Source organism: Silene latifolia, chromosome 7 (genome assembly GCF_048544455.1).
Source record: "Silene latifolia isolate original U9 population chromosome 7, ASM4854445v1, whole genome shotgun sequence".
Lineage (NCBI taxonomy): Eukaryota > Viridiplantae > Streptophyta > Magnoliopsida > Caryophyllales > Caryophyllaceae > Silene > Silene latifolia.
Genome location: NC_133532.1, coordinates 105,147,638 through 105,219,726, shown reverse-complemented (window position 1 = coordinate 105,219,726; position 72,089 = coordinate 105,147,638). Strand labels below are relative to the sequence as shown.

General features: G+C 39.2%; 1 protein-coding gene and 1 non-coding gene across 2 annotated transcripts; one reads left to right on the top strand and one right to left on the bottom strand.

Annotated features, from left to right (window-relative positions):
• The first annotated feature begins 42,685 nt into the window (after nucleotides 1–42,685).
• LOC141591206 (ethylene-responsive transcription factor ERF017-like) lies at nucleotides 42,686–43,842 on the top strand. Its single transcript, XM_074411579.1, has one exon. The coding sequence runs from the start codon at nucleotides 42,756–42,758 to the stop codon at nucleotides 43,410–43,412; it is 657 nt and encodes a 218-aa protein (XP_074267680.1). The 5' UTR covers nucleotides 42,686–42,755; the 3' UTR covers nucleotides 43,413–43,842.
• A 6,042-nt stretch (nucleotides 43,843–49,884) lies between these two features.
• On the bottom strand, nucleotides 49,885–49,993 carry LOC141593290 (small nucleolar RNA R71). The gene has a single exon (XR_012521385.1). It is a non-coding gene; the product is annotated as a small nucleolar RNA R71 (small nucleolar RNA).
• Nucleotides 49,994–72,089: the final 22,096 nt, after the last annotated feature.

Here is a 72,089-nt window from a genome sequence, read left to right as displayed (position 1 = left end):
TACATTCTGTGACCAGAGTTCTACAGTTGACTAGGGTTATACATTAAATGACTAGAGTTATACAAACTGTGACTAGAGTTATACATCGTATGACTAGAGTTATACATTGTGACTAGAGTTATACATTATTTGACTAGAGTTTTACATTCTGTGACCAGAGTTATACAGTTGACTAGGGTTATACATTAAATGACTAGAGTTATACAAACTGTGACTAGAGTTATACATCGTATGACTAGAGTTATTCATTGTGACTAGAGTTATACATTATTTGACTAGAGTTTTACATTCTGTGACCAGAGTTATACAGTGTGACTAGGGTTATACATTAAATGACTAGAGTTATACAAACTGAGACTAGAGTTATACATTGTATGACTAGAGTTATACAAACTGTGACTAGAGTTATACATTGTATGACTAGAGTTATACGTTATCTGACTACAGTTATACATTCTGTGCCCAGAGTTATAAATTGTATGACTAAAGTTATACATTATACACCCAAAGTTATACAGTCTGTGCCTAGAGTTATACCGTATGTGCATAGAGTTATACAGTATATGCGTTGAGGTATGTATTTCTTAATCATTTCATGGATGATTGATTCTGCTCAGATGGTCGCAAGGCAAATGCGAAACCGAGTATTGTAAGCATTTGGCAAATGAGTTTACACCGTGTGTAGGGCAACAATTTTTTGAAATCGACGAGGCAGTGACATTCTATAAAGTTTATGCATTGGCAACCGGGTTTGATGTTCGGAAGTACTCGACGAAAAAATGGCGTGACGGTGAAATCAGGTCAAAGTTGCTGGTTTGCAACAGAGAGGGATTCACATATGTCCCAAAAGGAGAAGCAGTAATTAAAAAAAATGAGACCGGGATTAGGGAAGAAGGAATGCAATGGGGAAAAACAACTGCGAACCAGAGGAAATATACAGTCAAGAGGGTAGGGTGTAAAGCACATGTCAGGCTATTTATGAAGAATGGATTACTAGTAATTGACCGATTCCACATGGGGCATAATCACGAGCTTGTATCGAGTGAGGATCGTCGATTTTAAGATGTCGCGGAACATAGAAGATTTTCACAAGTACTTGATAATGTACAACTCCAGGGTTAGTTTACTATTAAACAAACATCCACTAATTAAATGGCAAACTTCTAAAGTTATTCACCGAGATGATAAAGTTATGTAAACCTAAAAGTTATAAATAATAAGAAGTTATAAGAATAGCTGAAAGGGTTATAGTTGAGGAATTCTTGGTTATTATTCAGCACTGATAGGGATTTGTTGTCCACTGCAGTTGAGGATAGGAGCAACAAGGACGTACAACATGTGTAAGGAGTTCGTAAATGGGTTCGAGAACAATGGTGCATCCTTAACAGATTTTAAGAACTTCCACCGAGATGTGAAGTGCTTCATCCATAAACGGGACGGTCAATTGTTCATTGACCGGTTCAAGAATATGGCACAAAATAGGCAGGGGTTTTATTTTGATTATGAAGTTGACAAGGATAACAGCCTTCGAAGCGCAATATGGGCTGACAGAACCGCTAGAAGGAACTACTCCGTTTTTGGAGATGCAGTGTCGTACGACCCAACGTACTCAACAAACAAGTACGATATGATTTTCACGCCATTCACTGGCATAGATCACCATAAGCGATCAGTGACATTCTGTGGGGCATTGATTGCCCATGAAGACCATGAATCCTTCCAAAGGGGTTTTCAACGGTGTTTCAATGCTATGGGAGGAAAGGAACCCAAGTACATTATCACGGATCGTTGTCCGGCATTATTAAGGCCGTACCCCTTGCTTTCAAGAGTGCACGCCACCGATTTTGCATGTGGCATATAATGAACAAGGTGCCATCAAAGGTCGAGGTGACAAGGGAGGATTATAAGGAGTTCATTCAGAAATTGAACAACATTATATGGGACGACAACATCGAAGCGCACGACTTTGACGCTAGGTGGGCGTAAATAATGGAAGCGCATGGTCTTGTAAACGAAGACCGGTTTACGTAAGCGTACGATAAAAGAAGCCAATGGGTAATGGCACATTGCAGGGACTTGAACATGGGTGGTGTAATGAGGACAACCCGGAGATCGAGAGCACTAATAGTTTTTTTAAGAAGTTCGAGCGAAGTCGTGCACGTTAGTGGAGTTTTGGATGCGTTTTGAAAGCGCTATGGACCATCAACGGCATACGCAGAAGAGACTTGACCATGAAAACCGACACTCAACACCGGCAATGGGGACGCATTTACCCATAGAGGAATATGCGTCGGATGTTTATACCCGTGAGGTTTTCAAGGAATTCCAACTAGAGGTCATTTGCTCAATCGATACATGTAAGAGTGTCGGCTATGCTGAAGTCGATGGAGTTGAAGTGACTGTCGTAAAGGATTCAATCGTACAGAAAAGTTTCAACGTAGAGTACAACCTGTAACAACATTTTGACATCAACTTTATGTAGTAGTTGGTGAAGTTGCTAGATATAGTGCCAAAGTTACATTGTCCAACATAGAAGTTATACAATTGTTCAAAGAACTGCAGCTATCTCTTTGTATAAAATCGACAACAAATTTGAATAACTTAAGTTTTCTGAATGTATAACTTTTCTGATTATATGCATAACTCTACTTGCAGAATGTATAACTCTTGTTGCCATATGTATAACTCTACCTTCAGAATAACATTACAAATTCAATTTTTCAATGAACTGTTGTCATTTGTAGTATAACTCTGATTACATTTTGAATAACTTTAGCTTTGAGAATGTATAACTCTTGTTGCCATATGTATAACTCTACTTTCAGAATAACATTAGAACTTATTCAATTTTTCACCGTGATCTTTATGACTATTTGTAGTATAACTCGATTAGAGTTTGAATAATCGTAGCTTTTTAATGTATAACTCTTGTTGCCATATGTATAACTCTGCGTGATAATGTTTAACTCTTATTATTATATGTATAAGACTACTAACCGCATAATTTTATTGGATTACAGGGACACAAAGCTACACAAAGTGCAAATTGTATGATGTTTGAAAGGATGGGATTTCTCGTGTTTGACATATAGTCCGGGATTTTGTCATTAACGGCATGAAGACAATTCCAATTGATTACGTTTCTACAAGATGGAAAAAGGATGCATTGCAATTCAGATTATCGAAATGTGATGGTGTACAAATGGAAACAAATAGTAGCGCTGATGCAAAAGAAGTTGCGATGGTGAAGTTGTGGTCAGAAGTTCATTCAACCATTGGTTTACTTCGTGGCGCGAGTGAGACTGAAGTTGTGAACTTAAGCTCGTTAATTAGAGAGTTCAAGGAGAAACTTTTACCGTACAAGAAGGATTTAACAAAGCAACATGAATTTGAGCAAATCCTTGGTTGCCCCGCCAAAGGACGAGGTAACAATACTTCCACCAAAACAATCGAAAAACAAAGGCAAAAAAAGAATGGTGTCAGCTAAGGCTAAAGCCATTGCCTTGGGTTCTAAGCCAAAGCACATGTGTAATAACTGTAAACAAATGGCACACCACGATAAACGAAACTGCCCTAACCCATTCTCTGAGCATCCACCGTCTTCACCAGCATCTGAAGGAGTAGAAGAAGAGGAAGAGGAAGAGGAAGAAGAAGAAGAAGAAGAAGAAGAAGAAGACGAAGACGACGAAGAAGAAGAATAGAGAAACTTAACATGTTGTAGTAGTAGGCGGAGAAAAAATACCCCCGTCTCAACAAATTATTTACAATCTTTTTTTCTTTAAAAGGTAAAAAATCTGGTGAGACGGAGCGGGTATTTAATAGCTAGCTTTTGTCTATTTTGAAGGGGGATTGCACCTTCCAGATTGTATAACTTCAGTAATATGGTGTGTGAAATTTGAAGCTAATGTTGTACAACTCTTTTACATTATTTTGATGACTTCTGTTCATGGCAACATATTCAATATTTAAAAGTGGCTTTAAGAAGGAATTATAATTTCAAAGGGCTTTAAGTACAACTCTTACCCATATATGGATAAATGTACTTCACAGAGTGTATAACTCTTGTTCAAAATTTGTATAACTCTTGTTATTTTTTGCAAAACTCATAACTGTCTAATAAAATTTGCTTTTAAATAACTGCAGTCATATGTTGTATAACTCTTGTACACAGTTTGTATAACTCTTGATGTTTTTTGTATAACTCTTAGCTGTCTAATAAATGTTGTATAACTCCTGCACATAATTTGTATAACTTTACTTCACAGAGTGTATAACTCTAACACTTATCTCAGAAAACTTGGATTTTAATTATGACTGACCAAGATGATATAGTAACAATCTATTCCAACAAGTTGTCTAAGTTGTTAAGGAGTTTCTTGACCACATTCTAGAGTTGCAAAAAAAGAGAATACAAAATCAAAGGGATCCATTCTATTTTTTCGCAGGATTTTTATCTCCTCTCCGCGCTGCTTTCCGTCTGTTTTCTACTACCTTCATGATCTGTAATTTCTCGCCAATGAAACCATTGACCTTGGTCGAACTCCTTCCCCGATGATGTTCATGTCGCCTAGAGAAGCGTCGCGCCAACCGGATCACCAAATATCGACGGTTCACCTTCCTCTCGAGATCAACGTGACCAAAACTATCACCCTCGTACATTAACATGTGCATCATGCGTAATGCAAGCCAGACTCGGTGTCGTTTATCGTTTGCGGATGCCAGGTAAACGGGATCTCGACGGAACCGAACGACGGTATGTCTTTCGCTCGCTCTTCGCGTCGTCCCCTAGCCTCCACGTAGTCGCCATGAGGCTCGCCCGCGCAGACAAGAACGTCAAAAAGTGAGATTTGTGAAAGCGGTGAGAACACTTTTTAGTTGAACATAATTACAATTTAATTCCACTTACAATAACGTGACATGCTTCGTATATCTCCGATTGCCGCGACTTGAATAGTACTTACCGTCCGTGAGATCAATCGTCCTAGAATTAAAGTTGATACACACACATGCATAATGCGCTTCAATCTTAATGGGTACAAAGATTAAATCAGCCTTGAAGCTGAAATCTTTGCCACAGTCGGTTCGGAAGACGTCCCACGTATTGTACAACCTCTCGGTGTCCGGTGTTTGTTGGACAGGGTTTCGTACAAGGCTCAAGATTATTTCATGTTCAAGTAGCAAAGATATGTGTGAGGATACCAGTGGAGTTATAGGGGTTGTGCATTGGAGTTTCACAAGAACTCTTACTGTAATAAACAAGAATGCCTAAGTATATACTGGTTGTTAATAACTTCTCAAGACAAAATGTTTAACTCCAGGGAGGGTATGTATAACTTTATACTTACTTTCCACTGTGAAAGTTTTAAAGAGGGTATGTGCAACTCTTATAACATATTAAAGGATTGATTAGGACCATACCATATGACGGATACCAAAGAAAGACGAACGAAACATCGCGCAATCCTCTGCCTCCAATCGATTAAGCAACAAGGACCAACACTCGATAACTTGTTCATCCATTGGCGTCTCAGGGAGCATAGACAACATTTGCAACCTATTAATTGTTCCGTGCCGCCGTAACTCACAAGTGGTTCACCGTAGTTCGTATAAAGAAAGTGTTAATCAAAGCTATGACGTATACTAAATGGGAAGGTAACTCGCTATTAAATGACCGCATAACTTCACCGATGAAACGTATAATCTAGCTTTAGGAATGTGTAACTCCATTAACGATATATATAACTTCAGTGATGAAACATCTAACTCCATGTATTACTCTAGGTATAACTCCAGTCCTCTAATGTATAACTCCAAACTATAAATTGTACAACTCTGAGCATATTATGTATAACTCTACGCAACAAAGGGTAGAATTCCGGATGGAATTGTCTCTATATTGATAAAACTTAATATGATAAAACATTAGGATTTTAGCACACTTACTCATTTGGAAATTTGTAGTCATCAAGGAAAACGTAATCACCACTTGTTTGCGATACACCGGATATCCCTAGTTAATGCCTTGTTCATCTTCAAAGATCTTGGCGACCACGGTAAGGTTGGCGTCTGGTTCTCCGCAATATTTGGTGCAACCAAGGCCATCACCCTTACCCCGGAGCGGCTATTAACACCGAGAGGGCCCGACCGGACGGCGTCCGCCCAGGGCTACTTTGGAAGGTGGAGTCCGGAAGGTTGAACCGACCTTAGAGCAAGGTCGTTTAGCGTAATCGTTCTCTCCGGCGTTTCCAACACCTCTCTTCCTTCCACTTGTGTTGCCGGCCGTCCTCGTTTATCACGCACCTCCTCCAATTCACGGTCTTTAAGCTCCTTAAAAGCCGATACCCTGGATAACACTTCTTCCCTGTCCAAGTTAATGTCACTGAGGACAAGGGTTGCAGCAATTTCCGCTCGCATGAGGTCATTGCTTTCCTCAGTCCCTAGGGTACAATCGAATGGCTCTCCACGGTACAACAACATATGAACCATGACGTACGCACACCACGCTCATTGGCGGTATGTCCCGCTCCCCCCGCTTGAATTTAATGTTGACAAAAGGGAACCCTTCAACTTTCTTGCCTTTGTCGAGCCCTTTGTAGGCCATATACTTTCCCATTGCATCACCGCGGAAGTTAGGCAAGGCGTTTAAAAGGGGAAGATGTATTAACAAAACAAATGGAGCTGATAATTAATCTAGTCACCAGTTTTATAAGTCTTACAGTAATACGCGCAATCCCTCCGTATGGTAATGTCAGAAGATCGTCCTCGTAAGAACGATTATCAAGGTACTCGATCTGCTCGGAGAGGAAATTTATGCAAATGCAAGAGTAATGATCTTTATCACCACTCAAGCACGGGACGAATACCTACAAACATGCACCAAAAATCTAAGAGTTTTGAAACATAAATAAGTTAGAGGGCATACATATTGTGCGTAGTTGGAGTTATACAGTCTGTGCCCAGAGTTATACATTATATGTGTAGAGTTGTACATTCAATTTCCAGAGTTATACAGTATATTGCTGAAGTTATACATTATGGTTAAAGTTCTACATTATATGCCTAGAGTTATGGAGTGAAATTAGCCACTCATCAAAACTCTAAGCATATACTGTATAACTCTAGACAAATAATGTATAACTTCAACCCTAGAACGTATAACTCTAGTAATTCTGAAAGCTAAAGTTATATACTGTATAACTCTTGCCATAGGATGTATAACTCTAGCCATAAAATCTATAACTGTAAGCATATACAGTGTAGTGTATAACTCCAGGTATTACTCTAGGTAAAACTCCATGCCTAACTCTAAAGCATATATTGTACAACTCTAAGCATATACTGTTAAACTCTACGAAAATAATGAATAATTCCAAAGATGTAAATGTCTCTGTATTGATATCCGAGCTCACCATATCGGAGTCCAGTTGGAATGGACTAGAACACGACTCTTGCCACATGTCCCACGAGTAACGAAAGCCTTCGAAATGATCAACAACCAAGTTTTTCTTCCTGCCTTGCCAAATTTCAATTGATAGGTCCTATAAAAATGATAGACGGGGTTGGCAAATTGTATCATAAGTTACGTACAGCTTTGTCACAAAATAACTTATGAGTTCGAGCACACTTACAAACAAGCGAGCTAGGCTAAAGAAACAACAGCGAACTTGAAACAGTGCGGTGTTCGCGTGCGTAAGTTTATTGAGTAGTACAGACAAATCGATGACATTACCTAACTGCTTCCGGGCATCAACGACTGGAGATCAATACGCGTTATGCAGTTTGGACAGGGATATGTGACCAATTGTTCCCTACAAAGGATTAGCAAAATTGAGACACGCAGCAAAGGGAATGCATTCATGGCCTGTTTGACTGTCGTATTGAAATATAGGTAAAACTTATCTTTTACTTACGATTTTTTATGGTCGTGGAATTCATCAAAGACATAATCCATTACATCCTTCCTCACCCCGAACACCGTCCCCAAACGTTCCTTGTTAAATCGCAACCACCGTGAGCATACGTGCTTTGGTCGATTCGGGTGCCCGCAATCCCGAGAACAACCTAGGTTCTCAGGTACAATGTCCATACATGGAAGGGGGCAGTTGAATGCGAAGAACGGATGGTGGATCATGTCACATCGCGGCACATAAATAGGGGTGGGGTGGCGCAACAGGCTCAACCCTAGCATCTCTAATTTCAACTACCAAACCTTCTTTGCGTAACCAATCGTTCGCTCCTCAACCCCGCAAATGCCTCATTCACATCTGCCGTGCTCATGAAAGTCGAGGATTTCATTTCCGACATTCCGTTGAAGGATCCCCCGGGGTGATCTCCGCACCGACGACACCATCTACGTTTACACCCCCATTGTTAGAATGTTGTTCAACATTCTCAATTATATCCTTTTTAACAAAGGGCTCTGAATGAAAAATAACAAAATTAAACACCAAACGTATAACTCTGGCCATAAAATGTATAACTGTAAGCATAGAATGTATAACTATACTGTATAACTCTAGATATACTAGACATATATTGTATAACTCTAGTCATATACTGTATAACTGTAGTCATATACTGGTTAACAGTGGCATGAATGAAAAATAACAAAATTAAACACCAAACGTATAACTCGCCATAAAATGTATAACTCGTAAGCATAGAATGTATAACTCGACCATAAAATGTATAATCGTATACACTATAATGTATAACTATAATGTATAACTATACTTTGTATAACTCAGCTATCTAATGTATAACTCCAAAGCATATATTGTATAACTCTAGTCATATACTTTGTATAATCAGAGTCATATACTTTTGTTAACAAAGCATATGAATGAAAAATAACAAAATTAAACACCAAACGTATAACTATGGCCATAAAATGTATAACCGTAAGCATAGAATGTATAACTCACCATAAAATGTATAATCGTATACACTATAATGTATAACTATAATGTATAACTCTAGATATACCTCCAGCTATCTAATGTATAACTCCAAAGCATATATTGTATAACTCTAGTCATATACTTTGTATAACCGTAGTCATATATCTTGGTTAAGAGTTGTACCAACCGCCGTTGCAAGTGGCACTACAGTTAGAAGGCTTCAACATAAGTTTCAACAAGGTTATACTTGATCAACTTAGAGTTATACACGACCAATAAACAAAAAAAAAAAAAACGATTGTATAAAAAGTATTTATCGCAAATTAACAAACTTACCTCGCCACCAGACCACTCCCGTCACCGAAGTCCACGTGCGCCTTCCTTCATTTCAAGAGAGAAAACAGACACTCCATCAATTCTTGTGTGTCCAAACCCACCTCTGGGACCGTAGATTTTTCCATCACCATATCCGACGGTTGATTGTCCGACAATCTTTCAACATTTTCTCGCAATCCTCCCCACGAACTTGCTCATGCACCTCATCACCTACCACGGGCCGAGATTCAAAGATTCTCTCGACCGTCCGTCGCCTTGGCCTACAATGTCTCGCGCTCTTTCATGGTCGTGTCTCAATCTTCCAACATTTTCAGCATTTTCATTCAATCCGTCCCCATGAACGTGCTCATGCCCCTCATCACCCGCCTGAGGCGAGCCTCATCGTCCTTTGACGGTCCGATACTTTGGTCAATTTCCTCCTCGTGTAATTCGCCTCCAACAACAGTTCTACGACGATGGGACGGGGGTGCACACAACCTGATCCTCTAACCCTGGGCTAGCAGGTGACAACGGCTTAGATACGACTGTATCACCTCCCACTTCCTCCATAATCTTTGACCATGAAACTGCAATCGATTTCTTCGTCTTGTCGCCTTTGACGGACTCTCGACGCGGCTCAACACGGGGGTTACCACCCCATCCACCCCCATCATTGCTGAGACTCTCAAGAACTTCACTGATTTGACGCGTAGATGCATCGATTCCGACAGATTTTTTTGGATGCTCAGTAACTACCTCTCCAAGTGCAGGGCGTTACCCACGTAAACCTTCACCTTTCGCAACTGCTCAACCTTCAAATGACGACTTTTGAATCTTTTCACCCTCAAAGAATTCTTGAGAGGCCTGACTAGCATTTAGGCCCGTCGGATCACTAGTTACAGCTTTGATCCGTGCGGTTGCATCTGCGTACCATGAATAGAACACAATAGCGTTCCTTTGCATTTGCAGATAAAGCTCGTGAGTACCCTGCATCCAAGAAGTACAGTAAGTTAGGTATATTATAATATATGGGTACGTTCAAAATGAAAGCCAATCCATCTCAGAAATATATAATAGTTTGCACTTACATCGACAGCCCTAGCTTTCAATTCCTGGTCATCCTCGACCCCTGCTGGTAATTCTATCTGAATGAACTTCTTCTCAGAAGTTGGGCAGGGTTGAGGGGGTTGGGGGGCTGTTAGCAACAGTAGTTTGGGTTCACGCGGGTCGCTGAGGCTGCTACTGTCCACATTCCTTCCATAAGAGGGGTCTTGAAGGCACCTCGGATACCTGGTCTTAGACAAGGTTAAAGTACCCAATCCCCCTTGACCCACCTCAAATTTTACCCTCTCTACAAGCGAAGCTTCATCCCAATGTTTAATCAAAGGAAGATCATGATTACAAGGCTTACCCCTGTAATCATATCGCCGAAAAGTAGCTTATCATGAGGAAAGGGATACACCCATTCAACATTGTTACCCCCTTTTTACAATCGACCCCGCTTTCACCGTCATGTCCAAAATATAAGAGCACCAGTCAAAATGCGGGATGGCTTTAGGATCTTCTACACCCTTAACAGACTTCCAATCTATCCCGTTGTTTGGGGTGGGTGCGAGGAATGAAGACATACGAACAAAACAAATAGCCAAGAAAATTGATCGTCCGCCTCCTCGTACTCCAGAAGTTGCTTGTGAACTTTCCCTAAGGGTATTGCACTATTCCCTTTGGCCACCCCGTACGCTTCCCCGCCATTTGTCCTTCACTCCTTATTCTCGGGGTCGGTGGACCCCTTCTCATGAGCTCACAGCACCAAAGGGAGAGGGTTGGGTCGAAAAGGTAACAAGAAACAGTCATGCACGTCATGCTTACTGATCATAAACTCCTTCTTCCGCGAAGCCCTGAACACATATGAGTTGTCAGAGAAGGATTCCAAGAACAGGCGAACGTGTGCAAGTGGGAAGCTGCTAATCTTGAGCTCCAAAAGGCCACCAAACCCAATTTTCTTAACAGCAATGGACACCGATCCTCATTAAGCTTTTCAATGAGAGAAACAAGTCTTTGAGGTTGACACGAAACCGTGATATCATGCACCCTCTTTACCCTTGGCTTGGCCTCAACCATCTGGGGAAAAGCAAAGACAACACACAAAATTATACAGACTGTAGTTGCAATTATAGATATTTGGAACAAAGAAATAGACATACTGTGAATTAAAGTAATACAATAGATAGTCAGAGTTATACAAAATATAAGTAAAGTTATACATTCTGATAATAGAGTTATACAAAATATAAGTAAAGTTATACATTCGATAATAGAGTTAATCGAAAAATATCAAGAGTTATACATTCTGACAAAGAAAAGTTATTCAAAATGTAATCGTAGTTATACACAACAAATGACAACAGCTTATAAAAAGCTCAAACTTTGAACCTGGGAATCGACTCCTTCTCAAGACTTGGTGCATCATCCATCTGTAGCTGACAAATAAAAAGGGATTCAGATTATATAATGTGTAAAATTATATGTGTAACTCGAGCCATTAATGTATAACTCTATTATTAAAATGTATAACTCTAGCAATAGAAAGTATAACTGTGGCCATGTAATGTATAACTCTAGACATAGAATGTCTAACTCTGCCATACATTGTATAACTCCGATTATACATTATGACAGAAGAAGTTATTCAACATGTAATCAGAGTTATACAACAAATAACTGCGATAAAATGTATAACTCTAGCAATAGAAAGTATAACTCTGGCCATGTAATGTATAACTCTAGTCATAGAATGTCTAACTCAACCATACATTGTATAACTCCGAGTTATACATTATGACAATGGTTATTCAACATGTAATTAGAGTTATACAACAAATGACTGCGATAAAATGTATAACTCTAGCAATAGAAAGTATAACTCTGGCCATGTAATGTATAACTCTAGTCATAGAATGTATAACTCTGCCATACAATGTATAACTGTAAAGCATATACGGTATAATGAATAACTCCAGGAATAAATTGTATAACTGTAGGCTTATATTGTATAACTCTATGTATGGAAACTAATTAGAAGTATAGTCATACATATAACAATTAGAGTTTGACATTATGAAGAAGGAGTTGGTCACAGAATCGAAGAGCTATACATCTAGAACCCGTAGTTATACATCTAGGAACCGAGTTATACATATTGCGTACTAAAGTTATACATCTATTAACCAGAGTTTTAATTTAATTAACCAGAGTTATACATATTGAGTACTAAAGTTATACATCTAGTAAGCAGAGTTAGACATCTAGTAACGTATAAATCAAAATCAAAACTTTTAACCTGGATATCAACTCCCGTGTCAATACTTTCTACAACATCCATCTCAGATGACCAACAATTGGGATTAGAGTTATACAGATATTTAATTGAAGTTACAAATCATTCAATAAGAGTTATACCAACAAGACGAGATTTTTTACCTTCGATTGATTTCTTGAAGATTTCTTGGCATTTTTCTTCGCAAAAACCATTGTTAATTATCAAATGACCTCGAATTTGTTCTGCACAACCATAATTAACAATTGAACAAATAAACATCAGCAAACCCATAATTGCAGATTGAAAAATCAAATGAACTCTTTTTATGATAGTTTAACAAAGGCAATAATTAACAAAAAACAAACTACAAATCACTAAATAAGGAATGGAGAAAATACCTTATAAAAAAATGGAGACAAAGTAGTTTGCACGCGAGTTGGTATTAATTTGTTGTGATGAAAATGGCGTTTGTTAGGATGGACTTAATTGGTAATGATGAAAATGGAGTTATCGAATGCGAAGAAAGAAAAGGAAGACGAAATGACAAGAAATAGAGGGAAAACACAAATACCCGCAAGTTGTTTTGAATTGTCTAGAAAATGAGGAGGGAAATGATCATAGACTGATGGACAAAAAGTGTAGCATGCATGGGTTAGTGGGTAAGAGGAGAGAGGTAAATCAAAAATATTAGTTTAATGGGGTTTAGTGGGGTTTGACTGCGAAATCTTGGCCATTGGTTTGATTGATCCAACCGTCCACATTAGGACTTATGGACTTATTATATATAAGGACCTTAGTTGATCCTTTCTATATATATATATATATATATATATATATATATATATATATATATATATATATATTATTCTCAATAACTAAAGATATGGAAAAAAACGCGCATTGGTATATGAGCATGAAGCAAACGTATTACTTACTTCATTTCGGAACCATTTCAGATAACTTTTGTCATGTTTGCTCCAAACATCATCATAGGACGTGACATCAGGAAATGTGAGTTTGATATGTGTCTCAAATTCCCTATATGTACAAAAAAAAAATGTTTTAATTATGTATTACCTATAATTTTGATCTAATTTGATAATTAAAAATGTATTGAGTAACGACGAAGTAATAACTTACTTTTCCTAAGACTCTAAAAAATTTCCACAATTCCTTAGCTCATGAAGTCCAGGTGGAGTGGTCCTTATACGGTGACAATTTTTACTAAATTTGGATCCATTGAGCTAGAAAGCCTCGAGGGAAATCGGTTCAAGGTGAATGGGCAGTATGTGAAGCATTTTCACGAGGCAAATGAAGCAGATAATCGTGTTGAAGTCCTGTACTTCGACGAGCTTGACGCGCCAGTTAATTGATGCCAGAAAGTTCGTGCGGGACCTCTTAAACCTGCACTCTCCGGGAGGCAACCCGGACTGTTTTGTTGTTTTTTGTTGAACTTTTTCCTTCGCATTTTGCTTTTTGTTGAACTTTAAACGCTGTTTTATACACCCTTTGTATTTTCCTTGCTCTTTACTCGTGTTTTGCAGGTGTATTCACTTGATCGAGTAGTTTTTCTACTCGATCGTGCACTTTTGAGTTGAGAATCACTCGATCGAGTAACATATATACTCGATCGACAAACTGCAATTCCACGTTCACTCGATCGAGTAAGAATTTCACTCGATCGAGCATTCCTGACACCAATTAACTCGATCGAGCTATTCCAAGTCACTCGATCGAGCAGTTTCGTCTTCCAGCTGTTCCTCTTCGTCTGTTGAGCTACTGTTTGACTTCCTTTGACCTCCCATGTTCATGGTCGATTTGGGGAGGTCCTTCTTCACGACGTTTTGTAAGTTTTCCGATTCCACTTATCCTTTTCTCCTCAGTTTACATTGCTTTCCCTATTTTTGGTACAATGAAGGCATTGTACGGTTTGGTTTGGGGAGGTATGCATCCATATCTGGTCTGCATGTTTTCTTGCATTTTCGTTTGCAAGTTTATTTACTTCCGCATGCATTATCATTCTTAAATTCAAAAAAATTCACAAAATTTTCAAAATTTTCACGTTTAATTTGAGTCGGAACGTTTGAACTTTGACGCTACATTGAATCCCTACCTTAGCCCTGCATTTTCTTGACATTTAGTTGGCATGATAATGTGCATGATCTACGAGTTTTGTTTCTCTCTTATCTAAACGAATAGACTTGACTCATATATTGGCAAGCTACATTACATTCTGAGATTAGAGCTTTATAAACTGGTGACATTCATGACCAGTTTCATTTAGGATGTGAGTAGTACTCTCTGTAAGGCATGTAACATCAATTTGCACAAGCATGAGTCTAGTCTTCTTAATACATGTATGCATTCGGTCTGTGGATGGTGACACATGTTAGGAAAGGTAGTTCCCTTTTATTTCATTCTACCCATGAGCCCCACATAGCCAAATTGCCTTTTTGTCCTATTAGCTACATTCTAAAAAATTTCCTACCCTAGCCGAGCTAGTGATGAGTAGCTATTTGGAATGCTTTGCTGCAGTTTGGTTATATTTATCTGATTTCAGAAGTTGGTGGAAGAATTGAAGGGAATGAAAGAAAAAAATGATGATGAATGAAAATGAAAAAAAAAAAAAAAGAATGAAAGAAAAAATTGGAAATACGAAAAAGAGTTGAAAGAAAGAAAAATCATGTGCGAAAAACGGAAAAACTGTATGGATGATTTTCACTCCCATGTTTTATTTATATTTTATGGGGAGTTGACAAGTTTGTGGTGTATTGTGAGTTGAGTGCATTGAATTTGCACCATTTTGTTTTGTTATATTGAATACAAAGTTGGGATGCAGTTCAATATTTGGATTCGTTGTTGTTAGCCTGGCTATTAACTCCACATATCTAAATTCATTTTAGCCCCTTCTTACCCATTACCTCACTTACCCAAATGTAAGTCCTCGGCATGTGTCGTGGTTATTAGTATGGTTGGAATGCGTATGTACGGTTGTAGAAACTTTATTCATGTTAACTGCATACATGTTCTTATAGGTCGAGTTAGGTGAGTGTCTTTACTTATTTCTATCTTTCACATATATACTCACTTCGTGCCTAAATTTGAGTGATGAGCGACCCGTGAGAGTCCGATATCTTTGAGTCTTGCAAGGTCGACGGTTCAGTAAGTTTGTAACATTGATTTAATTCGTTTGCACTTATCATTTGCCACTTTGTTAGTTGTTGCATTAAACTGGTTTTGGCGGATGATTTGTAGCTGATGCGTTGGTCCCGTTCCACTATTTATTCTTAGTTGCATTCATAGTTTGCTTGGGGACAAGCAAAGGTTTGGTTTGGGGAGATTTGATGCGTGTATTTTATATAAGGTTTTTACCTCATTTTTACACGCATTTCTGTACTATTTACATGACATCTAGCTACAAATACTCCCGATTAGTCTACTTTGGTTCGTTTTGTGTAAATTGCAGGTATGGACAGAAAAGAAGATAAATCAAGCCTAAATTCGTCCCAATTGCATACATTTATGGAAAACAAGGAATCGGAGCTTGGAATCTGTCACTTTGAAGACGCGTGAGCTGGTTTTGGAAGGTGTCTCAGTGCCTAATCGTGCCGAAATAGCTCGATCGACTACTTTTCCAGTCGATCGAATGCTCTACATAAAGAAGATTACACGATCGAGTAGTTATAGTACTCGATCGAGAAGGCAATAGAAGGAGTTACTCGATCGAGTGGTTTATTTCCACTCGATCGAAGGGTTTGTCGCTTAGTTGCTCGATCGAGTGGTTTATTTCCACTCGATCGAGTGGTTTGGCCTGTAATAGAGTTTTTTCGCCTAATTTCGTATGGGCTTTTGTAATTAGGCTTTGGATTAGGTTTAAGGGGGAGATTTTCGTATGCTACTAGGGAGTAGACTTCCTAACTCTTCCTCATTCACTTCTACTTTATCTTTTTCTACTGCTTCTTCACTTTACTTTTCTTCTACTCTTTTCTACTCGGATTCGAATTTGTAATCGGTATTATTTCTCCTTTTATTTCTTAATCGCAATTATCATTTTGTTTCTACCTTTCTTCCATTGCTTCCATTATTGTTTTATTTGATCCGTCTGTCCTTATTATTATCATGTTTAATTCTCGTTATCTATATATTATTGTTGTTGATTCGATAGTAATTTGTAGCTAATTCCCTTTTGTTAAGACTAGGGAATCCATGATTATGAAGGGAGAGTGATTGAATTATTAGGTTAATGCTTGTATAGTCCTTGTTGTTAATCGATGCACTTATTTGTATCTGTCTGATTGAGTCGACGCAATTAGGCATTTAAATCATAGTAAACCTTGACCTAGACCGGAAGGTTGGAAAGGATGAGACTCGTAGCGAACATTAGGGCACTGTAGTGAGGGCGGAAGCTAAGCTATTAGTGCTTTAGGGCGAATTGAGACCGGAAGGAGATATTCACTGCCCCTTTGACCATACCTGCATTAACCTGAGACCTAGATCGCTTGACTGAATGATCATGGTGAACCGACTGTCTTAACTTCTTTTTCCTTGTCTGCTTAATCTTTATTCTTCTGCCTTTTTCTCTTTCTCATTCTCTTTAGTTTAGAACAACCCAATTAAAACCCCCCAATTTGGTTACCGTGACGAACTTAGACAAAGTTGACATTTTCCCATCTCCCTGTGGAGATCAACCCAACTTCCCTAGCTATATTAGTTAGAGCCAATTGGTTATTTTTGATAGGTATACGACTGCCTTGTCACGGTCCCCCACTGGCGGTGTGGAATACTTGTTGCGATGAGTATTCTGGCAGGACTACACACTTTAATGTGTAGTCAGTTGTGTGGTGGTGTGATGGAGTTTGGTTGATTGGATTGGATTGTAGTATTGTCTTATTGCAGCTGTGTTGTTTTGTGTAGTCAATACTAACCCCGTTTAAATTGTTTTAAAAATGTGGTGATCTATTCGGGGATGGTGAGCAGTTATTGAGCAGGTATGAGTTGATGTGCATGGGATAGCTGGGTTGAGTCATCACGAGCTGTTTAGAAGTCTTTCGCTGTGCCGAACATTATTTTATATTGTTTTAGTTGGTTTGACAATTTGAGGAACATTTGTATTTTACTTTATGAGTTTGGGTTTTGAACTTGTATCGCGTTAAACTTAATTATTAAAGTATTCTTCTTTATGGTCTATATGATATTCATTGCCTCGGGTAACCGAGATGGTAGCATTCTCATGCCTTAAGTGGTCCTGGTAAGGCACTTGGAGTATGGGGGTGTTACACTGTCGTCGGGAACATTTTAGAGTCTGTCGACTATCGGGGAGGGATGTTTAAAGTCCATTAGACTGTGTAAGGAAGCTCGCCAGCCATAAGAAGAAACCATACCTGAGACGTCAACGACGCGCCCTCGGCACCGTGGGGAAGAAAATAAAGGTCGACAACGATGCATCCTTAATATCGCTGAGGAAAAAGAAAATAAAGGTTTGACACGCCATTTGCCTTGCTTAGGAGAAAATAAAGGTTCGACACGCCCTTTGCATCATTGAGGAGAAAATAATGGTTCGACACGCCCTTTGCATCGTTGAGGAGAAAATAAAGGTTTGACACGCCCTTTGCATCGTTGAGGAGAAAATAAAGGTTCGACATGCCCTTTGCATCGTTGAGGAGAAAATAAAGGTTCGACACGCCCTTTGCCTTACTGAGGAGAAAATAAAGGTTCGACACGCCCTTTGCATCGTTGAGGAGAAAATAAAGGTTCGACACTCCCTTTGCCTTGCTGAGGAGAAAATAAAGGTTCGACACGCCCTTTGCATCGTTGAGGAGAAATTAAAGGTTTGACACGCCCTTGGGGTCCGTGTGGTACTTGGGTGAGTGTTTGGCTCGGAAGTGATCCCGCGATGCTTTTGCGGTTCCCATCGATCCTCCACGGACGATTTTTAGGGAGCCTTCATATGCTGAGAGGACAGGTGACTTGGCTGGTATGAGTGGTGACGCTCTCCAGCTCCTTGGTGAGGAGTACGCTGAGTTTGTTCGCCGGAGGTTAGCGTAATGGCCGATCGTGGTAAGCATACTTGCTTGTTGTTTTTGATAAAACTGATAAATGATGAATGATCACCAAAATAATGAATCACATGAGCTTTGCAGGAGATCGAGGTGGCGAGCGTCGAGCCCCTAGCTTTTCCAGGGACACTGGAGTACAGCGACTCGACGGGCATGGCGACGAACTCAGATATCCGAGACTTCAGCGAGGCGGTGACCGACGCTAGCTTGGATGATTGGCAGCACGTCGTGAGGAGGGTAAGCCCTCAGCTTTGGCTGTCTTTAGTATTTTATGCTTTATTACATAGGAATGCATTTGCTTGAACCTTCTCTGTCTTTGAATGAAGGTGGCATAGTCCAGGTTTAATACTACGGATTTATGGGTGTCTGGGTACTCTATCGAGTAGGCCTTACTCTGTCGAGTAAGGGTGAGTTCCAGTTTAAAATAGTTTCTGACCTGTTGGGTAGTCGATCGAGTAATGTAGATACTCGATCGAGTAAGGGGGCACTCGATCGAGTACCTCAGCTACTCGATCGAGTAGCCGGTTTACGGGGGATGATTTCTCGGGTTTTGTTAATAATGCGATTAAGTATATAATAACTTCCGTCACTTTTCTTTAAACACTTTTAAAACCTAATTACTTTCAAAGAGAGAAATCAAACTACGTCCTTCGCATCAATCGCATTGTTGGCAAATCCCGGAGCTTGGAAGGTCGGATTTTACCTTTCTTTGTACCGTTGTGATCCTTGCATCGAGGGTAAGATATATGTACTGTTTTTATAGTATTTCATTAAATTTGGTTAAACCCTAATGTTGGGAATTGGGGGTTTTGTTGTATTTTGTGTTTGGTAGTGATTATATGTTTGTATGTTAGGAGGAGGATTCGTAGAGGAAGTGTTTTGATATCAGCTCTGAGATCGTCTGATTGTGTTGTGCTTTCCAGGTAGGGTTTCCCTACTCAGTATTAGTCCCATAATGTGTTGTGGTTGTTGAATATTATCATACTCGTATTGTGACGATTCTGGATTTGGTTGCTGATATTAGTTGTGATTGATTGTATCTGTCTGTGTTCTTCGGGGTGCGTCCCTGACTGAGTGGAGTCACTTGCGGGAGTGGCTTCACGCCCATGATTTTCCTTCTGTGGAACCTGCCACAGAAGGGATGTGCACATTAATAGATTTGGGTTTATCGCTCGATAGAGATAAGCGGGGCTTAGGCCGAACGGCAGGCGCGTCCCCCATCAAGCGAGGAGTGACTGTTGCGATGGGCACTCTGGCAGGGCTACACACTTTAGTGTGTAGTCAGGATTGTGGAGTTGGGTTTGGAGTTCGGAGGATATCTGTGATGCTTGAGCTGTTTGTTTTACTGTATCGTTGGTTTATATAAATTGTGTGATTAGTACTGACCCCGTTTAATGTTTTAAAAACTGTGGTGATCCATTTGGGGATGGTGAGCAGTTATTGAGCAGGTATGAGTCGAGTTACTGGGATAGCTGGGATGTGCCACCGTCTGACGATAGAAGTCTTCCGCTGTAGCTTAGTAGTTTAATAAACATTTTAGTTGTTTCAGTAGACAGTTGGTTTTAAGAACATGTACTCGTATTTTGGATTTGGTTTTGAGATTGTAACCTTTCTCTAAGGTATTTCTATTTAAATGTTGTTTCATTATTGTCTATTTGATTATCATTGCCTCGGGTAACCGAGATGGTAGCATCCTTATACCTGAGTGGTCCTGGTAAGGCACTTGGAGTATGGGGGTGTTACAAAATGGTATCAGAGCGACCCTGCGACCGTGTGGTGAGCCCGTGGTTGGGAGTACCCGGGTTACACACCTAGCGGGGGAGGATTCTGGGCTTGGCTGCGGTCAAGTTGGAGGCACAACGAGGACGTTGTGTTCTTTAAGTGGGGGAGATTGTAACACCCCAGTTATTAAGAGTAAGGTTGTCTCACGTCGGGGAATTGAGGAGGTTGTGATATGTTTATAAGGGATTCCACCTACCACTTAGTAACAAGGCCTTGTGCTTTTGGGCTTAAGTGAGGACAAATAACTGACCCAAAAGTGCACACCCATCTTATTGGGTTGTGTTACGTCAGTGGTGGGTCGGGTTGTTATAAAAATGATAGGCTAGGATTCTAAAAATCCCGTCGTTTATTACAACTCAAATAATAATAAATAATACTATTTAAAAATGACTAAGGCTATTCTTCCATTTTCCCTTTGCCTTTGTCACCATTGTCCCATTTCTTGTCTCGACCACGAGTAGGACGCTCTTGCGTTATTTTTGACCTAATCACCAACGGTCGTTCTCGTGGTCTAGCTTTCCCATTTTGATCCACCACCATTTTCTCGACAGGAGCATTCTTTGGTTTCTTCGACGGACGGACGACCCGATATACGGCCTCTTCTTCCTCCCCAGTTAAGTACCTTTGATTCTCCTTCGCGAATCTTATAGTCTACGTGCTCATACTTCCTCAGCTTTTCACGCTCCTCGGGAGTGCCAGCTTTCCTCCACTGCAGATATGAGTCAGATACCCATAGCAAGCCAACCGGAATGGGTATGAACCACATGTTCCTTTGGGCCCAACGATTTGCCCATTCTTTGCAAGACTCTGGAGTATGCGCCAAGGCAGTTTGAGGGACAATGTCTAGCTTCGGGATTTTCTGTCTCAGGCCCACTTGCCTCATCAATCTCTCCGGAAAAGTATGGATCATTAATTCCAGGCCAGAAACGCGAACCGACCGTGTTGTGTCCAAAGATGATACTCCAGTCACCGATCTGAGATGCCACCATGGCATTATCCACATGATCAAGGGTCCATCTTCACTCTTCAATTTATTTTCCCAATAGTTTCATACTCGAGTGAAGTCCACCATGTAGAGCCTCGTTCTCATGCCAATGGATCGGGAACGAAATCCTATCACATCAATTGGGGGCTCTATCAACCGCAGTCTTTCAGCCAGATCTGCAAAGAAAGGAGACGAGAGTCAATATCTGAAAACAGGCAAAAAAAAAAAACACGGACGAAAATAATAAAAACGGCCGCAAAGGACAAGAAGACAGGTTCTTACCTGTAAAACAATAGGACTCCAAAGATAAGGATACTCGCGGTTCGCCTTCCTGTTGTCCAATCCAAGAATGGTCTTTCCTAGGATCAAGCATGTTGGGCTTCTGCGCAATTCCATTTGCTCCACTATGCCTAGAAAACGAGGGTCACCCCTCAAATCTTTGTCCACATGCCCTCGCAGGATATAGCAATGAAGAAGGCAAAATCCATAAGCTCGGCGCCTCGCCACATAAGAAATAATAGGGTCCTCCCTATTTATAAATCGATCAACAAATTCAAACATGCGGACACATTTTGAGGTCACAAGACGGTCTACCTCAGCCTAGGCCAATCCCAGTAAATCCTTGAATTTGTTTTTATAGCCTTGAGAGCTAGGAAGTATAACCGGAATACTTTCTGCATCCCATCCTCCAACCGCAGCAATTTCTTCAGGAAAGGGACAAATTTCGCCTCCCGGAAAGGCCCCAATATTGAAGACAAGCATCCAAAAAGGGCCTCACTACCTTCACTAGCTTCAAACTTATGATTTATCCTAAATAAAAAGCATCCATGTCGTGTTTCTCCACATTTGTAAATTCATTCATCCACTCCTTAATGCGATTTTCAAAGGCATCCATTTTTTTGGAAATTTTGAGAAAAATATACGAGGTTTTTTGTAATAGATGAAGTCAAGGAAGAGAAAATTGTGAGAATAGAAACTCAACCAAGGTCTCTATTTATACTATTCGTTGTTTTCTAATTTTAGCTAAGGAAGGACCAACTGGAGAAAGGACGCAGCAGTTGTTGCGCCTCTTCAAAGGCTCGCAGCTCCTGCTGCGCCTCTTACCCAACCTCCCTTCCTTGTTTGACGACCATGGATCTTTCCTAATTCCGTTTTAGTTAAAATTTCCTATTCCTATAGAGATTTTATTTCAGTAATTCCGAATAATTACCAAATTTATGTTTCTTAATCTTTACGGGTTCACTTTTGGAGGTAAAATCGACATTTTCGCCAAAAACGCACACTTATTCATTTTTATTTTCTTTTTTTTTTCTTTTCGGGGAACCATTTCACTCCCTCTTTTCAATATGTTTCTAATACAAATACACATTTCTTTTAAATTTTTTTTAGAGGGTAGCCCTCCCTACCGTCCGGTCGCGTCATTTCGTCCATTTCAAGATTTTCAGGCACTTTTTTTTCATTTTCCATTCTTTTCACGCTTCTTTAGGCCAAATATTCAAGTTAATTCTTGCTTTTTCTATGTGATTTTCTACGTGAATTTCGACAGCATGATGGCGTAAACCGTCATATGCCAAACCTGTTTTCAAAGCTAACCTGCGGATACAGCAAACACCCAGCAGCAAAGGCACACATGCCATCATATATACAAGAAAAAAATGCAAAATGTACACCAAGATACGGGCTTCTGCCCAAAATGACATCAAAAAATGTACAAATGTACAATAGACAGTCAGCAAACTAATCCTGACGACCCCTCAGCTCAGCCACTGTCGCCTCAAGGGCAGCGATCTCAGTATCTCTGACCTCGAGCTCTCTCAACAAGTGGGCCGTCTCCTCCTGGGACTGCGCCAACTCACGCTCCAAGCTACGCTACCTCTACACAGAAGAAATGAAGCGATACTTTACTTTACTTCTCTCACAAAGGTTAGAAGTAGTAAAAATAAGAAATAAAGAACGGGTACGGAAGGTTCATACCTGCCTCCCAGAGCCACCTACAAGGGCCTCGATGGCTGTAGCTTGCAGCCGGTTGGTCATCCTCTAGAGCTCCATGTGCCTGGTGTAACACCCCCATACTCCAAGTGCCTTACCAGGACCACTCAGGTATAAGGATGCTACCATCTCGGTTACCCGAGGAAATGATAATCAAATAGACAATAACGAAACAACATTTAAATAGAAATACTTTAGCGAAAGGTTACAATCTCAAAACCAAATCCAAAATACGAGTACATGTTCTTAAAGCCAACTGTCTACTAAAACAACTGAAATGTTTATTAAACTACTAAGCTACAGCGGAAGACTTCTATCGTCAGACGGTGGCACATCCCAGCTATCCCAGTAACTCGACTCATACCTACTCAATAACTGCTCACCATCCCCAAATGGATCACCACAGTTTTTAAAACATTAAACGGGGTCAGTACTAATCACACAATTTATATAAACCAACGATACAAGAAAAAAACAAACACGAAGCATCACGATATCCTCCGAACTCCAAACCCAACTCCACAATCTTGACTACACACTAAAGTGTGTAGCCCCGCTGAGTGCCCATCGCAATGTCACTCCTCGCGCCGGGGGACCGCAGCCGTTCCCACCTAAGCCTCGCTCATCTCCATCGAGCGATAAACCCAAATCCATTAATGTGCACATCTCTTCTGTGGCGGGTTCCACAGAAGGCGAATCATGGGCGTGAAGCCACTCCCGCAAGTGACTTCACTCAGCCAGGGACGCACCCCGAAGAACACGGACAGATACAATCAATCACAACTACTATCAGCAACCAAAATCCGAATCGTCACAATATGAGTATGATAATATTCAACAACCACAAAACACCACAACACATTATGGGACTAATACTGAGTAGGGAAACCCTACCTGGAAAGCACAACACAATTAGACGATCTCACAGCTGATATCAAAACGCTTCCTCTACGAATCCTCCTCCTAACATACAAACATATAATCACTACCAAACACAAAATACAACAAAACCCCCAATTCCCAACATTAGGGTTTAACCAACTTTAATGAAATACTATAAAAACGGTACATAGATCTTACCCTCGACGCAAGGATCACAACGGTACAAAGAAAGGTAAAATCCGACCTTCCAAGCTCCGGGATTTGCCAACAATGCGATTGATGCGAAGAACGTAGTTTGATTTCTCTCTTTGAAAGTAATTAGGTTTTAAAAGTGTTTAAAGAAAAGTGACGGAAGTTATTATATACTTAATCGCATTATTAACAAAACCCGAGAAATCATCCCCCGTAAACCGGCTACTCGATCGAGTAGCTGAGGTACTCGATCGAGTGCCCCCTTACTCGATCGAGTATCTACGTTACTCGATCGAGTACCCAGCAGATCAGAAACTATTTTAAACTGCAACTCACCCTTACTCGACAGAGTAAGGCCTACTCTATAGAGTACCCAGAGACCCATAAATCCGTAGTATTACAGTCTTCCCTCCTTAAAAAGAACTTCGTCCCCGAAGTTCAAACCACAACAAAACAAAGGACAACAACCATACCGACACAACATAAAAAGGGTATAAAAACTCTTAAAAACTCTTTGCGATCATCTCCTACCCCCCTAAAAGAAACAAGGTTACGTCCCCGTAACCATACATACCTGATCAAAAAGGAAAGGGTAACGCTCTCTCATGGCCTCCTCTGCCTCCCATGTAGCTTCCTCAGTCTCGTGGTTAGACCAAAGGATCTTAAGCAAAACTGTCTCACTACTCCTAGTCTTCCTAACCTTCCGGTCAAGAATCTGCTTAGGTACCTCAAGATATAATAAAGACTCATCTAGCTCTAAGCTCTCTGCCTCCAACACATGTGATGGGTCACTCACATACTTCCGCAGCTGCGATACATGAAACACATTATGTACCTTTTCTAACGCAGCTGGTAAAGCCAGACGATATGAAACCTCTCCAACCCGCTCTAAGATCTCATAAGGCCCGATGAAGTTCTGACTTAGCTTGCCCTTCTTCCCAAATCTCATAACCCCACGCATAGGAGACACTTTCAGAAGAACCTTATCCCCAACCTGAAACTCTATATCCCGGCGATGTAGATCCGCATAACTCTTTTGCCTATCCTGAGCTTCTCTCATCCGTTCCCTGATCATCTTAATCTGTTCAACCATCTCATGTACCATCTCTGGTCCTAGAACCACTGCCTCAGCACTGTCGTCCCAACAAATTGGATTCCTGCATTTCCTCCCATATAAAGCCTCGAACGGTGCCATACCAATACTAGTGTGATAGCTGTTGTTGTAAGAAAACTCTATCAAATCCAACCTCTGTTCCCAGCTACCACCAAAGTCCATCACACAAGCTCGTAACATATCCTCAAGAGTTTTGATTGTTCTCTCAGTCTGACCGTCTGTCGCAGGATAAAATGCTGTACTCATCTTCAAAGTTGTTCCCAAAGATTCCTGCAACTCTTTCCAAAACATTGAGATAAATCTCGCATCTCTGTCAGACACTATGTCCTTAGGGACTCCATGTAACTTTAGCACATTCTTTCGATAAGCCATAGCTAATTGTGCTTTAGTCCATGTATCTTTCATTGGCACAAAGTGAGCTGACTTGGTCAGTCAATCCACTATTACCCATATCATGTTGTTACCCTGTTGACTCTTTGGCAAACCCACGATAAAATCCATAGAAATGGATTCCCACTTCCACTCAGGTACCTCAAAAGACTGAATCTTACCTTGTGGTCGTCGATGTTCCCCTTTAACTCTCAGGCATGTCAAACAACGGGCCACAAACTCAGCTGTTTCTTTCTTCATCCCAGGCCACCAAAACGTGTTCTTCAAGTCCGTGTACAGTTTGTCACCACCTGGATGTACGGAATAAGGTGTACAATGTGCCTCTGTCATAATAGTCTTTTCAGCTCCTCATCATTAGGGACACACCATCTACCATCGAACCTCAAACTACCATCTGTATGAATAGAAAATCGAGACACTGTCCCTTTCTCTACTCCAGCTCTCCACTCAACCATCTTAGGATCTAAAGCCTGTTTACCTCGAATATCATCATAAAGATCAGGCTATACTGTCAAATCTCCCACAGCATCCCCTCTCTGCATCATATGTATCCCAAACTTCCCCACCTCATCTCTCAACCTCATCAAAGATAGAGCTGTACACAGGGAATGTACACTCTTTCTACTCAAAGCATCTGCAACAACATTGGCTTTCCCTTCATGGTAGATAATATCCATGTCATAATCGTCAATCAGCTCCATCCACCTCCTCTGTCTCATGTTCAACTCTTTTTGAGTGAAGATGTACTTGAGACTCTTGTGATCCGAAAATACCTTAAAGGTCGCCCCATAAAGGTAATGTCTCCAAATCTTGAGAGCAAACACCACTACACCCAACTCTAGATCATGTGTAAGGTAGTTCTCCTCATACGGCTTCAATTGCCTAGAAGCATAGGCAATCACCTTACCGTTCTGCATCAACACACATCCCAACCCGTTCTTTGAGGCATCTGTATAAACCTCAAAGTTCTCGATCCCTTCAGGCAATGCTAAGATAGGAGCTGTGGTCAAACGCTCCTTTAATGTCTGGCACGCCTTCTCACAACTCTCATCCCAACGAAACCTGTTCTCTTTCCTCATAAAAGCTGTCATAGGTCTAGCTATCTTGGAGAAATCTTTCACGAACCGTCTGTAGTATCCAGCTAAACCCAAGAAACTCCTGACCTCAGCAACATTCTTTGGTGCTTCCCACTTTGTCAATGCCTCAATCTTTGCCGGATGCACAGCTACTCCCTCCTTAGAGATCACATGCCCCAGAAAAGCAACTTTCTCTAACCAAAACTCACACTTGGACAGCTTAGCATATAACTCATGCTCCCTCAAAGTCTGCAACACAATCCTCAGATGCTCCTCATGCTCCTCCTTAGTCTTAGAGTAGACTAAGATGTCATCAATAAACACCACCACAAACTTGTCCAAAAACTGTCTTAGATAACCCAAACGGCATCACCACATACTCATAATGGCCATACCTCGACGTGAAAGCTGTCTTTGGTATGTCCACCTCTCTAATCTTCACCTGATGGTACCCCGACCTCAAATCAATCTTAGAAAAGACTGATGCACCACTCAACTGATCAAACAGGTCATCTATCCTTGGCAAAGGATACTTGTTCTTCACCGTCACTCGGTTCAGCTCCCTGTAGTCTATGCACAACCTCAAACTCCCATCTTTCTTCTTCACGAAAAGAACTGGTGCTCCCCACGGCGATACACTAGGTCTAATGTATCCCTTCTCTATCAGATCATCTAACTGTTTCCTGAGCTCCTCCATCTCTTTAGGACCCATCCGGTACGGTGCCTTAGAGATTGGCCCTGTCCCCGGTTTCAACTCAACTGTGAAATCTATCTCCCTCTTCGGTGGCAACCCCGGAATCTCCTCTAGAAAAACATCGGCAAACTCTCCCACCACTGGTATCTGATCAACTGTCGGACTCTCTATCCGGTCATCTCTCACATGGCATAAGATCAAAGGGCATCCCTTCCTCAGATAAGACTTCAAGGTGACAGCTGCAATCAACTTAACTTTGGGTTTGACTAGAAACCCACGATAAGACACACTAACACCCTTAGGCCCTCTCAAAGACACTTTCTTTTGATGACAGTCTATCTTAGCTTTATACTTTCCCAACCAATCCATCCCGACTATCATCTCAAAACCGTCAAAAGGAAACTCTAGCAAGTCTACAGGTAGGTCAACTTGCCCAACTATCATAGACACATCTCTAAACAACCTCCCACATGATACAGACTCTTAAAGGTATAAAAACTTTCTCACTTATAGACTCATATACCCTCAAACCCAACCGTTTAACATGACTCAAGATACAAACGACCGAGACGCCCGAATCAAATAAAACAAAGGTATGAATACCGTTAACAAGAAAAGTACCGGTGATAACATGTGCATCATCCTCAATCGCTTTCTTGTCCATCATGAACACTTTCCATCGTGTTCGTCCACCTCCCGACAAGATCTTGGCGATGTGGTCGGCTTAGCACCCGACCCCTGATTGTTGTTGTTGTTCGTAGCTGGTTTCTGATAAGAATTACCGCCATTGCGGTTACCTCCACCCTGATAGCTCTGACATCCCCGGTTAGACCATGACCCAGACGGTCTATTGCTCGCATAACTCTGTGTAGGTCCCTGAGAATAGCTCCCCCGAGTCGATCCCTGAAAAGCTCCCGGTGCACTCGTGCACTCATGTCTCTTGTGGCCTACACCGCCACAGCCAAAGGAAGTCATCCCCCAACTACCACTACTACTCCCACGGCCACGCCCAAAGGAAGCCCCAGCACTGAACCCTGACCCAGCAGAAAACCCTCTAGTTTGATTGTGGTTGCCTTTCTTGTGACTAGATTGGCCACCACCCTCACTCTCAGCCTTTCTTTTCTCAACACCCACTCTCTCCTAAGCCATCTCCACCAACCTCTCAGCTCTCCCAGCCCTCTCATAAGCTTCCTTAACATCAGTAAGGACTCCCACATGTAGCTTATCCATGATCTTAGGGGTCAACCTCCTCTCAAACCTCAGCGCCAAGTTCTCCTCACTCAAACCCATATCCTCAGCATACCCAGACTTCTCATTAAACTGTTTATAGTACTCAGCAACTGACATATCAGATGTCATCTTAAACCCATCAAACTCCTCTCTCAGCTTACTCCTCACATGTTCCGGTACAAACTCTTTCCTCATAGCCCTCCGAAACTCTTCCCAAGGTATAGCAAGTAAGCCCTGGTTCGCATACATCTCCCTAGCACTCACCTTCACCTTATCCCACCACTCGCCACCGCTTCCCTCGGGTAGAACGCAGCTTGTTCTACTCTCATCTCATCGGACGACAAGAACTGTGTCTATTATTCTCCATCTCACAATGTCAGTTGTCAAGAAGGTTTGGTTCCCCGGTTCCCTTGTACTCTTTTGGGTTAAACCTCGCTATATAGAGACTGATCTTAGAGTGATCAACCTCCTTATCCTTATCTTTTCCCACTTTCTTTAAGGCCTCCGTAAGAGCATCCTGATGCTCCAACATCTTAACGATATCATCTATGTTCATGGTCTCATCTCTCGCATAAAAAGCGTTTCTCTTGGGCGGCATCTTGAAACTATATAAGAAAGGGTAGACATAAACATACGCACTAAAACCTCAAAACACGAAAGCAGACTGCCCAGAACACACTCGATCGAGTGCCTAAACCTACTCGATCGAGTAAGAGGCTACTCGATCGAGTGCCCAACATACTCGATCGAGTGCCTCGACATCGACCCCAAACACCTTCCGATCTCTAACATACTCGACCGAGTAGCCAGGCTACTCGATCGAGTGATTTCCTACTCGATCGAGTGCCCGAGGTACTCGATCGAGTGCCCAAAAACACGATTCTGGTTGCAAATTCGTCAAATACCCACTCGATCGAGTCAGACCCACTCGATCGAGTCATGCTAACTCGAATATGCTACCCGCATGCTATATCATATCCCAACATACTACACAACTTTATAAACTCGACATTATACTATACTTAAGCATGCGATTCTACCAAGCTCTTCATATGATCAGTAAAACAATTATATCATGTTATGAAACGCCACATAGTAAACATCCAACATGCTTCATGTTCAAACAACAATTCTATATACTTCATCAACCTTTCATTCACAAACTCAACCTCCTACTCCAAACATCCAACAATTACAGCATACATTACCACATTCACATGCAAACTAACCAATATCACATACGACCTTGACATATACCCCCCATGTGACCGGTTCAAAATTGTAGGGCGAGTTCGCGACTTTAGGACGTCTCCCAAGCCTTTGCATTAGCTCCTACAACCTTTACCCCGGGTTCATTTTAATTGACTCCCTATATTCATTGGATTCATTGGTTACAGGTTTCAGGATCGTCGCTTTGATACCATTTATAACAACCCGACCCACCACTGACGTAACACAACCCAATAAGATGGGTGTGCACTTTTGGGCCAGTTATTTGTCCTCACTTAACCCCAAAAGCACAAGGCCTTGTTACTAAGTGGTGGGTGGAATCCCTTATAAACATATCACAACCTCCTCAATTCCCCGATGTGGGACAACCTTACTTTCAATAACTGGGGTATTACAATTTTAATTTTCAGCATTTTAAATTTATATCTATTTGGCATACTACTATTATTTATGGAAGAATAAATAAAAGATTTATTAGTTAAGAAACTTTATAAATTTTCTTTATTTATTTCTGTCGAATTTCAAATGCGAATGTAAATGTCCTTTTATTTACATCTTGAAATGGCGGGTTGTATCCTGTAAAGGATTGCCTACGTATTCATTAGAAAAAATGAAATCAAACTCTGTGCGTACGTAGTTCAAAAAAATGAAAACGAATAAATGTTCGAAGCAAGAGCTTGTAATGAACTTAGAAAATAAGCGTGTGCTTTACTAACTCCTAAGGAAATACAATTCAATTTATTTAATGATATGAGGATGTTAAAATGTCAAAATGCAAGAGCGAACTGTCATAAGCTTTTAGCGGGCCAGGGGCCGGTTTTCTTTCGTGTTGCAAGAGCGGCACGTGGTTCACGCGAGGCGTGTTTTTTATCCTATTTCTAAGGGTAGTACCATTTCAATTGGTCTAGGTTAGTTGGATTAGAAAATTCATTCCCGTCTAGGTCTGTGATCTTAACCGCACCCCCTGAAAGTATGGACTTGACCAAAAATGGTCCTGCCCAATTAGGTTTAAATTTTCCCTGTGGATCTACGGGTAAGGGAGCTCTGACTGACTTGAGTACTAGATCTCATTCTTGGATATTTCTGGGCTTGACCCGTTTATTAAAGGCTCGCTTGATACATGCCTGATATGTTTGCACATTATGTAATGCGCGTAGCCTCCGTTCGTCCAAGAGGACGAGTTCGTCATACCTATCCCTTTTCCAATCAACTTCTTGAGTATAACTTTCGAGTAAAATGCGCAGAGATGGGATCTCTAGCTCTACTAGTTGTACAAATTTCATGCCGTAAGTCAAATTGAAAGGAGTAGCCCAAGTGGGCGTCCTAACTAATGTATGATACCCCCATAATGCGAAGGGCATTTTGCTAGGCCAATCGCGATAATTGTCGATCATTTTCTTGAGGATTATGACGACATTTTTGTTAGCTGCCTCTACTGCGCCATTAGTTTGAGGTCTGTATGGCGAGGAATGCTGATGCTTGATCTTATATTTAGCTAGAAACTGTGCAGCTTTGGCCTGAAAATGTGACCCGTTGTCACTGATGATTTCATGTGGGCAACCATATCGACAGATGATATTGGTTTGTATGAACTTTCCCACATTCTTGGCTGTAAGGCTACTGTAAGATGATGCTTCGACCCATTTAGTAAAATAATCGATGGCTACTAAGATGAAACAGTGACCTCATGTCCCAACTGGAGTGATCTTCCCAATGATGTCAATTCCCCAAGCAGAAAATTGCCAAGGAGATGTCATAGCATTGAGGGAGGAAGATGTTGTACATTCCCAAAGATCTGGCAGTTATGACAATGCCTGACATATTTGATGCAATCTGACTCCATTGGCGTCCAGTAATACCCTAGACGCATAATCTTTTTTGCTATCATGGATCCACTCATGTGAGGACCGCATTCTCCATTGTGAACTTCTTCCATTACTTTCTGTGCCTGTGAATGATCAAGGCAACGCAAGAGGACACCAAGTGGTGTTCTTTTCTACAATTCTCTCTGCATAAGGAGGTATTGAGAGGCAAGTAGGTGTTTGGCGCGTTGTCCTCTCTTGTCCATGTCTTGTGGATATGTACCATTGAGCTTGAAATTTTGGCCTGGAACCAAGGCTCCTCTGGGTTTTCCTCTTCATCTGTAATGAAGTGCACATAGGTTGGCTCTGATAACCATTCGATGCACAAGGGAATTTCAACCATGTCGTCTGGCATATTAATCAAGGATGCAAGTTTTGCAAGAGCGTCCACAAACTGATTTTCTTCTCGAGGTAGGTGTAGATAGGTGACCTGATCGAATAATTGAGCAACCCGATCTATCCTAGCCTGATAGGGTGCTAGAGTTTCACTTCGGATTTTCTCGGATCCAGTGATTTGGTTGATTATTAAAGATGGGTCCTCGCGAACTCGAAGGTTTTTTATCCCCAAACTCACTGCCGCTTGTAGACCAATGAGATAGGCCTCATACTCTGCTGCATTATTTGTCACCTCGAAGTCGAGTTTGACATAAAGTGGTGTAAGTTTGCCTTCAAGAGAAAAGAGAAACACTCTTATTCCAAATACTCTCAAATTGGATGTGCCATCAAAGTAAAGATCCCAAGAATCCGTACTGGTTTGTAAAATATCCTCATCTGGAAACGAACACGTGTCTATTGCTTGTGTATCGTTGATGGGATTATCTGCGAAAAATTCAGCCACGGCACGTCCCTTTATGACTTTCAAAGGTACGTATTTGAAATCGAACTCTGAGAGCATTAATGTCCATCTTGCTAAGCGTCCGTTGAGAACGGGTTTCTCAAAGAGGTATTTGACGGGATCCATTTTAGAGTAGCTAAGCATATAATGGCGTAGCTTATTTGTTGCCCACACAAGAGCGAGGCATGTCTTATTGAGTGGTGTGTACTTACTCTCGTACTCTAAGAACTTCTTACTAAGGTGACTATGAGATATAAACCAAGAGGTTGATCTCGTTGGGGAGGCATTAGCACTGGTGGTTTGGCCAATATCTCATTTATCCTGTCAAATGCCTTTTGGCAGTCATCGTCCCATATGGTATGGTCCGTTTTCTTGAGCAATTTGACGATAGGTTCACAGATCATAGTGAGCTAAGATATGAATTGACTTATGTATTGTACTTTGCCCAGGAATCCTCTAACCTCTTTCTCTGTCTGGGGTTGTGGCATCTTTATTAAGGCCTTGATCTTGGATGGGATCAATTTCTATCCCCCTCTGGCTGACAACATATCCCAGAAGCTTGCCTGACGTTACTCCGAATGCACATTTCTGAGGATTGACCCTCATGTTGTATTTGCGCAATCTGAGGAAGAATTTATGAAGATTAGCAATGTGCCCTTCTCTATCCTTGGATTTGACGATCATATCATCCACGTACACCTCCACCTCTTTATGCATCATGTCATGTAGCAAAGTAGTCGCAGTACGTTGGTACGTAGCCCCTGCGTTGATTAGCCCAAATGGCATAACAGTATAGCAATATGTTCCTCATTTTGTGACGAAGGCTGTCTTGTGCATATCTTCTCTGGCCATTTTGATTTGGTTGTACCCTGCATACCCGTCCATGAAGGATAACAATGCGTGATCTGTTGTATTATCTACCAATATATCGATGTGTGGCAGACGAAAGTCGTCTTTAGGACTCGCTTTGTTCAAGTCTCTGAAATCAGCATAAACCCAGATTCGCCCATCCTTTTTGGGTACGGGGACTATATTAGCCACCCAATCTGAATACTCAGAAACTTTGATGAATCCGGCTTTGAATTGCTTATCGAATTCTTCCTTAATCTTAAGAGCCCATTCTGTCCTCATCCGACGAAGATTCTGCTTTACAGGTTTGAAACCTGACTTGATTGGAATGCAATGTTCTGCAATATCCCTATCGATCCCTGGCATGTCCTTGTAAGACCAAGAGAAGACGTCTTTGAATTCGTGTAGGATGTTGATGAAATTGGCCCTTTCAGTGGGGTTTAGGGTCGTCCCTATCCTAAGTTCTTGGGGTTCTAATTTCGTTCCTACATTAATAGGTTCAGTGTTTTCTATAACTGGTGCCCCTTCCCCCTCTTCTATTATTTCTTTAATTATATAGGGAGGTCATTCGAATGAGTTTCGGTCAGGATCATCCTCATTATCATCGTAAATATAATTGCATTCAGAATAACACAAGGAGTAAGCAGAATCAGATTTATTCATATTAAAGTTTGAAAACAGCTGAAACAAATAAGCCATCTGCGCAGTAGTCAGTGGCGGTAAAGGGACAGTTGCTGGGACATTCCCCAAGCTACTGTTACTAGGCGATGCTACGCTAAGAGAAACAAAAGGGTGGGGAGTGACGACAAGAGGAGACTCTCTAGCGACTTCTCTAGACTTAGGTTCCGACTCCGACTCTGATTCCAACTCTGACTCGAATTCATCGTCTTCGGGTTCTCCTTTGAACATCTCTCCTTCTCCAGTGGTGACCTTGAAGAGCTTTCCTTGATTGTTGGTCCATTTGATTGACTTTCTCTATCCTTTATGCTGATTTGAATTGGTGTTAGTGATCAGTGTTGTAGGGTTGAAATGGTCGTCTTGAAGTATCATGGTAATGATCTCATCTTGCACTGCCTTGATGAATCGATCCTCTCCAAACAGAAGGCTAACAGCCTGTTCGTCGAGACAAGGTGTCTGACGAGTTTTGACGGTATGAACCGTTTCTGGAGGAATGAAGTAGAAATCGTGGAAGACCTCGATTCCAGCTAGTGGCATGCCTTTGTACCTCCAAGGTTCGGGAAATGCATAAAAATGTTCACAATCCCCTCTTCTGACGAAGTAACCATTTAGTGTAGGGAGATAGGGTTATATTTGGATTTTTTTACTTTTGCGATTTTGAACTTGAGCAAGCATTTTATGGGTTTCAGGCTTCGTAGGCTTGTACCTTAAGCCCAATGGTATCCTTTGGAAATGACCTTCCTTGAAAGGTGCAAAGGTATTTTCTCTGATAGGGTTTAGTGGCATTCCCGGGAAGTATCCCTGGGATTTAAGTATGTGGCTGACCACCATGTTGGAGTATGGGCTGAAGTATAAGGGAGTCAGCTCGCTTTCTATAAGGTTTATAATTTGAAATCCTCCAAGATCGTACACTGGATCTGTAATTATTTGATTGCTTGACATTTTCTCTATTACGGCCTTGATTGGTGACGAAGTGATCGTCACTACTTTGTCGTCTAGAGGGATCTTGATCTTTTGGTGTAAGGTGGATGTTACTGCTTTGGAAGCGTGAATCCAGGGCCTTCCTAGAAGTATATTGAAAGATGCCTCGATGTCTACTATCTGAAAATTAACCTTTCGCTCAATTGGCCAAGTGGCCACAGTAAGGTTAACTAGCCCCACTACTTTACGTCACGTTCCATCGTACGCTCGAACCCCTTAGTTAGTAAGAGTCCAGTCTGATTTTTTCATGCCTAACTTGTATGCTGTCATTAGTGGTATGACATTGACTGCGGAGCCATCATCTACCAAAGTAATTGGTATGTTTTTCTTCAAGCATGTGATTGTGATGTATAGAGCAAGGTTATGAGTGACGCCAAAGGGAGGCAAGTCCTCATCTGAGAAAGTAACTGGGTTACTTAGCTTGACTGAGTCTTGGAAGACTAGGTTGACGACGACGTCAGGTGTAGAGTCATGTGCTACGTTCAATTTAGCCAATGCTTGCAATAAAGCCTGGCGATGAGGAAATGAACATGCAACTAGTTGCCAGACTGAAAAATCAGCCTTTGTCTTTTGAAGTTGCTTCAATAAATGATCAGGAGAAGTGTCTTCGCCATCGTTTGGTGTGATGACATTGGTGTTAGTAGTAACTGGACCACTTGTTTTCCTTGAGTGACATTTTGGTATGGACGTCCTGAGCGAGTAAGGTGGTCCATATCTTGATCTTCACTAGCCTCGACTAGAGGATGTTCTTGGAGGTAAACATCTTCATCTTCATCTGCCCATATTCCATTGACGATATTGAGCTCTCTCAAGCTTATGACTTCAGCTTCTAAGCTGATTATTTGCTCGACTAGATTGTCGGTCACTGTGATCACTTCTTGCATTGTGAATTTTTGAGATAAGATTGGAACCACTGGCCTATCTTCGCTAAGTTTAGTGCTTGGATTGCGTAGGGATGCCACTACAGCTTCCAACTCGGCAACTTGTCTACTTACACCCTTTGCCCATGCGACAAAATCAGCGATAATAGGGGAGATGGTAGAATAACTCTCCTCATTTTCCGGTGCATTGATCTCATCTTCAACTGGAGAAATGAGGTGTGACCAATCCAAGGTGTATTCCTCATCTGTGATCATCAGAATTCCAAGAGGATTCTGAGTATTGTTGGGCTTACTTGCAGAAGGTATAGGCAGGCGCCCATCTTTAATCATATCCTGAATGACATGTTATAATTTGAAACATTTCTCTGTATCATGCCCTTTGCCTCTATGGTACTCGCAGTAGGCATTTTCATCCTAGAACTTAAACTTCCTTTCTGGGTCAGGTGTAGGTCATATGGGTTGGAGTTTACCTTGTTTCATTAATCTTTTTAGAGCATTGGAGTACGAGTCACCAATGTTGGTGAACTTCCTTTGCGGATTATTCTTCTTGGTAGATGATTCGACAAGGCTGACCTCGTCGGTCTTGCTAGTGGAACTATAAGAACGACTCGTTGTGCCTTGATATCCACGACCCATCGTTTTGGACAAGAGTCCTTTACGGATTTCATCTTCAATCCTTGTTCCAAGTACAATTAAGTCTTTGAAAGACTTTATGTTTTGGTACCTTAGATGGTTCGCACAGATTGGCCTTAAATTGTCCACGAACTTTTCAACAAGAGTAGCCTCGTCTGGGCATTCGACGAGTTGCGTGCTAGTCTTTCTCCATCTACTTAGTAAGTCGATGAATCCTTCTTTCTCATTTTGGGTAAGAACCTCTAGAGTGCGCATATTGACTTGAATTTCAGCATTATCCGCGTACTGTTTGGTGAACTCAATTGCAACATCGTCCCAAGTAGCAATTTTCTTGTGATCCTAGGAGTAGAACCATTGCTTAGGAATAGTATCGAGAGATGAAGGAAAGATCCTTAGGAACATCTCTGGCTTGATGCCTTTAGACATATAATCTTTGAAGGCACGAATATGGTTCAAAGGATTTTCATGCCCCTTAAACTTCGGGATGTCGGTCATGTTGAAGTTAGTTGGCAGTTGAGCGTTTACTGCCTCATATTTGCGACTGTTTTCCCTGTAGATGTCATCTCCATTGAGGTACATTAGTTGCTCCTCCAAATATTGGAGTCGCTTTTCAGCTTCAGTAGGACCTAGTGGAAGATTGACTTCTGGTTGTCCAACAAAGGGTAGAAGATTATCATGTATGACCATGTAAGGAATGGCATCCTCTGCAGGAGGAAGTCTAGCTTCTACCGCGACAATACGGCCTTCGATGACGTTAAGGCGAGCATAAGCTTGGTCTTGGCTTGTCTGGAGACGAATGAGCGCAGCTAGGATTTGATCATTACCGTTTACGGACGGTTGGGTTGACCATTAACGCTTCCATGACTAGTTCCCACCATTTTGGAACTGAGGATAAGAGATCGATGACGAATCAAAACATGATCGACCATTTTCGCACACTTACTTAAAAAAGACTTGACTCGTGAAGTGGGCGTGTGCCATTGTGTCAAGTGGGATTTGAAAATGACAAATTTTGAAATGTTTGTCCTAGACAACTGTAGTGTAGTTGTAAGAGTGCTGACTCAAAATGAGGTTTGAAATGGGTTCGGGGCCCAAATTTTGACTTGACATTTGGACAGAGTTTCGGCTTATTTAGCGCTATTTTAGGCCATTTTTCAAAAAGGTTTATATTTTTGAAATGGATTTTATTTTACAAAATTTCGCCATGGTTTTGTTTACAAAGGGTGATCACGTATATGATACAAACATACATATGGGCATTATAACGGTATGCTGATTGCATTTAAAGGGTTTTGGCTTTAAAAGGTTGGTTGCCATACCAAGCAATCAAACCCTGGTTTGTGGAGAGGTCCGTGCCAAACATGACTATGGTCGGTTCCTAGTCCATTCCCTCGAGTAGTGAAAGCTCTCGATACAAACATGAGTATGTACCGCGGTATGGTTGATGTCAATCGCTATCCATCTTTAGGCCCAGATAAGAATTTGGACCGTCCAGACGGGACGATTGGTCGAATGGGTTGGGTTAAGCCTAGGAAGGCCGAATAAAATGACCTAAGAAGGTCGAGTAATGAAAATCAACAACTGTCTCGTATAAACTAATCCCTAACCTTGTTCAAGTTTCACCCTCGGTAACGCGTAAGTGTATCATCCCCAGCGAAGTCGCCAAACTGTGGACATGGGCCACCCGCGCTACGCGCACTCGCGTGTTGGTCTCGAGGCGGTGACACTTCTCCCACGGAACCTTGGTTTGCCAAAGCACGTCATGGGCCGTTACCGATTGGTGAGGCATTGAAACCGGTGAAAGGTTGAATAAGCCTGCATTTGTGGAGTCGCCACCAATTTTGAAGGAAAATTGGAACCGTTCGAATACCTCGTGCCATGTCAAGACACAAAGTAATTACATGAACACTAAGAACCCGTTACCCTTAGCATTCTATGTCTAGAATGACTCTCGACATGCCAATGGACACAGATGTCCAGAGATAACTGGAGTAAGGGGTGAGGGTACGTATTAGAAAGCTCTTTAATCGAACACCTAATCTCGCCCGCCTCGATAGCGGCCTGTACTAATGATTAGGGAAATCGTTCATATTTGATATGTCGTCGATGTAATGCATGCAATGCAACAAACATAGATTAATCCTATCATGTGAGTTTAAACTATGTCGGTTAACACGTAATTTAACACTCAATTGGGGTCGAAGTTGATGTTAGATTAAATTACATGAGAAAGCCAAATAATTAAATCATACATAATAACAAATACGATAAATGAATTAAAATAATTATTACAAGAGTTACAAGGATTACATGATCTACGTCAAAAGCACGCTCAAAAACGAGGTTTCGAAGAAGAAAATAAAAGAAAGAATAAAATTAGAATTAAAATATGAAAATAAGTCAGATTAGAGGTGATAATAAGGATAATAGTCGATTTAAATCGTAATTAGAAACTACGTCAAAGCGAGAAAGAGTTCGTGACGTAAGCCAACCTGAACAGCGCAAAGATCTCTGCCGCGTCCCCTAGGAAGAGGCGCAGCACTTCCTACGTCTGTTCTTGAGTTTGGTTCTGGCTGTGTCAGAACCGCGGGTCAGTTATCGTTAATTGGTAATTTAAGATCGATTATTGATATTAGCCTCAAATTGAAGTGTTTTAATTGATTACATGCATCTGGAATCGTCATAAAACGAATTAAAAACAAGAATTTACAGCGGTTTACATAATTAATGATGAACTCGTGTCGGAAATACAAAAAGATCGAAACTTTGAACTTGAAAGCAGAATTAAATTTGGCAAACTAAAATCAAATAAAGAAAACTATGTACAAATAACGAATTCTAAAGACTCGATATGAGAAAATCGAACCTTTGAAACCCGGGTTTGAATAGATAACAAAAACCCGCAAATATTGAATTATAAGGGATTTATGTCGAATTAAGAATTATAATTTAAAAAGGATTAGTTAAGAACATGCTTATACACTTAAACAAACAAAAGGAGCGAAAGAAAAACGAAAGAAAGAGAGAATTGCAGGAAGTCGAGGAAGAAGAAGAGCAGGAGCAGCGGCAGCCTCTGGAAGAGGCGCAACAGATGCTGCGACTCTTCGAAGAGGCGCAGCTGCTGCTGCGTTTCTTCTCGACGTCAGACCTCCGCTGTTTTGTAAATACAGTTTTAAAAGATGGTTTTTAAGACGGATTTGAACGTGCTTCTGATATAAACCTTACATTAATTGGTACAAAATAAAAATACAATAAATAAAATAGAATTTACTCCCTCAGACTTACATGTTTGACGAAACGAGATTGACTAAGTTAACGTTTAGTGATTGCTCGACTCGAATATGCATGGAAAGTGCCCTTGTTAAAGGATTTAAAAGGTTGATTAAATTGATTAAAGTGGAGTTGGTCAAATTGGTCGGTCTATGCAACGTGACTGGGACTCAGAAGGATCTGAGCTTACGTGGTCGATTGATCAAGCACGTAGGTGTCGAAAGCAATAACGTAATCTAGAATGCAAAGAGAGAAGAGAAGGGCGGACACTCGCGTGCCAAATATGGAGGCCGAAGTGCTCTATTTATACTAAACACATGAAAGAGGCGCAGCAGCCACTGCGATCCTTGGAAGAGGCGCAGCACCTGCTGCGTCCTTTCCCCAGAGGTTTCCTCCTCAGCAAGAAAGAATTCCGCGTTTTATTATGGAATTTCGGTAGATATGCACTTCCTTATTCCATAAAACACAAAAATACGGAAAGATATTTTCTCAAAAATATTAATTTAAATTTAGGAATAAATATCCAGAGAATTCTAGAACATTCCGGAATATTCCGACTCGGCATTTAAACGGTTTTTAGAAAATGAAGCGGTTTTTGACCCGGACTCCAAATGAACTCTAATTACTGTCAAAATGACCGTATCGACGCGTAGATGACGACCATGAGGTTGACTCGAGTGTTTGAGCTATCACTTGTCGATGAACTTATGGACTGTCATAAAATCGTTCCGTGTAACAAACATGCGGCCCAATCATCATTGGGTGGTTGGCGGGAGGTGTAGAAATGAGGTATCTAAACTTTGATAAATAAAAGTTAAAACTGAAAATTAGTTAAAAGAATTGAATAATGAGTTGAAATATATTTTAATGAAAACATTTTTATAGCATAAAACTAATGAGTTTCAATTTATATTATTTTTTCAATTTTTTTTGTCACGAAAGTAATAACAACGATCATTTTATACAGAATATGGGTCTATTCATCATCCAATAATAGGATCAATAAAAGATATAGTAATTTATAATTTTATATCAATTTTATTTTATTTTAATTAAAATAATACTCTCTCCGTTCAACTCCACTTCGCATGTTTTCTTTTTGCACGGGTATTAAGGAGCGGATTAAAAAAACTATAAAAAGTACATAGGGAAAGAGAATGGTAGGGTTAAAAATGTTAAAAAAATATTCCCTCCCAGTCGCTATATTGTTCCCATTTGATATGAGCACAATACTTAAGGAAAAGTAGTAAAATAAGAGTAAAAGAGTTGTGTGGGGTTGGTGATAGAAGAGATGAGATGAATTATTAGTAGTTAAAGAAAAAATTGTGGGGCCAAAACATAAAGGAAAGTAATAAAATAAGAGTAAAAGAGTTGTGTGGGTTTGGGGTTTGGTAATAGGAGAGAGGAATGAATAAAATAAGAATAAAAGTTACCAAAAAAGGAAATGGGAACATTAGTTGAATAATCCGTTTCGGGAAAGTGTGAACATTATAGTGACTGGGATGGAGTATAAAGGTGGGGTTTTGTGGTGGATTAGTGTGGGGTATGGATGACATTTTTTGTAAATATGTAGTGTGAATAAGGATAGAATGGTCATTTTCTTGGCCTAAAAAGGAAACATGTAAAGTGGAGTTGAATAGACGAAAAATGAATACATGTAAAGTGGAGTTAAATGGAGGGAGTATTTTAGAGTTTAGTGTTGTAGCGAGTATTTTAGAGTTTAGTGAAAATAATATAATTTGATGAAAATATTAATTATAATGAAAATATAATAAATGAATTAAATTGTAATTGTTAGTTTTCTTATTTAGTGAACATAATTATCATTAGTTTCCTTTTTTGAGAATATGCTTTTTGGCGGAAAATGATAGAGTTCATCTATTCTTTTAGTAGATAGGGGATGAATAATAATTGATGATCAAATTAGCCATAAAGATCTTTTAAATATAAGAAAATAAAAAAATAAGACAATTTAAAATAAAATAATTAAATAAATGATCGGAGTAAATAGGGTAATATTATTATTATTATTATTATTATTATTATTATTATTATTAAGGGAAATGATAAATACAACCCTTAGGGCTGTATTTAAAGTGTCAAAAAAGGAATAAAAACCTTAAATCAAATATTAATGACATCAATTTACGCGTAATTGTGTCTCAAATTCCTAATTTAAATCCATTTTGAAGAGTAATTTACCGTTATTTCAAATAGGGTAATATTTCTCCACTTTTTCAGGGACGGAAGCGAGGAGTTGATGAAATTGGTTTGAAAATCATGTAAACCGTTTAAAATCGACTCTCACGTGCTTTTAACTTCCAGTAACACAAACACAAATAAAAACCATCAACCGCGTACAATTTTCCTTTACCTATATAACCTCTCTAATCTCCCTCCACGTGTCCCTCTCCCCCTCTCTGCCTCTGACTACACGCTTCGTTTAGAGTGTTGACCCTTGATCTTCCCGAACCCCATTATTTTCAACGCAAACAATGCGTATAAATACCATTAAAATACCCCATTATTTGTTAACACCCATCATTGACACCATTCTTCCTCTGCTTCAACATTACACTACATACACACTCAAATAAAAATTGCAACTTTTAATGGATACTTATAATATTACTTTAAACAAAAACGACAACCCTTCGTCGTCGTCGTCATCACCGGACACATCGAAGAAGTCGTCGTGTAAGTATACGGGTGTGCGATTAAGGAAATGGGGAAAATGGGTGTCCGAAATCCGTCTCCCGAATAGTCGGGAGAGGATTTGGTTAGGATCATATGACACGGCCGAAAAAGCAGCACGTGCATTCGACGCTGCACAATTTTGCTTACGTGGAAAGTCAGCTAATTTTAATTTTCCGAATGACCCGCCTGATATTCCAGGGGGTCAATCAATGAGTCGTTCGGAAATTCAAGCTGCTGCAGCCAGGTTCGCGAACCTGGCCGCAACAGCAACTCAAGAACCGGAACTAGTTGAGTCTATGGTTACTACTTATTCACCAACAATTTCTGAAGGCACGGTCCAAATGGATAGTGAAATGACGAGGGCAGAAATGTCTTTTCACGAGCAGTTGAGTTTAAGTGCGACACTCGGGTCGGGTAATTATGTATCTGAGTACGGGTATTTTACCGGGTTTGATGATTATTTGACCGGTGAATATCATACCGTTTCACAACCCGATAATTATTGTGGATATAATGAAGAGGATATTTATGATACATCACTTTACCATGACACGTGCCTTTGGAATTTCTAAAAAGGAAAAAGGAAAAAAAGGAAAAAATTTTTGGACATAATGACTATAGAAGTAGAAATTTGGACCATTTTTTACTTTCCAAATTCTGCTCATATTATAAATATTATTTGCAGATTATTGCATTGGAAAATAATATAATGGAAAATAAGTCAGTGAAAATACAAGACCAAAAATCGTAAGGCATTAGCATTTTCACCGTATTTAAATTTAAATTATTCTAGACATTTTTTGTGAGGCACTAGCTTCATTATAAATTATTAAGAGTTCTTCTTTTGTAAGCCACTTACACACCCCAACAAATTATTCATGTAAGTTTTTTTTTTCCTATTTTTGGTAACCATTTATAATAGTGGAACCATACGTTTTTAGCCAAATATTGTATTTTAGTATTGTCAATCATTTTCGTATTATTTAGTTTTTGTTATGCATGTATTCTACACTTTTCTTACTTTAAAGATTAGTTTTATGTCGTTTCACTTATTCGATAAAGCACGTTGACACAATAATTCACTTATTCGATAAAGCACATTGACACAATAATTCATCTGTCTAAGTTATTTATTTGCTTTTACTTTTACCCTGTGTGAAAATTATTAAACAAAAGATTCGTCATTTGAAATGATCCAATTAACGAAAAATGTTAATACATGAAAAAGACTTATAATAAGAAATAAATGGTTCTCCAATGGAGTACATCTTAAAATAGGGCAGTAATTCTGTATAATGTTTAAGATTCGATGCATCTTCTGGTACTAGCATAGCAAGTAGTGTCACGTTAACACAATGATCAATTTATGTTTTGACTATTTCAGTGTGAATCATCATAAAATAAAGTGAATAAATAATGACTTCGGTAATATAAGGTAAACAATTACTCCCTAAGTCTCAATTTTTTTTTTTACGTATTTTAACTAAAGGTAAATAAATGAAATTATGAGAGAGGGAATATGTCTCACTACAAAGAAAAGGTCCATAGCGACGGAAAACTCCGTCGCAAATATGCCAATCCCGTCGCAATGTGTCCGTCGCATCGAAACGTTTTTTTTTGTAGTGTCTTAATTATAATTTTTCGTTTTTCCATCTTTTGTCTCACTGCCTCTTCATTTGATACATAAAGATGAGTAAGTCTCCTAGAAGACGGTCTCTGAATTGAGAGATCAATTACAAATTGATGGGAAAATGGTACAAAAAACAATAAAATGAGTACGAACATTATAGAATGAGGTACCAATAAATATGATTACAATATATAATAAAAATAAGTATGGTAATTATTATTATGAAAACATGGACCAAATAAAAGTGACATTTTAAGTTAGAATTAATGATAACATGCTTACTAAAAGTACAAAAATGGGTATGATAAAATGGTCTTTCAATATCTTATTGAGATACCGTCTCTCAAAAGTTTTAGGGCATAAAGATTAAATATAAAAAGTACTTACTCCTATTTAGATATGATAAAAGAATGAGATGTTAAAAGAGTAAAGCAGTGGAACATAAGATGAAACACAAAAATGAAACGAAGGATCCTGATTATAACGCCGCATTCCTAAAGTGTATTCGCCGATTTTTTTTCCGTAATTGTGTTATTTGTAATATTGCTCTTCACACATTCTAAAAGAAACGGCAGGATGTCAAAAAAATTGTGGATTATAAAATGGGAGTCAAAGTCACTTCTTTTTCATTAGGCGTAGTACATGGTCGAAGTTGACAAAACATTAGTGGTGATTGTTTACGTTATATGATGACCTTTTTGTTTGGTGTTCGACAGTTGGGGTAATTTTTTTCGGAGTATTGAAAATAATTTAATAGATTAATTTCTTTTAAGTTTGTCTTTTTCATACACAATAGTCAGATTTATTAATTACTTATTTAGAGAGTTTTTACTACTCACATCACATCAGCCACTTTAATACGTGATGATAGTAGTGAAGAATAATGTAAGATGAATTTTGACATGTGCTCAAATACAAATGTGGGGCCAAGGAAAAATGGTGGCTAACCTCTGCCTTTTAATAGGGAGTATATCTTATTCTTTTGGGAGTTGGATCTTTTTGGACACTTATGAAAGGTAGTTTGGTGAGGCCCATTACCAATTTACTACCCTAGTCCCTACTCAACGCTACTTACTAATCTTTAACAACTGGCCCTCCTAGTTTCTAATTTCGTAATCCTATTACTCAGGGACGGAACCAAGAATTAATCTCAGCATGGGGTGAAAATCTCAATGGGAAAACGGATAATAGTCTAAGGAAAATACGAAACATCTTGAAAATTTTAACTAAAAGCTTTAAAATTTTCGATCGTCTGCAGGGACGAACGCTCCTGCTAGCAGGGCAGAGCATGGATCATATATCCGATCCGAAATCGATTTCGGATCGGATATCTGTATCCGAAATTCACAAATTTCATTATCCGATATTTTATCCGAAACATTCAGATATCCGATTTTAAGTATCCGAAAATTTCGGTTCAGATATCCAAATATCCGTTATTCGATCCGATTTCAAGACTATTACTTTCTATGTATTTTTCTTTATCTTAGAAATCAATTTTCAATGTAAACCTTTTACAATAATTTGACTCTAAATCTTCCTTACTTTTATATCCCAGTAAATTTCTTTTTCGGACATTGGACTAGAACAAAATTTAGTGTTAATAAATCATATGTAGTCATAAATCTAATAAACTATCGGTTATCGGATATCCGAAATTTTTTAAACTATTCGATATTTGATCCGTATGCGAAATTTTCGGATCGGATATCTGATCCGAACTGTTTTTCGGATCAGATATCCACTTTTTCGGATCGGATCCGGTCGAATATCGGATCAGTTCGGATAATCGGATTTTTTGCTCACCTTTCACCGCTAGCCCCTTGATCCACCGCTGCTATTACTCTATTAGTATGAATGGCAAAACAAATCACAAAGTTAACCTTGTTTTTTTAAGTTACGCTCTTTTAAATTTTTTTCGGGCCAAAACTGTGATTTGGTTGTGTATAAATCATGTCTCTACCATAACAGGGACTTTTTTGAAAACTTTTGAACCATGGTCCGGCCCATTAACTGACTGCTATCTAAGTAATTTTCCTAAATAAACTGCTATCTAATATTATGTTTGGGTATATATCACTACCATTTTATTAAAGTAGCAAAAAAGAAAGAATCTCAGTCATTCATTTCAAAATTTATCTTTAAGTAATACTTTTACTTCATATTTTGACCATACCATCTTCCTTATATGTTATTCAAATAGAAGACTCACCAATCCTATTAATCTTTCTTCCATCTTTATTTTTCTTGTTTCATCCATTTGGATTCTCGTTCTCTCTCTCTTTGAATATGTCGAGTCAGGTAACCTCTACTCCATTAATCTTTCTTCTATCTTTTCCAAACATCCTCTATTAGATTTAACCTTTTATGTTTTTTAAATTAGGATTTGTAATAGTCATTTTATCTGACATCAATCTGTTTGTTTTTTTATTGTTGTGGCAATGTCGAAATGGGGAAGGTCATCAAGGTATCTTTTTCGGGGCGCCTAAAGAACACAAAAGTCGAGCAGCAATTCGGTAAATTTTTGGAGGTCGTCAAAAATCTTCAGGTAACTAAACCTTTCACTGAGCTAATTACCCAGGTATTGTAATACTCGTCCTTTTAGGGACCCATTGACCATCGTTGACTGACCTTAGACACTTTTCTAGACCTTCGGAAACCTTACGAGTTCACCTTGTGACGTAGTAACCCTTTTGATTTCAGGAGGCTCGATCTAGCGGAGGCTACTCGATCGAGTAGCTCAGTCACTCGATCGAGTAGAGGTCACTCGATCGAGTAAGTTACACACTCGATCGAGTTACGGGAGTTCAACGGGGAAATATAAATCGTGATATTGTGAAATCAAATCATTTCATTTTCTTTTCTCCTAAACCTAGATGTCGTCACCTCTCTATCCATTCATCTATATTCATCCTTTTGGAGCTTTTGAGAGTTGAGACACCATGGGGATGGGAAGCATGAATCGGGTAGCGGTCTTGTCGCCGGAATGCTATGTATAGGTATGTTGTCATCATCATCATCATCGTCCTCCTTGCTTTCGTTTGTGGTTGTGATAGTAGTAATAGATGGTCAAACTGTTTGTTATAGGTGGTTATGGTGGTTGCTTGTCATCGTATGGTCGTGTGCGGTATCGCTGCGGTTTGTTAGAGGTAGGTTTTTCTACTCAGTACTGTTGGTTGTATAGTATGTTGTTTATAGAATCTGGTTGTATTTGGTGTTATGATTGGTAGTGTGGATTGGTTGTAGTTGGTTGTTGTTTGTTTGTCTATGGTTTGCGAGGCGCGTCCTCGGCTGAGTGGAGTCACTTGCGGGAGTGGATTCACGCCCTTGATTTGCCCTTTGTGGAACCCGCCAAAGGAGGGGATATGCACATTAAGGAACATGGGTTTTCGCTCGGGATTGATGAGCGGGGATTTGGTGGGTACGGCTGCGGTCCCCCACTGGCGGCGAGGATTACTGGTTGCGATTGGTAATCTGGCAGGACTGGACCTTCGGGCAGTCAGAGGAGTATGGGTGGTCGGAGAAGGTGATGTGTGTATTGATACGTGCATATTCTATACACTTTATTTGCATTTTTGGCACGTATTTCTATGCGTATTTGTTAGCTTAAAGCTACTATTTCTCCCGAAACGGTTTACTTTAGAATTTCTATGATTTATTGTAGGAATGAGTGGAAGTAAGCTAAATCAAGCTTAAATCGTCCTCCGGAAGCAACTTTATGGAAACTTGGAAGATGGGAGTTCGGACTTGCTCACCTTGGGATGCGTGCATGAAGTGAAGAGGCTGATTGGAAGAGAAAAGGAAGTTATCTTGACAAAGATAGTTGGTCGATCGACCAACATCTCCATCAATCGACCGTGGAAGTTCAAAGCAAAGAGGCAAAGATCAGATCGGGGTGGTCGATCGACCGTGCCACCCAGTCGATCGACCAGGCCGCAAACTTGTGATTTACTTTATGCGTTAGACTTTTGAAAGCCCACTTGTAATTAACTTTTGGGGAGAACGTTTATCAGTAGAAGGCAACAATAATTTAGGTTATGCTTTTTATTATTCAACAACTGAAGTTTTAGATCTAGTTTTGGAGACACGAAGTGGAGGCTCGGATTCGAATTAATTGTTTGTTCATCAATTTCTTCAGTAAGCTTTAATTTAATTTCAATCTTCCTTTATTCTTGTCCTTTTAATTTCCGTTGTTACCAATTTATTTTCAAGTAATTCAGTTTTAATCTTCTATTTAATTTTCAATTCAATCATGTCAATTTCATTGTATGTCTTTAAGTTTGCAATTGTTATAATTTTAATCATGCGTAGGAAAAATTCCTATGCTAGGAATTAGGGAATCCATGGCGTCATGAGATGATTTTATTAAGTCTAGGTTGAACCCGTACCGGTCTTATTTACTACTGTGAGATTTTACCCCTTTGCTAGATTGAGAAATTAGCGGAGTTAGATTTCTTACAAGTAATTGGAAGGACTATAGAGCGAAAGTAATTTAGTTTCTTTCTAGGGTGGAAAAGAGACCGAAAGGCTTAATTTGAATAGGGACTTAGACGACCTATTTGACATCATGAGACGGTATTGGACAGATCTTGACTTTACTAGACTGACCCTTAAGCCATGGTGAACCGAAATTCCTAGCTACCTTTTATTATCTACTTAAACTTCATTTAATTTTCAGTAGTTAGTAGAGAATCAATCAACCAACCCCCCCCCCCCTCCACAATTGTTACATTTTTAGACTGAAAATAGCAAATAGAATTGATTTTGTCTCTCTGTGGTTCGACCCTTACTATCACTAGCTATAGTTTTAGTTCGGATTTATAAATTTAATTTTGATACAAAACGACGGTATGAAATTTTGGCGCCGTTGCCGGGGAGACGGTGTAATTCTGTTTGCTTTATTTTTAGTTTATTTTTTTTGTCTCAAGGAACTTTGGTTCCTTGAGGTCGTTGCTTACTCTTGCTTCTAGTTTTGCTTTTGCACAGTTAGAGGACAGATTTTTGAGAGGAAGGCTTGAGTACTCTCCGTTTCGCGATCATGACTATAATATATGATAATCTTCAGCCACAAGTGCAGCATGTTCCAAAGGGATACGATTTACCCACGCCCACTCATGGTCATTTCGAATTCCGTTCCTCCTATATCGATTTAGTGGAGCGAAATCAGTTTGCTGGTCTACCGGACGAGGATCCTTTGAAGCATATGGAAATTTTCACGGACTCTCATTGTTCCATACCCTGTCTGCATTACCGGGTGACCCAAGATGAAGTAAAGGGGATGATGTTCTTATACTCCTTGAAGGATTCTGCGCGAGATTGGTATCGCTACCTTGATAGGGTAGCAGCTGAAGTCATGGATTGGACATCTCTAGCATTAGCTATCTACAAAAAATACTTCCCACTCGCAAAGACTGATGCCTTGAGAAGCAAAATTACAAATTTCCAGCAAGGACCTGATGAGGAATTTTGTGAAGCATGGGGACGTTTCAAGAGTTTGGTTCGGTCTGTCCCTCACCACGGTTTCCAGCAGTGGTACCTTTGCAACTTATTCTACAATTCTTTATATGATGACTACAAGGTTATCCTGGATGCAGCTGCGAATGGTAGGTTCCAAAATAATACTGGTCAGAATAAAGGTTGGAACATTATTGAGGAGATGGCAGTCCATAGAGCTGAGTTTGGGAGTTCGCGTGGAAACTCGCGAAAGCAAAGTGATGAAATGAGTGCCGTTGCGACACTCATAGCTTCTATTACAGCCCGGCTCGAAAAGCTCGAGACTTCTAAGGTTTCCGAGAGAGAAATTGAAATTCCTGTTCATAACTCAGATGAGACCGCGGAATTGAGAGAAATAATCCGAGCTCTTTTGGTTCAAGTCACGAAAATAGAAGAAGCTGGGATTGAATCTAGAAAGAATTTTGCAAAGCAGTTAGAGATTTTAGCGGCTAACCAAGTCGCCAATTCTTCAAGCAAATGTGAGGCTCCTATCGAGACACTTAATGCAATTCACCTCCGCAGTGGTCTCTCATATGACGGTCCTGATAAGCCAAGAAAAGGCTCGGAAAATGCTGAAAAGTCAGACTTAAATTCTGGTGCGAAAACGAGCTCTACTGCCAGTACAAGCGGTCGATCGACCAACAACATCAGTCGATCGACCAGGATCTCTGATGAAAAAGTTTCTGACCAGAAACTAATTGAACCCAGCGCATGTGGTCGATCGACCAACAATATCAGTCGATCGACCGAAGTTCCTGACGAAGGAGTTTCTGACCAGAAACTGTTCGAACCCAGCGCATGTGGTCGATCGACCGAGCCCAATGGTCGATCGACTGGGTCTCCAGTGCAGGACGCAAATCCGTCAATTAATTTGCATGATTCTATACTTATTGATGATTTGACGGAGGTTTTAAATTTACGGAAGCCGAAGGTTGCTGATCCTACGGCCAGTGTTGCAGTCCCGTATCCGGAGCGTTTAAAGAATACTAAGCTGGAGCGCAAGTTTGGTAAGTTTTTGGAGATGGTCAAGAATCTTGAGGTAACCATTCCTTTCACTGATCTAATTACCCAGGCACCCTCTTACGCTAAATTTATGAAAGACATTTTGAATCATAAGAGAAATTTTCATGATGATGGTGTTGTTGCTTTTGTGGAAGAATGTAATGCTCTTTCGCAAATTAACATACCACCTAAATTAAAGGACCCGGGTAGCTTTTCAATTCCTTGTACTATAGGTAACCACGAAATTGGAAAGGCCCTTTGTGATTTAGGGGCCAGTGTCAGTGTCATGCCATATTCTGTTTGCGAAAAGCTAAATATTGGTAGACTTAAGGTGACCGATATTACCCTTCAGATGGAAAATAGATCGACTCAGAGACCTTTAGGAGTCTTAGAGGATGTACCCGTTCGAGTGGGTAAGTTTTTTATTCCTGTCGATTTCGTTGTTTTGGACATTGCAGAGGACAGTCAGATACCTATTATTTTAGGTAGACCATTTTTACATACAGCTGGGGCTGTAATAGATGTCAAACGTGGAATCATAACCTTAGAGGTAGGGGATGACACCATTGAGTTCAGTCTTGCTCGTAAGGCGGCAACCTCGATGATACGTGTTATTCCGTTGATATTGTTGACATGGCTGTTAATTGTAACTGGAGGGAATCCTTAGCCAAAGATCCCCTAGCTGATCTAACCCATTTAGATGAGTGTGTAGATAATACAACGGTGAATGATGAGGAGCTAGATGTTTTGGTAGCCTCAATGGAAAGCTACGAGCTCACAGAGCAAGAAGATGAGATGCTCATAAGCCTGGCCAATGAAAATTTGGTAAACACTTGCTATACCATTGAAGCTGATTCTGCCTATGCTGTAGAGGTAAAGGTGCCAGAGTGTAAGCCACTTCCTCCTAATCTTAAGTATGTCTTTTTAGATGATACGGAGCAGTACCTAGCTATTGTTAGTGCTAAGCTTAATGATGACCAGCTTTCTGCTTTGATGTGTGTGCTTAAGAAAAACAGGAAAGCTTTAGGTTATTATTTGGATGATATTAAGGGCATCAGCCCTGATATTTGTATGCACAGGATAGAGCTGGAGGAAGGCCACAAGCCTTACAGACAAGGTCAACGCAAGTTAAACCCGAAGATGCAGGAAGTTGTTATGGCCGAGGTGATGAAACTACTCGATGCAGGTATTATTTATACAGTTGGCAACTCCAAGTGGGTTAGCCCAGTTCAGGTAGTTCCGAAGAAAGGAGGGACTACCGTGGTTAAAAATGAGAAAAATGAATTAATACCAACGCGAGTTGTGACAGGGTGGCGGATGTGCATTGATTATAGACAGTTGAATGCCGCCACCAAGAAAGACCACTTCCCCCTCCCTTTTGTTGACCAAATGACTGAAAGACTTGCTTCTAACAAATTTTTCTGTTTTCTAGACGGATATTCAGGGTTCTTTCAGATCCCTATTCATCCGGATGATCAGATTAAGACCACTTTTACCTGTCCACAGGGTGTTTTTGCATACCGCAGAATGCCTTTCGGATTGTGTAACGCCCCAGCTACCTTTCAGAGGTGCATGATGGGGATTTTTTCTGATTATATAGAGAACATTATGGAGGTATTTATGGATGATTTCTCAGTTTATGGTAATGACTTTGATCGTTGTTTAGCTAATCTTGATAAAGTCATGCAGAGTTGTATTGATGTTAATCTTGTTTTAAACTGGGAAAAATGTCAGTTCATGGTCAATGAGGGAGTTGTGTTAGGGCATCTGATTTCTGATAAGGGTATACATGTTGATAAGGCAAAAGTGCAGGTGATTGAGCAATTGCCTCCTCCCGTGAATGTTAAAGGAGTGAGGAGTTTCCTTGGTCACGCTGGTTTCTATCGGCGTTTCATTAAGGATTTTTCAAAAATTGCTAAACCACTTACACAATTGCTCCTTAAGGATGCTGTCTTTGAGTTTACTGATGAGTGCCTTTTAGCTTTTAACAGGTTAAAGGAGGCTCTAGTTTCTGCGCCAATCATTCAAATTACCGATTGGGACCTCCCATTCGAGATTATGTGTGATGCCAGCGATTATGCGATTGGTGCAGTTTTGGGACAGCGGAAAAATAAAGTTTTGAATGCCATATATTATGCGAGCCGAACTCTGGATGAGGCTCAAGTCAATTATTACACCACTGAGAAGGAGTTTCTAGCTGTAGTTTTTGCCTTAGATAAATTTCGGTCTTATTTGTTAGGTTCTAAGGTTATTGTTTATACGATCATGCGTGTGGCAAAGACTCTCTTTCTTAAGAAGGATGCGAAGCCGAGGCTTTTGAGGTGGATACTCCTTTTGCAGGAGTTTGATTTGGAGATCAAAGATAAGAAAGGTGCAGAGAATGTGGTGGATGACCATTTATCTCGTCTGCAGCTGACAGAAAGGGAGGATTCGTTACCCATTAATGATTATTTTCCTGATGAGAGTCTGTTAGCTATTACTAATTCGGGGACTTATCCACCTCCGTGGTTTGCTGATTACGCTAATTTTGCTGTGACAGGTAAGATACCACCCGAGCTTTCATGGCAGCAGAAGAAGCGGTTCGCTTATGATGCTAGACAATACTTTTGGAATGATCCTTATGTTTTCAAGGAATGTGCAGACGGTCTTATCCGGAGATGTGTGCCTCAATGGGAGGTGAAGGATATCCTAGAAGCTTGCCACTCTTCTGCCTATGGTGGTCACCACGGTCCGTCCCGGACTGTGGCTAAGGTACTCCAATCTGGTTTCTATTGGCCAACTTTGTATGCAGATAGTCGCAATTTTGTTGCTGAATGCGATGCTTGTCAAAGATCGGGGAATATTTCAAGGAGACATGAGATGCCACAGGCAGGCATTCTAGAGGTTGAGATTTTTGATGTCTGGGACATTGATTATCAAGGACCTTTTCCGAGCAGTCAAGGTAATAAATATATCCTCGTAGCTGTAGATTATGTGTCCAAATGGGTAGAAGCTATCGCTACTCCCCATTGCGATGCAAAAGCCGTGATTAAGCTATTTACAAAGATTATTTTCCCTCGTTTTGGTGTCCCTAGGGTTGTCATTAGCGATGGTGGAAAGCATTTTAAAGAGAAACAACTTAGTGCTTTATTGACTAAATTCGGTGTCCAACATCGTAGAGGTTTGGGGTATCATCCCCAAACTAGTGGTCAGGTTGAGATTTCTAACCGAGAATTGAAAGCAGTTTTAGCTAAAGTTGTTTCTAAATCACGGAAATATTGGAGTCTTAAGTTAGATGATGTCTTATGGGCTTATAGGACCGCGTTTAAAACGCCGATTGGGATGTCACCATTCCGATTGATTTATGGTAAGAAATGTCATTTACCTGTTGAGTTGGAGCGTAAGTCTTGGTGGGCTATTTGTGATTTGAATTTGGATCCTAACCTCTCTCGTGAGAAACGTATGACACAGCTAAATGAGCTGGAGGAATTTAGGCTGTTGGCCTATGATAATGCTAGGATCTACAGAGAGAAAACGAAGCGCTGGCACGACAAGTGAATCATTAAGCGCGAGTTCCATTTTGGCGATAAGGTACTTCTTTTTAATGCTCGTATCCGTTTATTTCCTGGTAAGCTGAAATCCAGGTGGACTAGCCCTTATACGGTCACAGCAGTTACAAAATTCGGATCAGTTGAATTGGAGACCTCATCTGGAGACCGATTCAAAGTGAACGGTCAATACGTGAAACACTATCACGGTGCAGACGAATTTGTTGGGCAGGTCGAAGTACTGTACTTTGACCCAATTTTAGAAGCTGCAAATTGAGGTGAGAAGGTCGTGCGGGACCTCTTAAACCAGCGCTAACCGGGAGGCAACCCGGCTTGTACATTTTTTGTAATTAGGAACTTTACAGTTTTATTTCATTAATTTGCATTAGGAACTTTAGCTTATTTCATTTTAATTAGCAATTTCTTTTTTGGAAGAACGTGCGCCTTTGAGAATGTTTGCAGGTAATTAATTTATGCAAAGTGCGTAGGATGATCTACTGGATGTCGATGAGAGAAAGACGGGAAATTGAAGTTGAAAAATAAATTTTTGACGTATTTGAGATTAATTGCCAGCATATGCAGTCGATCGACCAAGTTCACCAGTCGATCGACTGAGGAGAAAAAGGCATAAGCTGTTTCATAGGGAGATTGGTCGATCGATTGGGTAAGATAGTCGATCGACCACCACGCGACATCAGAGGGCGAATTAAAAGGGAAGTTCTAATTTCTATTTCATTCATTCATTCATATTCATTTGAACAAAAAAATAAGAAAACCCTAAGTTCTTCCCCTTTTGCGATTGCGATTCCAATCCCCCTTTAATCTCGATTTTTCTTATTCAAATCTCCAAGTTCTCATAAAAGGTATGTCTCTAATCCTCTTTTAACCCTTTAAATTCGATTTTTACTGAATTTCTAGGCCCAAATTTCGAGCAATGTCACCATGTATCGAAAAAATCGATTTGGGGAAAATCGATTTAGGGCTAATTTCTTTTCGAATTTGTGCTTTAATTGCCTTTGCTATCCTATTCCCTTGATTTTCAAGCCATCTTAGCAACTAGGAGATGCTTAAATCCGTTTCCCTCAAATTTTCGAAACCCTAATTTCGTGTTCAATCTCTGATTTTGTTTAGGGTTTATAAATTTTCATTGTTCAAATTATGGGAAGCTAGTTGTTGATTTGTTAACTTTGTAGGAAGCAACAATGACAAAAGGGAAGCAGACGATGTTCAGTGGGCAGTCCAGTCAAGGAGCAGCTAAACGGCCGCGGGGTCCGCCGCTAATGATCGAAGCAACTACGGATAGTCTACCTGACTATCCACAGGTTACTTTCTCTACCTCTACTCAGCGAGCTAAATTCATTACCTTGGTCGAAAAAATAAAAGTTTAGGCAACCCGTTTTATTCATAAGCCAACTTTAGAGAAACTAGGGTGTCTTGAATCTATCGTGTCTCTGCTAAATGGGACAGGGATGTCAGGACTGGTGGACATGGCTGAGTTCACCTACTACACTCTAACCCTTGAGTTTTTCTCGTCTTTTGCTTTTGACCAGGCTTCTTTTAAAGCTAATAGGAGTAGCTCTTGCATTTCTTTTCGGCTGTTTAATGTCACCTACTCCTTGACATTGGCCGAATTTGCTGGTTATTTGGGTCTTTGTTTCGAGGGTAACACCACAGAACCTTATGATGTGCATAGGGTAATGTGGTCGTGTATCTCTGACTGGAACGGCCCTAAGAGGACGGGCACTTCCGTCCACTTACCCCCTTTTCGTTATTTTTTCCGCCCGATGGGTAATACCATTTTCGGCCGCAAAGAGTCAAATAATGTTAATACCATTGAATTGTCTATCTTGGCGGGCTATCTGAACATTGAAAGTCGGGTAGCCCGTATTTATAACATATCTTATTTGACTGCCTCTCATTTTCACACTATAAGTGAGGGTACCTCTTTGGCCACTATTGTTTATGGTGAGTTTGTGACTCGTATCGCCAACCGTCTGGTTCTTGTCTTCCCTCGAGAGGAGGCCCCTCTTGACCCTGACGCACGCTTCATGGACCTTGACTACGCCAGGTATGTGAAGTGGGTTGATACACGGGGTCGGTGGAAGATTGATTCTTCCATTTGCGACTCCATCCCTGTCCTTGGCCTCCCTCCCATCTTGCCCTTTACCACTGTTTTGGGGGCGACTCGCCCGCCCTTGCCTAGCTACAGGCTCCCTATTAGGGCGGGCACCACTACTGCTAGTACCTCGAGGCGAGCTCGTGCCTCCTCTTCACAGGCCCCCTCCTCCTCCACTCCTGCTCCCACGGGTTTCCCGGCTACTTTTAGTCCCCCTACACCTATTGTTATCCATGCGGTCATGGACCAAAGGGCGGTTTCACGTGTGTTTGGTGACTTGTGCAGGAGTTTTGATCAGCACCGGATAGACATGGCACTGGCCATGTACCCAGTTTACGAGGAGTACGCTCGGACAGGGATGCTCCCACGAGGTCCCTGGACTCACCCGTCCTTCTTTGTTCCCCCGGTGGGCGGATATCCTCCGCCTGCTTCGAGATCTACTCCTACGACTACTACTGCCGCTGCTGCTGAGGCGGAAGAGGAGGATGACTCGGAATCCGAGGAGGATGAGGGTAGCGAGTATGATGGTGAGGATTAGACGCATTCTGACCTCCCCCTTTTTTGGCTGGTTTGGGGAGGTCTTCTTTTGTGAGTTTCCGATCCTTTTTTGTTAGTTTCCTTTTATTTTGTTGTTGCTTATATTCTTCCCATTATTCTTTGTTGATCTTTGGTGATTTCTTCTTGAGCACAATGAGGGCATTGTGCGTTTTGGTTTGGGGAGGGTATATGCATATGTCTATTGCATTTGCATTTGTTTTTTATTGCATTTCAGTCACACGTTTATTGCATTTCAGCTTGCATTTGTTTTCAATTCAAAAAAAAATAAAAAAATTGAAAAACCACCAAAAAATCAAAAAAATCAAAAAATCACGTTTACTTTCGCATTTAGGTCGAGTCGGAACGGAAGGATTTCAATGATGAGTTTGCATTACATTCTGTCTCATTGCCCTTTCCTTGCACTTTGAACATTTCCAAGTATGTCACTTGCATAGTCTACGAGTTTTTGTTGGAATTTTGCTAAACGAATAGACTTGACTCAATATTGGCAAGCTACTTAAATTTCTAAGGATAGAGCTTATTAAATCGGTGTCATTCATGACCGATTTCATGTAGGAATGAGAGTAGTTTCTCCTTATAAGGCATGTCACATCAATTTGCATAAGCATGAGTCTAGTCTACTTGATACCTATATGCATTCGGGTCCGTGGTTTGTTGACACATGTGGTAGAGGTTCCCCTTTCTCATTTTACCCATAAACCTCACATAGCCAAATCACTACTACAAATACAGGCAACCACAACGGCTCTTTAACAACGCTTATTCACGAAAATCATCAAAACACGTTGTAGAATTTATTCCGCGAATTTTACCAAACTTAATTACAACGGTTATGTGTTGTTAGCCGTTGTTATTGGTTTTAACAACGGGTCATACTTAAACAACCGTTGTTAATGAAAAAACTAATAACAACGGTTAAATTTTAACCGTTGTTAATTGTTTGGCGCCAAATTAGTGAAAAGTAATCACAACGGTTATATTAGAACCCGTTTTTAATACGTTTTAACAACGGTTGTAGACTCAATAACCGTTGTTATTAATATTATGAAAATCTTAAGAACAACATATTGTTTTATTCTATACGCTACAAACACAAACACAAGCTAATATCAACTATATCATCCTCCATTCCTCCCTGATCGTCTCTCTGTCTTCATCTCCGTCACTGTTGTCATGTCTTCTCTCCCTCATCGTGTTTATCAATTAGGTATATATATGTTTCTTAGCAACGCTTATAACTAGATATAGGATTTTTTGGGTTATTATCTAATTTGTTGATAATTTAGCTTAATTGCTTTCCTGAATTTCGTTTATTTGTTTTCTTATTATTGTATTTTCTCAATTAGTTGCCTATTATTACGAATGTAGAATAATGACTCGAACTTGGATGATTGATGCAAATATGAGTGACCGCACCTACAAGGATGGTTTAGCTGAATTTTATGAATTCGTTTCGAACAATTTGAAAGGTTCTTCTAGTATTGCATGTCCTTGTGAAAGATGTGGTAATATTAGCTATATGGCTTTTCCGGACGTTTAAATACACCTAGAAAAGTGGAGATTTAGTCGATCCTATACACATTGGATTTTTCATGGGAATCATTAGAGGAAGAGAATAACTCTGAAGAAGATGATGTTGAGGTACACGAAAGGCTAACTGATGATCCTGAGTTTGCCGAGTTTTTTGAGTTGGAAGAGTTGGAAGTAGAGAAGTTGAATGTTGGGTCTATAGATAATGAAGAGAATGATGATGAGTCCATTACTTTTGAAGATGTAGGTGATGACACTAGTAATTGGGATGACCTTAACAACACGTATGAGAAGTTGTGTGAGTCTGAAGCACCTCTGTATCCTGGTTGTAAGTTCACAAAAATGTCGGCTGTGGTGAAGTTGTATAATATCAAGGGAGCAAATGGGGTGAGTGACACGTGTTTCACTAGTTTTTTAGCCTTGATAAAGGAGTTGCTTCCTGATGGTAATGTTCTACCTGTTAAGACATATGAGGCGAAAAAACTAATAAGAGAGTGGGTATGAAATATGAGAAAATACATGCATGTCCAAATGATTGCATATTGTATCGGAAATTATATCAAAACTTAACCAATTGCCCTAAATGTTTGGAGTGGCGTTATAAGGATAAGGAAGGGATCCCGGCTAAGGTGTTGTGGTATTTTCCATTGATACCAAGAGTCATAAGGATTTATGCAAATCCCGATGATGCAAAAATGTTAACTTGGCATGAAACAGGAAGAATAAATGATGGAAAGCTAAGACACCCGGCAGATGGTAAGCAATGGAAATCGTTCGACGCTAAGTATCCCGAGTTCGGCAATGAACCTAGAAACTTACGTCTAGCGCCCCCACTGATGGAATGAACCCACACGGAAACATGAGTAGCCAACATAGTACTTGGCCAGTAGTGTTGGCTATTTATAACTTACCTCCATATGTGTGCATGAAAAGAAAGTATTTGATGTTGTCGTTGTTAATTTCCGGCCCTAAACAACCTGGAAATGATATAGATGTATATTTGGAACCTCTTCTAGATGATTTGCGATTGTTGTGGGATAGTGGGATAGAAGTATTTGATGCATATAAGAACGAAACTTTCAATTTGAGAGCGATGTTATTGTGTACAATAACCGACTATCCGGCTTATGGCGACCTTTCCGGGCACACAGTTCATGGGAAAGAGGCTTGTCCATTGTGTGGGAGGATATCGAGTCTGAATACTTGAAGTCTTCTCGTAAGTATGTGTATATGGGAAATAGGAGGTTCTTGTCTCATGACCATTGTTATCGCAAGATGCTGAAAGCATTCAATGGAAGACAAGAACTTCGTCAACCTCCTAGAATTTTGAGTAGGCATGAAGTTTATCGAAAGTAAAGCATATTGAGATAGATTATGGGAAGAAGAGCGGCTCTAAATTGTCTACTCGTGGGTATAAGAAAAGATCCATATTTTTTGATAAACTTCCATATTGGCCTGACCGGAGGTCGAGCATTGCCTCGATTTCATGCACATTGAGAAAAATGTCTGTGATAATATTATCAATACCCTTCTCAATGTTCCTGGTAAAACAAAGGATAACGCCGCAGCTAGGGAAGATATGAAAATGATGGGTATTAGGCTAGAGTTGGCACCACAGAAGAGAGGTAATCGTACATTTTTACCGCCAGCAGCTTTTACCCTTTCACGGAATGAGAGAAAAGAGTTCTGTGCATGCTTGAATGGAATTAAAGTGCCACATGGTTATTCGTCGAACATCAAAAGCCTAGTGTCGATACAAGACCTAAAACTCACCGGGTTAAAGTCACATGATTGTCACACTTTGATGCAACAATTACTACCTGTGACTATTCGTTCCATTTTACCTGAAAAGGTAAGATATGCTATAACTAGATTCTGTCTCTTCTTCCAGTCCATATGCGAGAAAGTCATCGATCCCGATGACGCGGATTCATTGCAGGACCTCGTTGTAACCTCTCTTTGTCAGTTGGAAATGTATTTTCCACCCTCTTTCTTCACTATCATGATTCATCCGACCATTCACTTGGTTAGGGAGATTTTGTACCTTGGGCCCGTGTACTTGAGATACCAGTATCCTTTCGAAAGATTGATGAAAGTCTACAAGGACTATACATCTAATCGGTATCGTCCGGAAGGTTGTATTGCTGAACGCGCTATTTTAGACGAAGCTCTTTCATATTGTTACGCTCATCTCTCCCCTGAGGAGTTGATTGGCGTTCCTAAGAATCGTCATAGTGGCTGGATGACCGGAAAAGGTATTAGGGGCCGGGTTGAAAAAATTGTGACACGTGAAATGTTGCATTTAGCACACATGTATGTGCTAAACAACGAAGATGAGGTGCAACCTTATATTCAACAACACAAAGATGAGCTCAAATACGATCACCAAAACAAGACCGAGAAGTTGATTGCGAACGAGCATACGAAGACGTTTCCGAGTGGTTTAGGAATATTGTCTTACGATTATCAGATCATCAAACCGGTGATGACATCTCTCCTAGGTTACTACGTCTTGGTTTAGGTCCAAATGCCAGGGTCACCTTTTACAACAGTTTTGCCATTAATGGATATACTTTTTACACCCGTGAGCAAGATGAGGTGAGCACAATGCAAAATAGTGGTGTGAGTTCTGAATTTGAGGCAATGCACTTTGCTACTTCAAAAGATAAAAAGCCTATTTGGGGAAAATGCCTTTATTATGGTGTTATTCAAGAAATATTGGTACTAGATTACATTGATTTCACAATGCCTTTGTTTCGATGTAACTGGTTTGATAACAACATCCATTGTGTCCGAAAGGATAAGATGGGATTTACGTTGGTCAATCTGTTGGGAAATGTGTCCTCAACAATAGTGCGATCACATGATTTAAATATCATTATTAAATCTCATATTAAGAATACGTGAGGGATGATTCTTTATACAGTCGACTGACCGTCATTAATCGGTAATGATTGGCTAACTAGAGTTTGACATTACTTGTCGTGTGACGGTGGTGGTGGTCGATTGATCCCTTTAGGTCACACCTATAGGATGAGGCCCAAATAGATATTTAATTAATTGTATGCGTCTGATTAATTAATTCCTTAATTATGGGAGTGCAATTTTGCGTCTTATTTTAATGTGATTAAATAAAGATTAAATTTAGTAATTAAGCGTTAAATTACTAAATTAGTTGAGGTATTAATATAAGTTTTGAGGTAGAGGTAATTAGTTATTTAAAGTTACAAGAAGTTGTAATTTTAACTAACTAGTAATTATGGGACCCATTATATGATGATATAATGGTAGTATACTACTCAAAAAGTGGAGTGTATATTATATTATTAATTGTAATATTTAAGTGTTAAATGATTACATTAATAATTAAAAATGTAAGATTGTTAAACATAAGACTTATAAGCATTTGTGGGACAAATGACAAAAGGCAAAATGGTCCATAAAAGGACCAATATTTCGGTCATAATAAGATGAGCAAAGATGCTCTTTTGTCTTATGTTAATGTTGGTTATTGTGTGAAAGAGACACTACATACTAGCCTTTACATACTACATCTTACACAATCTACCTACAATATATAAAACAAGCAAAAACTAAAAAGCAAAAGATTCTTTCTTTGCCCCATGCCAACCGGTTTTGGCACCATATAGTGAGCATTTGGTTGCTCATTTTTACACTTGCTTGTTTTGCTAGTTTTACTTGTTTCTCTCTAAAATTCCTCACATGCAAAATTCATTCAAACTCTCAACAAATACTAATATACCAAATCTATTACTAGAAGTAGTAATATAAGAATATTAGTATTATTAAGGTAATATTTCTACTATATATCTAGTTAATATTAGTAGAGATTTTTGGGATTCATCTTGGGTGCAATTTATTGGAGTGGCTTCTAAACTTGGAGTCTTAGGAGGATCATCCATTATTATTAGCTCAAGAACAAGTGAAGGAAGGTGACCTTACTTGTGCCCAAATTTTCGAACCAACCTACAATGTAAGGAACATTGTTTTTCTTATAAATCTTTCCTTTTGTTATGCATGCACTAGATCTAAAGAACAAATAATTAACAAGTTAATTAGTTCACTATTAGAGGAGTCTAATAATAGGTATATGAACCTAACAAGTGGTATCAGAGCATAAGGATGTTGCATGCATAATCGGTTATTGTTTTTCCGAGTTAAAAGGTTAACATATAAAACTTAAAAATTTGTGATTTATAAGTATAAGCCACGAAATCACCATGCATGTTATATATTCTGGTCCTAAAATGTTTTTAGGTCATTTTTATGATTTATGGAAATTTATTGCTCATTTTAAGGATTTTTGGTCATTTTATTACATTTTTATGACTAAAATGGGAATTAAAATGCTAAAAATAGTTAAATTTCGTTTCTGACCTTGGAAAATTTATATGACCTCACATGCATATTTTACAAGTTGTATGTAAAAGGACGAGTTAATTTGATTAATTTTGCATGATTTATGATTTTTATGAGATAAAAATGGATTGAAAGAGGTAAAATGGTTAAAAATAGTAAAATTTCGAATTAAGCCATGATCTTTTAATATGATGTCACATGCAAGATTTACAGAGAGTATGTAAATTTCTAGATTTAAATATCTTCTTTAGCATGATTTATGGATTTTTGAGTAAAAATGGCATAAATAGTGACTATTTTAGCAAAAATTAGCTAAAACGTATTGCATGGCTTGAGAAAATTATTTTAAGTTGCATTAATATCCCACTAATCAGATCTAAAGTTGTAAAAATTATTGGTTTAATTTTCGTATACTTTATACATTTTATGAGATAAAAACGATAAAAATGCAACTATATTTTCTCAAAATTAATTCGAAAATTTTAACCATGTTTTTTGACATTATGAGGGTCATGGAATTATTCCAGAATGTTCAAAAATTTAAAATTCAAATTTTGAAACTTTTATGATTTAATTTGGATTTATTTCATAAATATTGTGTTTTTAAGGTCAAAAATGAGCATAAAATTAAATCAAGTTGAATTATTGTCAAAAATTAAGTGATGACTGATTTTTGAGTCCTAAAATGTGTTAGGATAATTAACTTGAGCTTAGATGTGATTTAAGTGTTAATTTGTGATTTTAAAAGGTTATTATCACGCATTTCCATGAAACCGGTTTATATGTACGACATAAGTTAAATAGGGCGATTTGGCACATCATATTGCATGATAGGTACATATTATAATGCTGCATATTTCAATTGTTGAATGTATTTTATTTATATAATTTTGAATTATGTAATTTTATCTTAGTATGGCCTTAGTTTTAATTAATATTACCCGTAATGAAAGGGAATATTGATTCGGTTGTAATTTAATGTGATCTCGAATCACTTTTATTTTATTTCAGTAGTTTTTCCATTTTACAAATGTATAATAGGAATAGTTTTGTATTTTTATTATTATTTGTAATTATGGAGCATCTTCAAAGACGGCGCCATTCGGAAAGGTGAACCACAAAGATGGTGTTTTGGGAGGCGTGCCAATTAAAGATTCAAGGGACCAAAGGAGTTGGTTTCCGAATATGTAATAGATTATTTGATTTTCTATTTTTAGGAAGGCCATACTAGGAATTTTATTTATTGCTTTGCATTTCTTTTAATATGTTACATGCATTGCCAAATCGCCATAACAACACATGCATATCATATCGAGTCATCGACCGTGTCAATTATGATTATCGTAGTTCACCGCTTTAGTTCACTTAAAACGTGATAGATAATAAATTGACAAGACCTCTCACATATTAAAAATTGAGAAAAAGCCTTACCAAATAGTAGAAACCCATGAAGTACCAATTTCACAAGGGAGTTAATCCGGCTTCACCGTAATACAAACCTTGTTACGTTGGCGAAGTGGGGTAATAAACTGTTATTACATCGAAATTTGGATTGAGCTCAACGGAAGTATTGTTGACCGTAGTCTCATGTGTTCCGGGCTAAAGATGAGAATTAGAGTAATTTTTATCGACCGAGAGTTCTAAAAGTAGAATCGATTAAAGAGTTAATCCACCGAGTTATATTAATAAGGGATGAATCGGCTCACCGTGCCCGAGTTGATATGAATTTGGATCTCGGAATCATTTATGTAGTTGGGTGGAGGTCACTATATAAATGCAATGCTTGTAGTTAAATTTACGAGTATTATTAAAACGATAGATGATAATTATTTCCTTTATTTCCATTTTTGTAGTTTATTATATGCAATGAATTCATCTTATACTCCTACACCAATCACCGTTGAAACATGGCTCCAATCATACGATGAAAAATGCTCTGATTATGACAATGAAACGATTAGAGAATTACGCATTGGCATTGGTCAGGATGGAAATTTTGCTTCTTTACCACCTCCACTCCACCCACTCCAATATTATTGCCCACCACCTTGGAAAGAAATTCTTGTGAAGAAAATCTTACAAAACCTAAGGAAACCTTGTTTGAAGTAACAATGAGGAATATCAAATTGAGTGGGAGTTCTAGCAAGAGTGTCCTTGCAAATGAAAGGAGTTTTGGTATTAATAAAGGAAAGGCAAAAATGGGCGAGAAACCCAAACCTGATAATAAATTGGAAATGGATAGTGGGACTACCAAGACCAAGACCAAGAAAGGTGCCAAATCCTATGAGGAATGTCATTATTGTAATGTCATGGGCCATTGGAAGCGAAATTGCCCCAAGTATTTAGAAGATATCAAAGTTGGGCTTGTTACTCCAAGTGGGACTTGGAAATGTGGAAAAGCTAAACAAGAGTGATATGAATCTCCGATAATGAAATGGAGCTCAGGTAGCCGCCACTTCAAGAGAAATTTATGTACTTGTTTTTGCTAATAGCTTTGAGTTATAGTTTACATAATTGTTATTATGTATCCACTTAATTTAAAACATTATTTCCATGTGAGACATGAAAGGATCTATATTTTGTCATCAAAGACAATTGTTGTATTTTATTGAAATAGACATGGATGTGAGCCATGTCACTTATCTTTATGATACACAAGTTTTAGACAGTTCCAACTCATGTAAAGATATCTACATAATACGATCCAAAAGACTCATAACTAGTAATCCAAATGTTTTGTACATTTGATTTTTCAATTAGGTTACGTAAATGAGAAACGCATTAAACGCTAGTGTCGACTAGAATTATTGGACCATTTGATTTTTAATCATATGGAATATGCGAATCTTGTCTCCTTTGCAATATAATTTGTACTTCCTTTAGTGGTAAAGGGACACAAGCAAGTGATTTGTTGAGACTAATACATGCCGATGTATGTGTTCTAATGAACATCATCGCAAGGGGAATTTATGACTACTTCGTCACTTTTACCAATGATTCAAGTAGATAAGGGTATATTTACTTAATCAAATAAAAGGTGAAGCATTTGAGAGATTTGAGAAATTTCTAAAATGACGTAGAGAACCAATTGAATAAAGTTCTAAGCATTACGACCCAATCGTGGTGGCAAAGATCTAAGTAATAAATTTGATTTATTAAAGATGGATTATGACCTAGTGTCACTACCCATAAGATCAAACTAATATGAGTCGGTTTGAGTTGATGAACTCAATTTTGGGAATTCACGATACCAAATGGACATATTATTCTAATTGGATGGTCAACTGTGAGATACCTAGAATAGAGAGTCTATTAAACAGATGACATGGATAAGACTCGTATATTATCTAGCTGCCATGTTAGGATGGCCTTTTTAAAGTTAATAGTCTTGGAAAACTCCTAATACTCCGTTAAATATATGTTTGTGACTCACAAAGCTATCTCTCAAGAAATTAGGTGTATTTCTGAGAGATAGAGTGGGAGTAGATTGAATCGTCACAAACATCTCTTCTAGTTGAAATGTTACTTTGTGAAAGTAATAGTATTATAGAGTGGGAGTTGGTATCGAACTATAGTCTATGAAGATAGATTGAGAGCATAGTTCAGTGGGAGTTTATCGCACATGTCTTTATTGTTTAAAAATATTACTTTGTGAAAGTGATAGTATTATGACCATGTTACATTTGAGCCGAACATGACCATGTTACATTTGAGCCGAAGCATTACAATCCGAAAATTGTTACTCGAAAGTAGATTTACTTAAAGGAAAGTGTCTCCTTAAATCGAATAGAGCTTTTGAGTACTTAAGTGCATAAGATTTACATGAAGATGTTGATCAAGATAAATTGTGTTAGGGATTGCCACATTTCATTAAATGAAGAATGGCAAATAAAATTTCGCTTTTCTAAAATGGGAATTTAGAGAAGGAAGTGTTTGAAACACAAAATCTTAGATGAAGATCTAAGAATCCTAACATCTTATGCATAGCTATCTTAAGTGATCACAAGATGGTCTTAAGCTAGCATTAAAGGATTATACTTTTGTTCATGTGATTATAGTGAATTGTTTCATTCACATGATTGAAGAATCATGATATACATGAAGTTAAGTGGGAGCTAGAATTGTTTTTCCATGTCTTATATGTTGATAACATATTAATTATTGAGAATAATGTACCAATGCTCTCTTCTGGCAAGAGTGATTGAGAGACTAGGAAAAGGTGCAATATACTTTAGATTACCGAATCTATGTGAGAGTATATTGGCATAGAGTTGAGAGTCTTATGAGGATAAGATCTTTCGTATCTGTTGTAACATCAACAAGGTTGAATGGCTTATTCATGATGATGAAAGTGGAATTACTATGATGGAATCATAGTCGTTCACTGAACCCATTAAGTTGTTGATTACATGAAATCGATTACTAATGTTTCCGCCATTAGAACGATTATGTATGCCAACAGACGCACGTGCTGTGATAAAACATATGCCTAAGGTATGATAAGTCAATAACAAGATAATTCCCATGATATGGCTTGTGAGAGCTTTAATGAACATCCTTGAGATTCTTGAGAAGAATTAAGGAAGGAGTCGTTCACATGTTTGGATGATAAACTAAGTTAGGTGTTGAAGGGTTACACAAACTTTAGTTTCCAAACCTAAGGGATTTGTTAAAATCTTAGGATGTCTTATTGACAAAGGAATAAGAGACTAAGAAAGGTGTTTTAGTTTTGCGCATTGCAAATATCTACAAAAGGAATCTAAGTAAGTTGTGATAATATAGTCAACGGAGGGATTAAGGGTGAATACCTCTACAAATGACTTTATCACTAGTTATGTGATAACAGTGGGAGCATCTTTCAAGTCAAAGAGCCCAAGTCTAGTTATAAGCCTAGACAAATACTTAGAAATAAATTCATATCATTAGAGATGACATTGAATGGAAGGAAAAAGCAATTAATAAAGTTGGAATATATGGATATCGGGTATATCCACTTGCCAAGCTTGTATTGCATTTTAACTAGTGTTTTAATACACTAGAGATTAAAGAATATGAAATAGTAATAGTGTATTGACTATTCATATGTGATAATCACATTTATCGTTTGAGTTTTTATTAAACTCACCCGCTACTTTGTCGTATCCGAATGGGTTGTAGAGACAAATTGAACCCCATTAAAGTGAACTGGATTGACATGGTATTCGCCCCTAGTTACTTATATGAGGTGACGTCTCGAAGTGACTAGAGTGTGATGCGATTGATGGCAAGTTCAAGTGCCATAGAGTCATATGGGATGACTAGTCGATCACATAGGCAGATCAGTATGGGACAATCATCGGCGATGACCGCTTATAGAGTTCTAGTAATTCATAAAGCCTGGTCGTGGCAAGAGCTACTATAGTATTCTTATGAGTCAATTCTTTTGACTAGAGACTATTCGCCCAAGTTGGCACAACTTCAGATTAGCTTTGATTTATACTCTACGATTTCTTAAACGAGATCAAACTGGGTATATTTTGGGTTATGATGGACTGTGGCTGAACGAAGGGAATAGGGCGATAGGAATTGTCCACCCCTTGTCAGGGTTGTTTAAAATCTCAAGGCCACTCGAGGAGTAGTTAACTGGAAATGCGTGGCCACGCTCGGAAGGTATCTATGATAGATAATTCCGGTCAGACAGTTAATCTCCAGATCGAGAAAACCACTCAAGATATGATCAAATGTAAGTACGACCTGCAAGACACCTTGCATTGAGTGGGAGATTGTAATAGGACAAGAGAATTGGTGACGCACACTTGTCGAGGACAAGTGGGAGATTGTTGGGAAATGTGTCCTCAACAATAGTGCGATCACATGATTTAAATATCATTATTAAATCTCATATTAAGAATACGTGAGGGATGATTCTTTATACAGTCGACTGACCGTCATTAATCGGTAATGATTGGCTAACTAGAGTTTGACATTACTGTCGTGTGACGGTGGTGGTCAGTTGATCCCTTTAGGTCACATCTATAGGATGAGGCCCAAATAGATATTTAATTAATTGTATGCGTCTGATTAATTAATTCCTTAATTATGGGAGTGCAATTTTACGTCTTATTTTAATGTGATTAAATAAAGATTAAATTTAGTAATTAAGCGTTAAATTACTAAATCAGTTGAGGTATTAATATAAGTTTTGAGGTAGAGGTAATTAGTTATTTAAAGTTACAAGAAGTTGTAATTTTAACTAACTAGTAATTATGGGACCCATTATATGATGATATAATGGTAGTATACTACTCAAAAAGTGGAGTGTATATTATATTATTAATTGTAATATTTAAGTGTTAAATGATTACATTAATAATTAAAAATGTAAGATTGTTAAACATAAGACTTATAAGCATTTGTGGGACAAATGACAAAAGGCAAAATGGTCCATAAAAGGACCAATATTTCGGTCATAATAAGATGAGCAAAGATGCTCTTTTGTCTTATGTTAATGTTGGTTATTGTGTGAAAGAGACACTACATACTAGCCTTTACATACTACATCTTACACAATCTACCTACAATATATAAAACAAGCAAAAACTAAAAAGCAAAAGATTCTTTCTTTGCCCCATGCCAACCGGTTTTGGCACCATATAGTGAGCATTTGGTTGCTCATTTTTACACTTGCTTGTTTTGCTAGTTTTACTTGTTTCTCTCTAAAATTCCTCACATGCAAAATTCATTCAAACTCTCAACAAATACTAATATACCAAATCTATTACTAGAAGTAGTAATATAAGAATATTAGTATTATTAAGGTAATATTTCTACTATATATCTAGTTAATATTAGTAGAGATTTTTGGGATTCATCTTGGGTGCAATTTATTGGAGTGGCTTCTAAACTTGGAGTCTTAGGAGGATCATCCATTATTATTAGCTCAAGAACAAGTGAAGGAAGGTGACCTTACTTGTGCCCAAATTTTCGAACCAACCTACAATGTAAGGAACATTGTTTTTCTTATAAATCTTTCCTTTTGTTATGCATGCACTAGATCTAAAGAACAAATAATTAACAAGTTAATTAGTTCACTATTAGAGGAGTCTAATAATAGGTATATGAACCTAACACAATCTGGGTAAGGTTGGCAATAATAAGGATGATCCTTTCATAATGGCATCCCAAGCTAAACAAGTGTTCTATGTCACCGATCCTATGGATAAGAAGTGGTCTGTTGTACTGTCTATAAGGAAAAGAAGGAGTAGTCCATCCGATAATGGTGATGATGATCAGGATGTCGTTTTTGAGGGAATGGATCAGTCTACCACTGTATCTTATTTCGACGATGTTGACACTGATCATGAGGACACTGAAAGCATCTATATGCGTGATGACCATGGTGAAGGTATTTGGGTTAACGAAGAAACTATGACATCCAAGAAACGTCCCCGATCCTGAGATAGTTCATCAGGACACAGTATGCATGCATCTTTGGTGTTGTCTTATTTTCTTGATCTTATTATTAGATGTGGATCTTTGGTGTTGAAATTGCTGAATAATGTTGCGGTATATGGTACTTCTATTACGGTATGTATTATTCTGAGTTTGGACCCGTAATGGAATTACTGATAATTTTTTAAAAAAAAGAGGTTCAACAATAACAACAGTTATATTTAAATTACCCGTTGTTAATAATTTCAACAACGGGTGTAGTACCTCTATCCGTTGTCAATTATTTTTTTGACATATTTCATTTTGGCGCAAATTTGGTGAAAATATATTACAACGGGTATATTTTAACCGTTGTAATAAATTTTTGACAACGGTTTACTTTTATTAACCCGTTGTTATTAACATATAACAACGGTTCGTCTTTGAGCACCCGTTGTCAATAGTTTGTCTTAATAAAAAACTAATATAGAAACCCATACAAAGATGCCATACACAAACACACACAACATTATTAGTTCAACCGTTGGTATCCTGTGTTAATTCTTCTCTCTTCCTCGCTTTTTACATTCTCGTAAATGCCGGCCGTCGCCGATTTAAGCCCAGATTCCGTTGCCTTCCCTTATCATCCTGCTCGTTCTCTTTATCATCATCATCAACAGGTATGTTCACTTTAATTTTGTGTTTCGTCATTAGGGTTTTAAGACGATCATCTTGTTTCTTTTTCATGCATCTGTTTGTTTTTCGTCTTCTTTGTTATCTTTATCATCCCGCATCATCTACTTTACTCCTCTTATCAGGGTTTAGGATTTTAGAAGCTCAATCTGTTGTTTTAAATTTTCATTCCTATTAGGGTTTAGGGTTTTAGATAATACTCTGCATGTACGTTGTTAAGTTGTTCATTTCCAGCTATATCATTCATATTTGGGTTTTAGGATTATCATGGGTGAAAAACGTAAAAGAAGTCAAAAGAATAATGAGCCTGGTGATAATAAGCCTGGTGAGAAGGGTGCTACGAAGTGCAAGAAAGTCCTTGCAGCTATAGCCGCTAAACAGTCGTTCCAAATAACATGGAGTGAGATGGGTTTCCCTACTGGTCCAAATGCGGGTCTTTTCTCCAGTTGGATTGGTGCTTGCACAAGACAGTTTGTGCCTATCCATTTAGATGATGTTAGAACTTTGAATCCAAAATTGGCGGAGTTATACTTGGCTCGTGTAAAGGAAGGCTTTATTATACCCGATAAAAGCCATGATGAGTATTTAATGCATAAGGCAGCGGATGTCCACAGGCAGTGGAGGTGTGGCGTTGCTAGGGATTGGTTGTATGTGGACAAGGCAACGGGGGAGATGCGTAAGAGCCCACCGGAAAACAAGTGTCCCACCATCAAGCAGGAAGAATGGGATCTTTTCAAAAAGATGAGAACTACTGAGAAGTTTCAGGTTAAATATCCTCGCCTTTTAACGATTTACCTATCATTTTTTAATTAATGAGTCCTTTATATAATCTTTTTATTATCTCATCTACTTGCGCTTTTATATAATTATTTGAAGGCCGTTAGCAGAAGAAATCGTGCTAACATTTCAT

Coding starts and splice junctions, on each gene's coding strand:
- LOC141591206 (XM_074411579.1), top strand. CDS start 42,756: ATGGATACTTATAATATTACTTTAAACAAAAACGACAACCCTTCGTCG.